The 72089-nt window shown below is 41.1% G+C and overlaps 1 protein-coding gene across 2 annotated transcripts; it reads right to left on the minus strand.

Moving 5' to 3' along the window:
- Positions 1-6023: 6023 nt before the first annotated feature.
- Positions 6024-58179, minus strand: LOC147306394 (protein jagged-2-like). 2 transcript variants are annotated; one of them, XM_086273809.1, is made up of 26 exons: positions 57865-58179; positions 56576-56899; positions 37643-37700; positions 30854-31108; positions 30067-30127; positions 24430-24560; positions 23521-23640; positions 23282-23395; positions 23030-23143; positions 21029-21142; positions 19725-19771; positions 18996-19169; positions 18746-18896; positions 18470-18634; positions 18055-18168; positions 17416-17529; positions 17212-17325; positions 16995-17111; positions 16752-16779; positions 15869-15954; positions 15162-15275; positions 14404-14519; positions 14037-14297; positions 13408-13539; positions 9660-9819; positions 6024-9326 (listed from the first exon to the last, which is right to left on the minus strand). In XM_086273809.1, exons 1-26 carry the CDS (start codon positions 57934-57936, stop codon positions 8821-8823), a joined length of 3762 nt encoding a protein of 1253 aa, XP_086129935.1. In that variant the 5' UTR covers positions 57937-58179; the 3' UTR covers positions 6024-8820. The 2 variants fall into 2 exon arrangements, with proteins under 2 accessions (XP_086129935.1, XP_086129936.1); XM_086273810.1 differs by lacking the exon at positions 21029-21142.
- Positions 58180-72089: the final 13910 nt, after the last annotated feature.

Consider the following 72089-nt stretch of genomic DNA (forward strand, 5'->3'; position numbering starts at 1 on the left):
AAAAACAAGTTATAGAGTTATAGCTGGGATGTTAGTTATACTGACACATTTTGGCACTGCCACCAAAGAAAACTTAAAATGTTCTTCTTTCTTTTGTTATATTAGATCAGTGTGCGTTATACTACCAATATTTTTTTTCTTTAAGTAAAACATCAGTGCATGAAATAAGCTTTCTAAAAATATTTTTGACCTTCAATAAAGGTAAGGCAGTAATTTTGAGTTGAACTGAAATATCAAAAATTGTGAAGAAAATGTGCTTGGTATAAAATGAATGTATGCAAGTAATTAAGTAAATGTTATTTGACCAGATGTCAATCAATGTTATGTTTTACATTGTACATATGTCACAAAATGGCATGGAAATTTTACATCTAATCAAATTACTTAAAATCAGTGTTTTTGGCATAAGCTTTTTTTTCTGTGTGGAATGTAAATAAAAGTAGAATGTAATATTTCACAAACAATTTATTGTACTTAAAGTACATAACAACATATAATGAAACTAAGACATTGATAGTTTTATAAAAATAAAAAAAATAAAAAATAAACTAACACTGTTTTTTATGGAGTCAGATCCAGTTATTCAGTTTCAACCTTTCATAAGTTGTATTTGTTCAAAATACAACCGATTTGAAAATATCTTTGGTACTGTTATGTTTCTCTTACACACTCAATCACTTTGTTAGGTATTCCAGTTCAACTGCTCGTCAACTTAAATACCTAATCAGCCAATCAGATGGCAGCAACTCATTGTGTTTTCACATGTAAACAGGGCATCAGAATGGGCAATTAAAGTGATTTAAGTGGCTTTGTTGGTGCCAGACGAGCTAGTCTGAGTATCTGAGAAATTTATTATGACCAACTGTTTTGTTGATGCTACAGGTGAGAGGAGAATAGGAAGACTGCTTTGAGCTGACTAAGATGTACAGAAGAGCATCTCTGAACGTGCAATAAGTCAAACCTTAAGGCAGATAAGCGACAGCAGCAGAAGACCACACTGGATGTCACTCGTGTAAGTTAAGAATAGATTTTTGGGCATCTTAGTACCAACTGAGCGTCATTTAAACACAAGACCACCTACCTGAGCATTGCTGTAGACCATGTGATCATAAAGGCATGACCAATATTTATGACCATCTGTTTATCACCACAGTTTACCCTGTGGTTAAAGAAGGCTGGAAGAGTGTTCCTGCACCCTGAGTTAATGAGTAATTAGATCTGGCAGGTTAATGCATATTACTGTTGAGTGGGTTCATTTTTCATTTGCTACATCCTAGCTAGTGATGATATGTGATGTATTTTTGGTGAAGATGGAAATCTAACTAGCTGCTGAAGAAGAGCATTCATAGACAGAATGATGTCTATGAATGCTGTGCACCAAATATCACCAAACACACAAACTGTTTCTACATAATGCGTCTACTAGCAATTGTACGGTTGTTGTATTTTCCAGGGATGGATAAAAAAATTGCAGCATTTTCAAAGGTAAGGACAGCTCAGAAGTTACAGTCTATAATATTAAATGTTTGATGTTGATAAAAACTTTCTTTGCTTGGAACTCTTTGGATTTATTTGACTTCTGACACTTTCACTTATTTCTGATATCACAATGATGCCAGGTAAGTCTTCCTGAAAAACTGAGGCAGTCACAGGCGTGTATAAAAGGTGAACAATGGATGCAAGTTGATTTACTAGAAAAAGCCTCAGATGACTCAAATCCATCCATTCGCTTCCGCTTCTCCTTTTCAGGGTCGCGGGGGGCACTGGAGCCTATCCCAGCTGTCATAGGGCGAGAGGCGGGGTACACCCTGGACAGGTCGCCAGTCTGTCGCAGGGCCAACACACAGGGACAGACAACCATTCACACTCACATTCATTCGCACATTCACACCTAGCGACAATTTGGATTATCCAATTAACCTATCCCCACAAGCTGCATGTCTTTGGACGGTGGGAGGAAGCCAGAGTACCCGGAGGGAACCCACGCAAACACGGGGAGAACATGCAAACTCCACACAGAAAGACCCCGGCCTGATGTTGGAATTGAACTCAGGACCTTCTTGCTGCGCGGCAACAGTGCTAACCACCGTGCCACCGTGCTGCCAGACTCAAACATCCGTTTTTTTCTAAACTGAAGGAAAAAAAGACTAGAAAAAAAAGCATAATCATCAAGCTAATATTGCAGAAAGTGAAAGTAAATAATAACATTTCTTTTGATTTGTGTGCAGCATCCAGACTGACCAGACTTTTTGAACCGCTTCAAACTGTCAAACTTCGCATCCATGCACCGTTAACAGCATCCAAGAAACCAACTGGCCGACCTGCAACACAGTTTATCAATCATTACACATTGCGCGCATCATTCTTTTCAGCCGCTTATCTGCCACATTGAGTCATCCTTCTAGGTACAGAGGATGATAACTTTTCAGTTAAGCACAAAGCAACGTCTTGATGTTATCACCATAGAAACGATTTTGAGTTGGTAGTTTAAATTATCCAGGATGACAAGCATCAAATGGTCCGTGAATCCACGACACATCTCCCATCAGTTAGAGTTCTTCAAGCATGACAGGGACCAACTTGGAAGAGTTGGTTAGTTAGCCATCCTGGTAGCAACAACTTAAATAGCCATGTTGTAATGTTAAAAAGAATGGAAAAGGAGGTTAATTATGTTTACTTGCACTTTGTATGTAGGTACATATTTCTAAACAGTACTCTATATATGAGACATGCTTCTATTGTTCAATGTGTTGGAAAATTTCATATTTTTTAAACTTACTAAATAGACTGTCCAGCCTACTGTACCCAGTCTTGGATTGTATGTAAGCAATTTGTGTTTCCCTTAAAGAAAATTATTATTTTGACTAAAACAATATAATTTCTTTTTTATTTTGTCAAAAACTGATGGAAAGCAACTTTGGATCTTTGATTTTCTTAATACCTAAATGTCTGCCTGCCTGTTGGGCTTTGTCTTATTGTAAAATTTGTTATTGCACAAAAGGAAGCTTGTGGATTTTGACATATTTGGAATGCTGTACAGTGTAGCGAGGAATGCTCAGACCTCTACATTGGAGAGACCAAACAGCCACTTCATAAACGCATGGCACAACATAGAAGAGCCACCTCGGCAGGACAAGACTCAGCGGTTCATCTGCATCTAAAGGACAAAGGTCACTCCTTTGAGGATGCCAATGTTCACATTTTGGACAGAGAAGACAGATGGTTTGAAAGAGGAGGGAAAGAGGCCATCTATTTCTCTCACCCCAACCGGTCGCAGCAGATGGCCCCGCCCCTCCCTGAGCCTGGTTCTGCCGGAGGTTTCTTCCTGTTAAAAGGGAGTTTTTCCTTCCCACTGTCGCCAAAGTGCTTGCTCATAGGGGGTCATATGATTGTTGGCCTTTTCTCTGTATCTACCGTACAATATAAAGCGCCTTGAGGTGACTTTTGTTGTGATTTGGCGCTATATAAATAAAATTGAATTGAACTGAATTGAATTGAATTGAATTGAATCTATGCCCACTGTGAGCGACCATATTTGAACAGAGGCGGTGGCTTACGACACCAACTGTCTGCCATCTACAATCCAGTTCTGAGATCCCTTCCCTTCCTTAATACTCACTCACATCCTGGGCCATCTGACCTCAGGAAATCTCATGATAGGGTGGGGCTAGGTTTCACAATGAGCTGACCTACACCCATTTTCACACCTTGGCTCGTGTGATTAGGTAGAGGATCATTAGGGGTCCATTGTCCCTTTTGGGGGGACCCTCTCATAGGGCTTAAATCTGGGACTCTCCACCGTTTGACCCTAGAACTGAAGAAGCTTCTCGGATGAGAGGTGAAAACAACTTAAAGAAGTCCAGATGCTTTTCTTTCCAAGCTCCTTAGACGACATATTTGGAGCTGTTCATGTTTTCCCTCTTAACTTTTTGCCTCCATATGTGCTTAAAAAGCTGAGCTAAAAACAAAACACATCACAAGTAGATGTTCTTGACTTCCTTGTAGACAGTTATTTGGCTCTTTTCACCCCTGGAGGGACATAAGGCACTTCCACTTGTATCTTTTCTGAGATCATTTGAGATCCATGAGGAATCCATTGTGGAAGGTGTTGATATTGTTCATTAGGAAGGACATTGCTGTTATAAAGTGAGTTCTTAAGCTTTATTGCTCTGACTTTCTAGATGGGCTGGAGTTACAAATGCTCCGCGTGGCTTCCCAAGCCTTGGACTTTATCACCAGATGGAATTTGCTGATGCCATTAAATTACTGATTCCCAACATGGACAATGTGATTTTAACAGGCCTCTTAGGTCAAGTTTGTCTGAGGATTATGTGATTTTACTGGCAGCTCCTGTAAATGGTAAATGGCCTGTATTTGTATAGCGCTTTTACTACCGTAGTAGGCGTAGTCCCGCCTAGGGATCCCAAAGCGCTTTACACAGCCAGTCATCCACCCCTTCACACACACACATTCACACACTGGTGGAGGCAAGCTACAGTTGTAGCCACAGTTGCCCTGGGGCAGACTGACAGAGGGTCGCGCCATAGGCCCTTCTGGCCAACACCAGTAGGCGGTAGGTGAAGTGTCAAGGACACAACAACGGAGACTGTCCGGCCCGGGGCTCGAACCGGCAACCTTCCGATTACAAGGCGGTGCTCTGATACAAGCAGTTTAATTCTGTTTACATGCTACATTGTGGGACGACACCAGTTGCTAATGCTATCGCTTGTTCCTGCTGTTTGTACTGTGCCGTTATTTTTCATTCTCCCATTGTGCTCCACTCCAAGCAGGTCAGCAAATGTGCACTGAACGTGCATGTGACCTGAAAGCTATGCCATCCAGGATTCCAGACACATTTCCCATTCTTCCCAAAACAACTGATGGGTTAATGAACACAGCATAGCACATAACGTCCCACCAAGCATTAAGGATATCCAACACAGCTGCTGGAAGGCTTTCATGCAGAGCGGGCTACTGTTAATCATTTCCCACCATGTCATTAAAGGGGCAGATGTAGTCATGCAAAGGACTTCTCTTATTGGCTTGGCGCTAAATGAAGTGGGAGCGGGATGCTGGGCAATTGTCTCCATGGCTAAAGAAATGTTTTGGGTGTCAAGCTACATACAAAAATAAGATAGGATAGAAAATATTGCAGAAAAAATGTGTACTTTTTTCTTCTTCTTTTTTTAGAAATGTAGAAAGTAAAAAAGGTAAAACAACTCATATTGTGAACTCCTGCAATTTAAACCTATTTCGTAACCCTTTACAAATGAAACATAAGCAAATTCAGTTTATGGAACAAACTTCATTTAGGAGAGTTTAACCACACTCCCTGTAAACATTTTGCAAAGCTAATATTGACCCAATACAGCAGTTCTGTGTGACCTAAAGTGGACAGACTTTTAGTTTGAAAAGGAAGGAAGTGTCAGCTTGACACTCCTTGATTACAGCGCCTTTTCTCAAAACTAGTGAAAACTAGGTTAGCACCAAAAACATGCGGTAGGTTTAAATTTAGGTCTGCAAATAAAAAACTGCAAACTGTAAAACACAATTGCTGAATGAAAATTGAAGTTCCAGTGACAATTTGAGTCAAGGAGGGAAAGAAGTTCTAGAATGGAAAGTGACATTCTAAAATAAAAAAATGTAGAAGTTCTAATTTGGAAAAAAGGTAAAAAAAAAAAAAGTAATTGTGTGGGATTTAAAATCGAATGAATATAACTTTACTGGAAAGTGACGCTCGAGAATTGAGGTTGGAGTTTTTAAGTAGGAAGTAAAATTCTAGAATACAAATGTAAAATGTTCCCTTTCAAAGTGCTGATTTGAACTAAATGGAACTTGGAATTTTACAATGAATACATAGAAACACTTTACAACTTTAGGATGAATTCAAATGTCTAGAATGAACAAGTTACAGAATGGAAGGTAAATGAAAGCTTCAAGAGTACCTTAGTGAAAGGTCCAGTTATAAGGGCATTTGCAGTAGCCAATGACAGCTTTTTAACAAATGACAACACAAAACAGACTTTGGTATAAAATACTTTAATAAATAATAGTATTGTTCTAAGAACAAACAAAAAAATTCCACTAACAAACCAAGACTTTTACCAAATATTGTACAAAATAATTACAATGTTCTGCACATTCAGCCCTCCGTGTGGGGCTAACAGAAAGTAAAAATTTACTGAGAGAAAAATTATTTGGGTTTTCTATGAATGCATCTGCATTAACAAAAAATATTGAAAAAAAAAATCATCATATTCATCTGCAAACAGTGACGATAACTGACCCCCAACCCCCTCCTGCAACTGCTGTGGAGGTAACACTAAACATTTCTCTTTCTGTGTGTTCTTAGTGCAGAAACAGACTGGACAACATCCACAACAGTCAAACAACATCAACAGTAATACAACTTGTTCCCTTCATTAGACCAGAGTAGATACACACAGGGAGAGGCGGTACATTAGGATACAGACACATCTATTGCAAGCAGGTTCCCATTCACACAACACACTGTCTGTGATGAGGTTTCAGTGTCTTGCTAAACAGCACTTCCCCTGGGTGGATGATTACCGTGGAGTTGTTTGAAGCTAACACCATGCTGCTCTGTGCAGCATCTCTGCTGTCAGCAGACTGTAGAACTATAAATTTGTAACTCACATACTAAGAGGCTCAAGTGAGACTGGCAGCGGGGCTTTTAAGTTGTTTGGACCCTGCGTCCTCTACATACTGAAAATAGAAATCAGATGCATCAGTGCTGATTAAAGATTCACCAAAGTTTTCCTTTTTGCCATTTGGTGTCCAATAATCTCGTAAGCAGCATGTGGCAGAGCACCTCAGAACCGTCAGTCAAAAACTTTCTTAACTTGAAATTATATTTCCATTCTGCCAGACATGAACAGAAACACATCATTTATAGCATACAGCGCTTCGCCTTTGCTTTTGACAAGACAAATATCAAAATTCTTCAATTTGCTTGCCTGCTGTGATGCCAAAATGATGATTGTCAAATGTCAGTACATGCATTTCTGTAGGGAGTATGACATTAATGAATTAAGAAGTGCTTTCGGGAACAGCTTTACTCGTTTTGAGTGATGATACTGAGGAAAACCTGAACAAAGAAACCTAGATCTGGATCTACTCGGATTGCTTCAAATGTAAAAGAACAATGTGGATTAGAAGGTAGAGATCAGCAGTTATGAGTGAGTCATTAAGTGATAAATGACAATGGTGTGTTACAGCAAGTCCAATGTGGAGAAAATGAAAGAAAATACATAATTTAGCAAAAATCCAACAGAAAACTGAGCAAATACATAAATTAGAACCTATCTGGATACAAAATGGCATAAAATCAAAATAACATCAGTCATATTAATATATTTTTTGGAGGACTGGCTTTATACTTAGCCCTGAACACTGTGATAATGAAATTCAGGGACCGAAGTTTAAAAAGATCAAATGGACCCCCCCCCCAAAAAAAGAAAATACACTACAAATTGAATTTGTAGAATTAAAAGTATCAAAAGTAATAAAAGGTGACTATTGCAAATGCTCATAAAATTTCACTCTGGAGGTCTCCAGTGAGATGAAAATGACTGTTAATGATGGAGTTCCTGTAGCTGTAGCACTGATGACCCAGCTGATCCTCACAGCCTGTTCCAATGGCTGGCAGGTCTGGGATCAGCTCTCTAACAAATAATTCTAAACATAAAGACAAACAATCAACACTTAATTTCTCTTTAAACAAGTTTTCATGACTCAGTGGGACCACCGGCACTGAAAAATCTGTCTAAAACCTGTCGTAGTGTCAACAGACACTGATAAACGGAATGACATAATTAAAAAAAGAAAGAAAGAAACAACCACAAAACAATCTTATTTTTTAGAATAACTATGATACAAAGCATCACTTAAGTTATTAAACTCAAATATACACAGCCATTTTTTATATTTACATATGTACAATGCAAAGAAGAAAACAGCATTTACTGCGATCGAGTTGTTGTTAGGACTTCTTTCCCTTTTTGTGTATTTAAAATCTGCGTACAGTCTACAAGAGGAAGGAAAGAAGTAAAAATAGGAGCTGAAGGCACTTTTCTACTAAAGCAATATGCTGAAAAATAATCATGCAGACTTGCAGGAAGTAGTGCCAATTATTTTCAAATGATATATAAACCTTTAAGATGTTTATGACTGTAAACAAACAAACAAAAAAAAAATCATGCCAGGCATTATACAGTGGTTACTTTGTGCCAACTTTCAAAGAACTTAAATATATATATAAAACTTGTTTTTAGTATTTTTTTTCTTTAAATAAAAACACATGATTTGAAGACAGTGTAGAAAAGGCCCACAGGTGTGGGCTAAGGCAGACAGGAAACAAATGCACCACGCCACGCAGTAGAAACGGCGTTAACAGCTGCCAGCCAATGACGTTCAGTTAAATCTCCAAAGTTTCAAAGAAACAAACGTGAGCGTTAGTTTTTTTCTAGTGAAGCAAAAAAAAAAAAATAGAAAGAAATGTGTGTAAACAGAAAATCTAGAAATGTGAAAAGAAAATTCTTGATTTCAACAGTGTAACAATCCAGAAATCCCGAAGCCGTGATGTTTAATTTTCATGCCTCTTTTTTTTTATTTTTTTTTATAGTAACATCTGTGCTGCAGAAGAAGAATTTAAATAAGGCGAGGCAAATAAAAAATATAAAATTAAAGCATCTGTAATCTTCACTTTTGGTGCTTTTAAGAGTTGAAAAGTCAGTGACATTGAAGACATCGCAGTTTCTTCCTTTTACTCAGACGGTCCCTCCTCTTCCTGTGTGGGGTTCACACGTAGTGATCTTTAATGTCCTCGCTGAGTTTGGCGGCATTCAGGTTTTTACACCGGTTGTCTTTGGGGCTGTACGCTGTCCGGTGCGGCACCTTCAGCGGACCGCTGCGCGTTGTACAAATCATCCCTCCCTTACCCATCATTCCCCTGTCCTGTGTTATGGTGCACTTCTGAGGCGGACACTTGTCTCCCATGCCCAACGCCCTTTCCTCGTCTTCCGCCTGATCCCCCTCGTGCTCCCCGTCCTCCTCACCCTCGGCCCCATCGCACGTCCTGTCAGAGGGGCCCATCAGTTTCTTGCATTCATACTGAACGTCTTTGTCGCGGTTATCCTTGAGAGCGTTGCTTCGCAGCGGCTCCAGCTGGTTGTTGACTGTTGTCTCCTCAGATCGGGCCGCTCTCTCGCGCTCTTTCTTCCTCTTGCGGGTCCACCAAACGCAAACAACGATGCAGAAGATCCAGAGAACGCTGAAGACCACACACAAAACTGGGACCAGGTAACCTGAAGAGGAAGGTTTAATGGGATATTAGGAGATCATTGCATTTAAAGATGTTACAAAGATATATCATACCATCGGCAAAATTAAGAAAAAAGCATGTACCTATTGTTTTGTACAGAATATAATAACTAAATTTGACTAAATTTGGAACCGCTTCAGTTTTTTCTTGCAGATCAGAGGCCAGAGAGTGATTGTATAGAATTTTGTAACATCAGTGTGATTCGTGATTGAGCAACACAATTTTAAGTGATAAATTGAACAAAAATGCTAGTTGTAGCAAATATGACAAAAATACGGTAGACTAATTCTCACAGAGGAACCGATGTGTAACTCACCAACAGTAGGGCACTCCACCACCACCTTCACTTTGACCTCAACCACTGCCAGAATGATGGTGCTGTTCTGGCGTTTGGACAGCGCAGTGGTGATAGCGCTGGCCACCTTCTGGATCTGTCCACAGTCGCCGTCTTTCGATCCTCCATCCTGCTCAAAAGACTACAAAGAGGAAGAACAGGAACAATAAGATTTATTTCTCTTTTTAATTCAAAATAACTTGTTTCGCCGTTTAGATTTGAATATGTGGTGGGTATAGCTCAGAGAAAGTTTAGTGTTTTCATAGCTGATTGCAGGAATTAATGGTTTCATTCAATTATGGTCCTGGAAGACACTTGCTTTTGTATAATCCTGGATTACATGAGAACATCTCATTGCATTTATTTTTGGTTAAAATCACATCATTTCTGTGCCTCTTCTGAAAGGTTCATCGTGTCACGTTTAGTTTTCTACTGCCAGAAAGTCTGATTCTCACAAACCAAACCCAGAAGATAAGCAAAACCAGAACCATCGTGACAAGAATAACAGAGAGAGTTCCAATCAAATCATGATCCCTGCACACACTAAAATATGTAATGCACATCTTAAACATCTGACAGTTGCTTTTCATTACAGGGGACACAAATACTCCCTCAAACCTTTCAGTGCTCTTTGAATAGAGCTTTTCAGCGATGTAAAGAAAAGCTGATTTGTAGGTAAAAGGAAAAAAATTTGCAAAACACAGATTCCCTCAGTGCAGCGGAGAAAGAAAAGAAGTCCCATTCGCCAAATGGTCAAAGTCTCGCTCGAGGCCATGTAAGAAGACAAAAAAGAAGAAGAAGAAAAAACACATTCATCCGTCAGAATAAAAGAGATTCTCCTCCCAACATCTGGCAGGCTGTGAACCCACCCCCCCCCCCCCCCCCCCTGCTGAGGGTGGAGTTAATTGCCTAATAAGGTGCTGATGGTGAGAACAGAGAGGTGGAGTTGGGGATGCAGGGCTGTTGTTGGGGGATTAGCTGTGTGCTGTGTAGTTCAATTAGGACAAACAATAGAAAAGAGGCCAGCTGTGCTCCCTGCTCGCCTGGGGACAAACACTCCTTTTTTCTTCTCCTGAGGAAATCAGCAGCTCATTCACACACCCAACTTCCAGACTGACTGACAGATCACATTGCAGAGATACTGAGCTCAGTGCTCAACGTGCATGCTGTAGACTGCAAGGAGATCTTTTGGGGTTCATCATTTTCTCTATATATTGTTTACTGTGTGTGGAGGTCCGAGTTTGCTTAATAACACCCAAATACTCTTGAAGGATTTATTTATTTATTTATTTTTACCATATTTTGTTCCAGTTTGGAGAGGAAATGTATCTAACACACTTGACAGCAACATGTGCTCAATTCTAGAACAATCACTGTTCTAGTGTTTAAGTTCCTCTTGTGCCAGAAAGCGGCTTTTTTTGCTTTCACTTTGTAATCGTGCGAACTGTGTATAGAGAGCGACAGCACTGATTGGTGAGTGATGATAATTTGTGCACCAATTCCTCTGACATCGTCTTATTAATCGTTAGCTTACTATGCAAACATGACAAGTGAAATCTCCTGCAGCAAGCTTAAACATGTGAGAGGTTGATCACGCAGAGAATCGCTGAGCTTATGTGAGTGCGTGTGTAAAAGCAGCAGGAGAAGTTATGACAAATCAGACTATAAGGCAAAAAGAAAGTGCAGCTTTATGGTTTCATGGACAAAAGAATTTCTGTGGCTGCAATATGATGAGCTAAATAACCAGGGCTGCACATAAGTGGTCCGCAGGTGCGCATTCGCTGTCAAAATAAAAAACACGCATAAGGGTTAGGGTTAAATTTAAAAACTGTACTTTTGAGTTAAAATATATATTTATAATTTTAATAAATGACAAATTAAAAAGGCATGAACATTTTTTTTGTATCGAAAAAATATCGAACCGTGACACCAAAGTATCGAACCGAACCGAACCGTGAATTTTGTGTATCGTTGCACCCCTAATGTGTATGTATATATATATATATATATATATATATATATATAAATAAAACTCAACTAAATCGAATGCATGGCTACAAAGACAGAGGAAATTCCACCAGCGCCTCCAAAAAGCCAACAGCATCGAGCCAAACGTTTGCGATGCTATCAGCAGACAGAGCGCTGACTGGTAGAAACGCTGGCTTGGACAGTAATGGGAACAACAGTGGAATTCCCCATGAAGAGAAAGAAGCACAAAAAATTGTTAAAATTAAAAACAGTTTCCAACACTCCACTACAAAAGATTTCTTATGTATGATGACTGTTTTTTTCCATGCCAAGCGCTAAAGCAAAGGACCAACACAGCATGAACATAAACAAGTGTTTCCCACCTTACTAGTTTTTCCATATCTGTATATAAATTCAACACCGCCACACCTACAACAAGCGGACATCAGTCTGCAAAGGTCTGTGCAGCACCCATGGACAACTCTGTGATGAGCATGCCTGATGAAACAAATCGAAGTAAACACTTTCAAATATTTGGCCACAACTTCTTGAACATCCCTCAGTTTTCCTTAAAAAACATTTGAAGAGGCCACAACATGTTCGAGGGGACACAAACCAAGACAAACCACTCGTCCCCACATGCATTCTGAAACACAGGCATCGCACTTCTTTCTCCGCTCAGGTTAAAGCCTGCGCTCAGATCATAAAGATTTCACTCGCACGTGAAACTGAGCGGTGACATATCACTGCAACACAAGTCCGCAACAAGTGGGAGTGGAGCTTTTTATTTTTTTTCCTCCTTCTTTTTATGAAAGCCTTGTTGAGGAGTTTGGGTGGATGTCAGGCTCACCACTCCTTTTCCTGTATCTGTCGCTCAAAACAGGCCTGCAAACATCAGAGGAACAAAAACTAATCCCCTCCATTAAGAGCTTAGATGTGACTGATTCCCTCAAGTCTGGGTGGCCGAGAGTGAGAAATACAGAAACTAAAACAAAGAGGGGGGAAATTATAAAGGAGGGCAAATAAAAGCAAGCAAGGGAGACAGATGGGATCAGACAGATTGTGCAGATATTAAAGGAGAAGATAAAGAAGACAGGGAAGGAAAAGATGCAGAGGAAGAAGAAGAAATATGCAGAAGGAGAGCAAGATCGGCAAGTTCCCAAAAGTAAAGCTAAATTTTAACCAGATGTTGTTAAAAGCATCAAATACTTCTTTCTTTCCTCTCTCTGTTTTCTAAAACAAGGAAGAAATAAACCAAAAATAGAAAAAGATCTGATTTTATTGTCCTCTACTGGAAACAATTTGCAGTGGGGGGTTATGTGCGATTCAATAAAGTGGAAGAAGAAAAAAAGGGACAAGTGAGAAGGAAAGACTGGGAGTTCGTGTAAGCAGGATCAAAGATCAGAGAGGCATCTCCACAGAATCATGGTAGTGGGTGGATGCAGTAGCCATAATGGGGGATGAATTATTTGCATAAAGATACATATTTCAAACTGAAGAAGCTTCTCGGATGAGCGGTGAAACATCTTCAAGCAACTTAAAGAAGTCGCTTTTCTTTCCAAGCTCCTTAGACTATGATGACCTGTATGACTGAGAACCTTCACAGACTTTCTAAACGTTTCTTTCTTCCTTTTCCTGTCTTGGAATCATCCTAAAACTTCTCACCAATGCTCTTTGCTTTTTCAAATATAAAGGCACAAGTCAGTCTTACATTGTGGGACAAGTGCACACAAGTGCATGTGTGTGTGTGTGTAATAATTACCAAAGCGACTTCCACGGCATCACTGGTGGAGTAGGACTGGTCACAGAGGATGAGCAATGCCCGCTCTTCAGCAAGCGTCCGAGTCACGGGGAGATACCTCAGCTCCGAGCAGATGTTCTCCACTGTGGTTCCCTGCGGCACACGGACAACACGGGTGAACAAATTCCTCTCATTCCTTTTAAGTCTTTCTTACATGGATTCAATCCGAAAGCATCCCCCAGCAGGGGGAAAACCTTGCCTCATCAGCACTTTGTCAGAGGAGCAGATTTGTTCCCATTCAGACATGCCCGACAGGCATGACCCAGACAGCCAGACAAACTTTTCCCCTCCCCCTGCTAAGACTCAAAGTTTTTTGGTCAGTACAGAGCTGATCCAGCACCTGTCCCTTTGTAAAAGTGTCCTCTATATTAAAAGCCATGTGTTAATATTAATAAAGTCTTGAAATGTATGGAGAATACATTAAGAATCACGTTTATGTGAACTGTGCCTGCAATGTAAAACCACAGATTTTTGTTCAGTGCCACTAAAGCATAAGACATAAAAGGCTTTTGTAACTGGACCCACAGACCAAGCTTAAAAAAATTCAGAAGACAACGATTCAAGTTCCTACTTCTGTATGATTTACTCACCTGTGGCACTTTGTCCTTTTTAAAGATGAGTGTGATGTGAGCACAGTTGTTATCCAGATAGCCGCTGTTAGGTTCACACTGGGTGTGCAGAGGTGTGGGGGGGTCTGGCGTTGAGCACACCCCCCACTGATGACAGGGTGGCGAGAAGCAGGTGAGGAACTGGTGCTCCACACACTCGTGACCTCCGGGGCAGGACGGAAGGTTTGCTTCGGGAGGCGGAAGAGCCTTCGGGAGGATGCAGAGCTTACGGCCACATCTCACCTAGAGGAATTCAGCGTTCAGAGAGAGGGTCCACACCAAACGCTCAGTTAGCTAATACCGAGCTAGCTTAGCTTTAGCAATTACGATTCATTCTCGTATTCCTAACCTTGGAACAATGAACATTCCCGTTGACACACTGGCATGTGTTACATTCCTCCTCCCAGCGGCTGCCGTGAGGAAACTGTAGGTCAGTGTGACGGCATGGCTTCCCAAGTCCGATGACTGGAAAGAAGAAAGAATTAAAGCAACAATTGAAGTTGTCAAATGTAATCTTAAATGTAAGTTATAATCCTATAAAACTGCTGGAGTTCACTGTAGTCACATGAAAGCCATAGAGCTGCCCTAGGTAGACATATTATTCTCTCTCCTTTTCTTCTGTCATATACAGCACCTACTATCAGAGTAGTGAATGCTTACATTAAAAATGGTGGAAGTTCAAAATAATGATGTCAGTGTATGCCGATGTAGTCCTGCAAGCCAAAAGCTCACTCCATTTCAGATACTTTTTCTATTTTTAGCTCTGCTTGATGTCATAGACAGAGGATATTGCAAATATGGTTGTCTTAGCCCCTCCTGCTTTTAAGACCTTGTGTTTACTGGGGACAGCCAATCAGAAGACAGGGAGCTTAAATAGAGGGCCAAGGGATCTACGTATAGGCTTCAGACCCAAAGGGCACACAAAGGGTGCTAAATAAAGACAAACGTTTGTGAAAAATGAACAAACAGCTACTCTGATAAAAGGTCCAAGCAAAGAAATATTGGAAACGAGCATAATAGGTCTTCTTTAATAAAATGATTCAAATCTGGTTTACGTCTAAACCATCATCTTATGAACCTCTATAAACAGCTATTTATTGTACTTACAGTCTTGGCAGCGAGGTCCAGCATGTCCTGGAGGACAGAGACAGCGGTAGCCATTGATCTCATCCATGCAGGTCGAACCTTCAGCACAAGGAGACGACTGACACTCATCGATGTCTGAAGGAGAAAACCGCAGGCAGCGTGCAGAGAATTATTAAACTTCTAATGCCCACCATAGACCAGTCTAGACAAGTCCCAGTGACTCACTGTAACAACTGTGAGTGCTTTATTTAAAAAGCAAGCATTGTAGGCATTGTTAGAAAAAACTTTTCAGATTATAGTTGAAAACTACAACCTAAAAACATTAAGAACTAAAAAATATTTTTAAGTACAGATATTTCTTTCAGTGTTGCATTTCTCTTTTGAGTGTTTCTCTACTTAAAAAAAAAAAAAAAAAAAAACGTCTCAAATACCGGTTTGGTTTTAAACTCTTTAAAAGAATAACGCTGAACGCTTTGGTTCAGCGGGGGCTTTTTCTGAAGAGCTCTCTCCCAGAAGGGCCACGGGAGAGCGCACAGACCTGTCTGACAAACTTCAGCTCTGACCTCGCTCGGTGCAGAGGGGAGAGGTTAAGACGGTCTTCCTGAAAGGCTTCCTAATCTGTCGCCCTGAAACAATCGGCTCACGCTCCCTCGCTGCGGCCTTTCACCCCTGAACCCCCGCCCATCTGACCCCAGCCTCATGCCCCCTTCCAGTTCCCAGGGACTCACTGATGCGGCAGTCCGGTCCAGCGAATCCTGGAGCGCACTCGCAGCGAAACCAGTTCACACCATCCACACAGATGCCACCGTTGTAGCTACAAAGGAGACAGGAGACAGATCCAAACAAGTCAATCAAAAGTGGATTTAACCTAGAAACAAATATTCAGTTTTTGATGTTAACAAAAGCTCTCTGAATTTTTTTTGTACTTGGTAAGTAAATAATCTAATTTGACCCATATAACCCCGCCCACACACACAAAAGAGATAAGAAAATGTACGCATAGCTGGAAAATGGGTGAACGGGTAGATATGTGTAGCTTAGTAGTCCTGATTTATCCCACGCTCTGCTCTGTGGGTCTGCAGAGCCTCTCAGGCGCAGCAGGATGAAGCTGATCCCAGATCAATGTCCAGGCTTCATATGTAAATCTGCCCAGGCCACATACCGAGCCCCCCCAAACACCCCTCAACACCTTCACTCCTTACAATGTTTCCCAGGTCGAGGTCGGTGAATGGTCAGAGGGGTGACACTTCACACTCTCCTGCACTTCTCCCCCTCCTCATCCACCGCCTTCTCCAAAAAACCAAAACCACCACTAATCCACCTGTCAGTCATTGAAGGGGAGGGCAAGGGGGAGGGAAGGCTTTTGTCCAGGGTAGCCTCTCTGATGTAGAGAATCCCAAGATCTCAACAGTTTGCGTACTCCTCATTTTTTCAATAAATTGCAAAAAACAAAAAAATTATAAAATGTGTTGTTTTGTGTAGCCAACCAACCAACAACCTCAAACTCATTAACAAAAACACATCACATACAGATTTCCTTAGATACTGATATATTGTAGCACCAATACATTTTTAAAAATCATTAGAGGGCAAAATATTTCCATATCTTACCAGGGATGAGGATTGCAGTCATCAACATCTGCAAGAGGAAAGACATAATTAACTTTAAAACTTGAAACCTGTCATAATCCATAGGTGAGAATGAGTGAGTTGTATAAATGTATAAAAAGCATATGTAACTGATTTTATCCTGATGCTATAACAGTATATAGACATACGTTTTTTTAAACACACAGTATCTGCATGTATCCTGGTTAGTAAGAGAATGTAAGAAATACCCAAAACTTTGCATACTCTGTGAACATGTGGGTCCTTCCCAGCCGTCTTTGCATATACAAGTGTAGGCGTCTCCCCCTCCAACACATGTCCCTCCATTTTCGCAAGGACCTGAATCACAGGTGCTGTTCTTGGCTAAAAAAAACAAATAAAACACAGTAAAAATTTTTTTTTATAAATCATTAATGTAACTCTGTGTTTTTGCAGTGAAACAAAAGTGATGCTGGTGTCTCACCCATGTTGCAGGTGCTGCCACCCCAGCCTGAGTGACAGCTGCACAGGAAGGAGTCTCCGTGGTCATAACACGTTCCCCCGTTACTGCAGGTAGTGGAGTCGCACTGGCTCTCGCCTACACCGAGATGGCATGGGGAAAAGATTTTAAGCTTTTGACGCAATGCAAAGTGTCTATTTAATGAGTTGGCTCGCATGTTGAACTTACGTGAGTGGCAGGTCTTTCCTTTCCAGTTGTCTACACAGTTGCAGTAGAAGTCATTAAGCAGATCGACACATTGGCCTCCATTCTGACAGGGGTTCCTGCTGCACTCGTTTACGTCTGGAAAAGAGTCAGACAGCAACTCAGTGCACTCGTTTTAGCTACTGATTACCGTCCTAACGTAATCAGATAACGTGTGATAATAGTTTGGTTCAACTCTTCAGCAAAAACTCAAGCTTCTCTAGCCCCAGGCATAGTCTTGGCAGAGATTATAGTATTTTGCACTCAAAACTGTCAATGTTTATTTCACCAATAAATTACTTCTGTCTAAACCTAACCCTTTTCCTTTCAAATATAATATAGACTGTCATCTGCAAATGTGTGCACTGTCTGTAAGCACATAGCCACAAAATAGATTTTGAGTCTGTCAGCTGGCTTGATTGTTACATTTTACACCTGTATTTATCTCAAATCTTCTAGTCCTCTGCGAGATCCTCAAACTGCTCATCATTCCTCTTGTGTCTCCCATGGCTGTGACTCATAATCTGCATGACTCAGCCAGGCTCTCCTTTACAGCTTGTACTGTTGAGCTACACCAACACTGAGAAAAATCCACTCCTCTGCCACACACCTACACACACTCACCAACATCACAGAGGCTGCCCTCCCAGCCGTCTGGGCAGAAACACTTAAAGGAGTTGATCTCATCGATGCAAGTGCCTCCGTTCTTGCACGGAGATGATGCACAGTCATTAATGTCTGCAGGCAAAGAGAGAAGAGTTCTTTTAATACCCTGTTAATTTTCAAGAAAAGATCAAAACTGTTGATTTTTGTCTTTTACATTTTGTTTATTGAGATTCTTTCTTCCTTCTGCTGTAGACCAAACTAAGTAGACCAAACTAAGACAGACATGATTGCTGAAGTGAGAGTTTGAATTACCGTAAGAATTATGTGGTTCCCAGTGATGGTAACTGATGATAAATATAGTCAGTGTGTGTGTGTGTGTGTGTGTGTGTGTGTGTGTGTGTGTGTGTGGGTGGGTCAGCTAATAATGACTCACTCTCATGGCAGTAGGTGCCAGTGAATCCCGGATCACAGGAGCAGCTGAAGTTCCCAGCCGGCAGGCTGATGCAGCGGCCACGCGGTCCACACACGTTGGATGAGATGTTCCACACCCTCTTTTTAGTGTCGTTAGTTGTGACGGCAACAGTGCAACTATCAATCACTTGGGGTAACGAAATGAAAAAGAGATGATCAGCAAGGGGAGCACTTTGGAATTATTTGTCACAATTTTCTGATGAGTACATTTTTTAAAAATGTGAAGATGCTGGGTTACCTTCACATTGGTTGGTCTTGCAGTGGTCCTTGAGCTCTGAACAGGTTTTGCCCTCATAGTCATCCGGACAGCTGCAGTAGAAATCACCGGTCAGGCTGTGGCACTGAGCCTTGTTCTGACACGGGTTTGGGCTACAGGGGTTGTTCTGCAACTTCAGGAAGAAAAACAGAAAATGCATTTGTGAAACGAAACTGCAGCAAAAACATCAAACTGTCTTCTGCATATTATATAAGTTGGATTTAGTCCTTACCTCACACGTTGTTCCAGTGAAGCCCCGTGGGCATTCACACATGAAGCCGTGCAGCAGGGTGTGGCAGCGCCCGCCGTTCTTACATGGACTGCTACTGCACCAGTTCCTCGGAACCTCGCAGTGCCGACCCCCAAAACCTGGCTGGCAGACACACTGGTAGCCTCTGGCCAACTCCTGGTATAAAGATAAGAAGTCATCAAAGTGTCTGCTGACACATTTTATTTATAGAGGATAATTAAACTGTCACTTTTGTCCAGATATGTTCAAGCTTTCACCATGACAACTGCTGTGACATTTGGAAAGGGTAAGTTGCACATCACAAATAGTGACTGATTTCAGGTTATAAGGAAAAAACTGTTTTTCACTAAGAAACAGCTCAACACCTTCTTTAGCTAATACATGCAAAACTAACCAGGAGGCTGATGCAGCTTACTTGACTTACTGGATCAATGCCATGCATTTTCTTTAATTCTTGATTTATCTGAAACAGGCTTCAAATCCAAACCCAAGTCCATATTTGAAGTTTTGTTTTTTATTTGTTTAACAAAACACAAAAGCTCATTCAGTCATTGAATGTTGATAACCTTTCAAAGTTATAATAGCTTATTCTTTTATGTTGTGACAGGTACTTGGATGATTGACAAGAAGCATGTTACTTCTCCGTTGCTGTCATCACATCAAAAATAAAATCAATAAAGACCTCATTATGTTTGAACTAAAAAGTCTCACCTTGCAGGTCCCTCCGTTCTGACACTGTCCGTGACAGCTGTTCACGTCTGTTGAATAATCAATCACAAGAAAAATGTCAGATCTGAAACCGACTTTGACAAAATGGGCAGAACAGTGTTGTAACGTGCAGCTGCTACAGGAAAGTGGTCGATGAAACCAAAGCAAAGTTTTCCATGCCTGGAAGAATTGCAGATTCAGAGGTGCAGATGAGCTGTGAGAATGTGCAACGGAATTTAACTTGCAGAGGGAAAAAAGCTAACCCTAAAGAGTTTAAGCAATTTAAGAAAAAAGTTTGATAGTTTGGGAAAACATTGTAGTTTTAGAAGAGTGAGCCAGTGTGTAGCAGGTACACAGCCATAAGGGAGGTATATAAGAGACAGAATACAGCTAAAGCCCAGCTTCCTTGGCCGACAAGCTTCTCTTCCACTGCCATCTGCAAATCTCTGGATTTCTCAGTAGACGTTTTTCTTTTTGTGCTTTCTAAGAAGATAAACTCTTCTTGACTTTTATGTGTACAATGTAAAATATACTATATACATATGAATTATTAAGGACTATACTGGACAGCAGCTCATTCTGTTGCTAGCACACCTGTGTCACCAAAGCATAAGGAAATTCTAGTCAAAATGTTTTGGTCACATAATATGAACATGTACTTTCTACTGTTGGAAGATTTTAAGGTGAAGTTTTGATTGTTTTGCCAATATTTTTTAAATTTACCACTGAGCTTAGAGATTGGACTGTTTCCAAAATTAAAGGTCAAAGATAAATTTATTCTTTAATATATCTTTAATAAACGTGATTAATTAAATCAATTTGCCAAAGAAAAAAATTTGGTGGCAATAAAATTGCTGAAAATATGCAAAAACAGGTTAAAACTCACATGCTTTTAAGGCCCCGTGTGACTTTTTTGTGCAGATATTTTTTTCTTTATTTCGGGAAAAGAAAAAAAACTGCAGTAAATACTATGTTCAGATATTAAAAGATGTTACCTATTATATTGGAATTTACTAGAATTTTGCTAGCAATTTTGATATCGATAGATATTAATAGCATATTGCTATGCTGTCAGTGCTTGTAGTAAGCATCTAGAAAGACCATTTTTCCTGAAAAATTGGTTATTATTTTTGAAATAGGAATTACATGATGTAGATTTTCATGAGAAACCATCTATCAGAACAAACACTGATTTACTGCTACAGTGGAAAAGAAGCTGGCTGGACAGAGGCCCCTGTTTCACCTCTGTTTTCTACAGGTAGCTGGAAAGAGGCTAAAGACTAATGATCTGCTGGACTGATACTAACTGATGTCACAGTTCTGGCCCACCCATCCATGAAAGCAGGCACAGTGATATCCACCAATCAAGTTTTTGCAAGCGTAAGCATTGAGGCACGGCTTCCCCGCGCACTCATTTACATCTGAAAAATGGAGATGAGAGACACAGAGAAAATGAATTAAAGCCAAGAACCTGCTCAGAAAGCCCGTCACCAAGCACAGCCTCCTGTCACACAGCCCACTGACATGAAGGCCAAAGATCGAAGGTCTTTCCCAAACTTCCCTTTTAGCGACAACTTATGTGAATTGTTTTTTTTTTCTTTTTTCATTTCATTTACGGGCTTTAAACGCAGACTTCAGGAACAAAAAATGCTCCATGGTAACTCAAAGTGCTGCGAATTATCCTGCAATATTTGACTCATGGTAACTCTTTCCAACACCTTGATTTATGGTTGTCATCCGCACTGGGCATACGCTGTTTGTAGACCTGTTTGGAGCTGTCTCCAAAACCAATTTTGGTGCTTTGATGGTTATTGGAAACACTTCAGTAGCGCCCTACCACAGCACAAGTTTAATTTAATTCCTGTATTGCTCACAGCTTTCTGCACTTATATATATATGACACATCAAGTTACTTTTTGCACAGTGTGCAGTCATTTGCACAACCCACTGTCATTGTTGTCATCTGCTGTCTTGTGTCTGTATCGTTCTGTTCTGTCTGGTGTTGCACTGTCTTTGTTTTGTGTTTTTGCCATTTTTGCACACTTGCACTTTATGGAGTCCTGTGTTGATTGTCTGTTATATGTCATATGTAGCACTATGGTCTTGGAGGAATGTTGTCTCGTTTCACTGTGAACTGTACCACCGCACATGGTTGGAATCACAATAAAGCCACTTGATTTATTTAAATAAATGAACACTGAAATAAATGTAATGTGTACTAGGTAATAAAGTAAAGTTCATGTCTGGATGGGTGTTTACTTTTCCACTGGTTTCCATTGCCTCCCCCTGCTCCTGCCATTTTGTCCTCATCCCCACCCCTAGGGGTTAATGTCTCTCTTTTGCATTCCCTGAGGGCCAACCTGCGGCATTCCAAGTGGTCAGTTTCAGAGGCAGCGCTCGCCGCTCCCACCGTGCCGCCTTGCCCACTATAAACCAACACACAGTGCATTAATACTACTCCCAGGAGGTAAGCGGCACCTGTTAGCCTGCTGAAACTAAACACCCCAAACCCCTTCCCAAAACCCGAGCCTCCTCCCGATCTAAAGCACCCGTTCACTTCATCTCCCTCTCCCACAGGTACCACCCTGCTCCCTGAAAGGAGAAGCACTCTGAGAATAACAGGACTCGTAACACAAGCCGCTGCATTTCGGTTGCTCCCTGTGTATGTTTACAGGTTATAAAGTGTTTCCTGGCTGAAGCCGGAGGGTGTGAGGGCTCCGCTATGCTGGGGCGTTGCCTCACCGTAGCGCATATACTCCACTGTTACGGCCAGTCTGGAGCCAAAGATAACCCCCCAGTGGAGTAGATTTGGTCCCAAGGCTAGCAGTTGCCAGGCGGGGGGTTATTTTTAGCTTTACTCAAGTCACCTGGCTCAAATTGCAGACGATGCTCGGAGAGCGTCTCCGCTGGGCATGCGCATGCACAGACAGACACACACATGAAATTAGTGGGCCTCTTGCAGTTATACTGCTGGTTAAACGATGTGGCAGGATAAACAAACAACTAGATATGCTGTAACTCTGCGCGCAAGTGTGGATGCATGGAATTCACCATAGGTGCCACACACATTGGCTTCACCACATATCATCTAGCATGCAGTGGTTTTTCAAATTAGGATTTTAAAATTAAAATTATATAATATTATGAAGCTTCTACCTGAAAGACACCTAATTTAATTTGAAAAACACATCAATTTATGATGTTGAGCAGTCAAAAAAAAAAAAAAAAAAAAAAAAAGAGCTGCTCAAATGAGATGATTCTCTTTCTTTAGAATACATCATTCATTAGATGGAGACAGACAGACATACCTATCTGGCAGGTCTTGCCTGTCCACTGTGGAAGACAGAGGCATTCGAAGCCGTTCTCCATGTCGATGCATGTCCCGCCCTGAGCACAGGGGCTGGAGGCACATTCATCAGTGTCTGAAATATAAGACGTATGTTAAAGCTACTATCACAGCCACAGTACTTAGTGTGGTACAGAAAACTATAGTTATATGTATCCATCTAAGTAATATTTGCCATACCTGGGAAATACCTAGACAGTTTAGCACCTCTCACCTTTAGCACAGGTTGGCCCAGTCCAGCCAGCAGGACAGTGACACTCAAACCCCGTAGGGACTTCGTGGCACGTCCCTCCGTTGGCACAAGGGTTAGACACACAGGCATGCTCCGCTAAAAAGAAAGTCAAATGTCTAATTGATTTTTATGTTTCTTTGGAGCTTTGTCCCAAATGTACTGTGGCCCAAAGCAAAGGTCTTTGAACCTAAATGTTTGGTGCGTTGTATTTAGACACTGACCGATTTCGCAGTTCTTGCCAGAGTAGCCATCCGGACAGGCGCAGTGGTATTCGTCTGGTTCCGTGTTCATACACGTTCCTCCATTCTTACAGGGCCGGTTGGTCCCACAGTAGTTCAGATCTGCACAGAGACAGAACAGTAAAGTGTGTGTGTGAAGTGATATTTCTGGGATAAGCTATCTGATAGATAACTAGCAGCAAAATTGTTACGTACAAAAGCCTCCCTGACCAAAAAATAATAATTAAATACTTTGAGGTGTCATTATTCTGCATCTCTGTGCTCTTTAACTTCCAAAACACATCAGCCACCATCACTTTTTTCCTACAAAATGATGAATTTATTCCATTTCTATCTCACTACCCTGCATCCTGACCAGTCTCACCATGAGGCCAAGATGAATCCAACAACAAAGGATCACAGTCCTACAGGAGCAACAGGTTTTCTTTATTTCCAAGACATTGGACAACTGAAATGGTACCTATTATGTCTGCTCACATTGTTGTCACAGTTATATTTTCTTTGATCACTACAACCCAAAGACATTTTTTATTTACTGACTAATTTTAAGATCACAGCTTAATTAAGCCTCGAGCATCTATTTAAGCAGTCGCTCTCTCTGCAAGCCACTTGTCAACCCACCTCCAACCCAGCTCCTTATTTCACGCTATTCATGTTGTTTCTGACTTAATTAATTCTATTCAGGTTATATGCTGCCGCCCTCCCCACAAAACGGAGGTATACTGCCACATGTCAATTAGTGCACACAGAATAAGAATCCTGTGTTGACTAACATGGTCCCGTCAGAGCTAGCATCTGTAATAAATAACCATAAGGATTGTTTGTCTTGGAAATTCTGGCTATGTTAAAGATGGATATCTTAGATCTTAGAAAACATATTTAACTTCTGACCTTTATCACATAGCAGGCCTCCCCAGTTCTTCTCACAGTTGCACTGCCAGGGCTGCTTGCAGGTACCATGAACACAGCCTGGGTATGGCAAGCACTCCTCACACAACGGACCCTGCCAGCCGTAGTTACACCTGCAACACAGAGAAAAGAAATGTCCTTATTTTAATTACCAAATACTTTTGCTGTTGATACAGACAGCACACCTGGGCAGCTGTTTTTGCCTCCTCGCTTCTTTCTTTTCCTCAATCAGGAGCAATATGAACCCGAAAACTGGTTACAGACAGTTAAGCTCCTGAGGACTGAAATACTTGTGCCATTACTAATAAATAAAAAGCACACATAGAAGAGGGAAAACAGTGGGTGAGTGTATTTATTAGCAAAATAAGTGCCTCTTATTTCACACGCACAATAAGAATGTGTTCTTAATAGCACAACCAGCTTGAGGGAGCATCAGGCACACAGACACGCTTAAAAATGCGAGGGGAAAGGGTGGGGGGGTAGGAGGATTTAGCCTTGAGAAAGAGTGATAGTTACGTATTGATAACAATAAAGTCATTTAATACTTCTACGATGTCGGGAAACACAGAGGAGCACTTGATGTCATGCCATCGTGCCAGTGGGACATGGCTGGTGAACACGAGGGATGCTGCCGGGTGCCAAAAAAAGGGCAATTTATGGAGTTCAGAGAGGGAAGAATTCTGCATACATGAAGGGTCAGCAAGTACAAACATCACTGTACTTGACTCAGCCACACATTACCACTGTGACACTGCAGCTGAACGCCACAGCAGGACAAAGCATCTTCATCGAGGTGAGTGACATGTTTGCTGCCACTCCTAATCTTAGAACATGCAGGGCCAGGGGACATTCCTGAGTGTGTTGTGTGTGTGGGTCTGCAAATATCTCGTCATGCTTACTTTCATGTGCACATTCATTCACATTTCCTACAAAGTTTCAGGTCAATTATTCAAAACTAGCTTATGTCTTACTGCTGTAGCACTTATATATGAAATGTGACTTCACTGCTAATATAAAAGTCCAAAAGTCTCATCAGAAGTCTTCAAATTGTTCATTTTGCCAACATATTTGTCCAAAACTCCCAAGTATTAAGTATTAGCAAAAAAAACCTGCACTTTTATTAGAGTTAAAGCCTTCCTTGGTGTATAATACGACTTATATCATCAGAGGCAATACTGTAATCTACAAAATACTGTCGATAAAAGAGAAAAGTGACCTTCTAAGAGCCCGCCCATTTTGTTTGTTTTGTGCATTTCTTCACACAGACGTCATGCACGCCGTGTCTGCTCTCTGCCCTCTTCCTGTGCCGTGAGCGTGGCTTGAGGGCAAACTTGGAACGGGTGTTTTTTTGTGGAACGAGGCTTAGTCGTCTCGAAGCAGAGGCAGGCACAGGGTTAGCTAATCTGTTGGTATATGGCAGCGCTCTGTTATTCCAAGGCCAGTGGTAACCTTGCCCCACCTGTCCTGTCATTTCTCCGTTGGGGCTATTTTGGGGCCCGCAAAACCCACCTCCCCACCCAACCAGCCCTCCTCTCCTTCGACTCTCACGAACACTTCAAAATGGAAGCCGACCAAAAGACCAAAAGGCAGCGAAATGGGTCTCTGTAGCCTGCTGTGATGTGCTGTAGTACTTTGGGACAATGACAGACGGGACAGCACTCAAAAAAAAAATTGTGACTGGGCCCTGGCGTCCAGGAAAACTATCAGAAACCAAAAGAATAAAGCCTATTTGACCCAGGATCACATTTATTATGGTAGCTAATTTCAAATTTTGCTCTAACGGTCTTTAAATTCAATTCATGCAAAATGCTAACAACATATTTTCTGTAGCTGGTGGCCTTTCCTATTAAATGAGCTTGGAATACCTGTGTGTGGTATCAGGCAAACAGAGGCACACTTAAAACAAAGAAAGAAATGGAGCAGTGACCAAGTTCTGATTACATCAAAACATGCACAGACAGTTTGGTCTCATGCACAACTTGCAAGTAGAAATGTTTTTAACTGTATGCATGACTGCAATTTTCATCTGATCTCGCTCTGTATTTGCAATTCACTTATGCATATGTGTGTGTTTGTGTGTCTGGGAGACAGTGCTATGTATTGTTTACTACTGTATGCAGTGTTGTCCGGCTCTGCGGTTGGCAGTAGTGCCCTGCACACTGTCAGCGGTGGCAGAGCGGACAGCCTGTCTGGCTGCAGTGTGGGAGAGCAGGGAAATGGTTTCGGGCAGCCACAGGCCAAGGGTGGCATTACCCACAAGCACCGTCACTGGGCTGCTGCTGTCCCATCAATGGAGGGGGCCATGGGGGCCAAGCCAGGGCCTAAAATATCCCTCCTTTACCACAAAACCCCACGCCCCGCCGCTGCCCCTCAGACAAACCACACCCTGAAGACGGGACGGTGGGCCGAGGTAGAGGGGGCTGTGTGTGTGAGTGTCCGTGTGTGGGACCGCTGAATTATTTACAGGCAAGTCTCGCGCCCAAATCCAGCAGACGGACTTAGCCTGCTGTTGCCTAGCTACATGTTTAGTAGTGTCACATGAGGGAGCGTAGGTTGTGAATGCGCTGTGTGTAAGAAACAAGATACCAAACACACATTTTTAGTTTCCTTCTGCCAGGCTGAGATGCTTTTTTTCCCCCTGTTTCTTTCTCTTTTCTCTTCCCTCAAAATTTCCCAGACATTAACCCAGTAACTACTTCTTCTTCTTCTGTTTTTTTCCTCCTCTCTGAAATATAAAATGTTTTGACCGCTATGAGTCGGGTTTTCTCTGTTCTATCATGGGGACAAAAGAATCGGGGTTTAATACTTCTTCTGACATCACATTCGCTCTAACTTGTTCGGTATGCGTTCGCCCTGACACGGTTTTCTATTTGAATCATATTAATACAAGCCCGTTTGTTTTGCGAGATCGCATTACGTGTGATTTTTATGGAGCTTTCAATCAATTTGCACCTGACACCACAGGCTGAGCCACACTGTAACGTTTGACAGGCGCATATTTGCGGCTTAGGTGGCTGTCTTCTGAATAAACGGATCCTCCCTGTACGTTATTAGATTTACGTGCTTTGTAAACGGTGAAATTGGATTTTTAATTAAAGGGCCTGTATCATCCACAATTTTCATTGCATCAAAATAAAGTGGAAGTGGCTGGATCCATTTAAGACTTTTCCACTGACTCCATTGAAAGGGGGCTAATTATGTTTTACCTCAAGTAATGAAGGCAGTGTATACGCAAGTGATCCCCATGAACCAAAAGGTCATGAGAAGACTTCAGACTGCTCTAAACGTGAAGTTTTATACAGTTTTTTTTCTCTTGGACCTGTATGATGTCAAAGACAGGGGATACCCTTAGTAGGTTAGTCTCACAGGAGCCCCACTCACCTGCTATTATCCAGTAAGAAAGTTGGCTTAAAGAGAAGGCATAGTTAGCTAAAATACCTTGTTTTAGAAGGTGGATTAATTTAAATTAAAGATCGATTAAGGCTAAAGTACGAAGTTGGTGTGATAGACAAGAGACTGTTTGTTTTTCTTCTGAATAAATTGTGACATAGATCAGCATTTCAACCTTAACATTGATATATAATACAAATAAATCCTTCTAATGCAATTCATTTCATAATTCATTTCATATCAGTTTTTCTGTGCTCAAGAGTGTTACGTTTATTGTCAGGTGTGTCTGTTTTAGTTTTATTCTCACACAGTTAGGCTTACAGTTTTGTTATGTGTTCGTATAAATGTGAACTATCCCCCGACTCTCTCTTTCTCTTTTGCTTCTTCTCTTTCTCAGCGCTGCGCGTATGTGCGCACCTGATGGCGACGAAGCTCCAAATCACATGTTGAGGCACATTCCAGGGTGTTGCTTTCTCTTACAATCCTCTGGCCATTTTCAATGAGAAATGTCAGCCTCATCAAACCTAATCAAACCTGCCACAGTGTAAAACCCTAACCTCCCTCCCTCCCTTCTGTCAACGCTGCTCTTCTGATGTTTCCAAATACTTGGCACTATGTGTGTGTGTGTGTTTGTGTGTGTGTGTGTGTGTAGTTTGGCTTTTTAAAGCTTGTGTTCCACTCTGTCTAAATGTACAGTTCAGTTCCAAATGTAATCAAATCTAAATATCTCTCTGCTGCCATCTCTGCTGTTCACATAACTGTAAACGCTTCATCAGCCTTTTTTGAATGCTTGTTGCTTTAAGCAAAAACACTGTAGCTAGTGTAGAAGTACTGGTCTAATACTTTTCATGAACACACGGGAGCCATGAAATACAATTTTTTTTGGAGCAGTAGCATCTCTGATTTGTTGTATTTGGTATCTCATAGAACGTTCATCCAATGAATTATCAAGGCTAAATTACTCAGGTAAAGTACAGCCAATCGCTAGACAACAGTGTGTGTTCTCCAACTGGTTTAAAAATGTTTTCTGAGAGTTGCTGGTAGTTGGAGAAAATTAAATTGGTCACATGTATATATATACAACCTCCTTGTGATTGGTTTGGTCAGTAGCAGGTTGTCACGTATACCGTACATGAAAAATGGTCTCCTCAAGGTAAAAATTCAACCCACAACTTTTTAAACTTGTGGTCAGCCAAATCTTTTACTTTGAAGATGATCATTGTTCACTTTCTTTTTTTATGAGATTGAGGTATGCAGACAAATCGACATCTTTCAAGAAACTGACGTGTGACTGCGTCTGTTAGTGACCAGCAATCTGCCACAAGAACCACTCAGAAAAATACATTTTTTTTCTCCTAGTGACTCAAGATTGTCAGGGGGTCGATGACATGTCCCTTAGCCTGTGTCAACCAAAGCATAATGAAGGTTATCTGTAGTGAGGTAAGTTCTCTTGGTTTTGACACGTAAAATGTCATTTAAGTAATTGGTATTTCTTATTTCATGTACTTTGTGTTGTTTGTGTAAATGGACTTCATTACCTTATTATATATTTATATTCGAGGTACTCACAGACTATGTATTGACCTATAATTTGAGTTACCATTAGCAACCAGTGACACTGCCCTCAATGCCCCCTGTCTTTATCCCCGCTTGCTGTCTGTAGCTTTGTGCACGGAATCCACACTTCCTAACATAAGAGTGCCAGCCATAACAAGATCCAGGATAGGAAGAGGTGATGTGGGCTCCAGACACTGGAAGAGGGTGGTGGAGGGAAGGGACTGCGGGGAGGTACGGTGCCTCTCTGTTGCTGGAGAAGGATGAGGAAGGAAACATGGAAGAAAAAACAAAAAAAAAAAACAGGCTGCTTTCTCTCTTTCTGTGTGCGGGCAAGAGCAGGCCAGCTTTAGAACAGGAAGCAGAACAATAGCTTCTGGATCAGAGTGGAGCTGAGGGATGGAGGTGGAGGAATGGGGGGCAATGCATCAGACTGGGATGGGGGAGTTAAGAGTGATGCGGGGTTAGGCTGCTTGGTATGTTATTAACAACCCCCTCACCCACTCACCACTCTGTTGTGTCAGGACTGTTATTCTCATTAACTCCCTATGTGTTGGAGGTGGTGGTGGTGGTGATGGGGTTTCCATCCAAACAAGAACATATTTTCCATCACTTGACAACAATGCCGTAAGAGAAACAAAGAGGTGCATAAAAAAAAAACTAGAGGTGACTTACTTGCATTCTCCTGGCACATTACAAATCCCGTGGATGGGGCTGCAGCCTTGTTTGCAGATGGCTTTTGAGAAGGAAAAGAGAAAACGACATGTATGGATTTGTCCAAAAATTGTGAAAAACTCTTTTATTTAAAAGCATAATAAAGCTAACATAAAGCATTTGAATTCTTTTGAGCTTTCAGTCATTAAAATGTCCTTCCTTAGCCCTCCCTGCTCGTGAAAATGCAGAGAAACTGTTGTGACAATAGATGGATGAACTGTCAAGACAGCTGAAGGTGCCTTCAGCAATGGCAGGAATTTCCAGACATTCTTCACATTCTTGCAAAGTGACATTTGACACGAATTTCCGTGAACTTCTGAATTTCATCCAAAAAGGGCAATAAGGAAGGAAAAACTGAGGATCCACGTGATCACAGTAAGCTTGGATGAGGAGTGTTTATTTGAACCTGGCTGCTTTTGGCTTTCCAAAAGTGGTAAGTAATTAAAAAAAAACATTTAAAAACAAAGTGGAAAATGATGCCAATGAGAGCTTCTAAAAGACAGTTTTGATTCATTTTGATTCATTGCACATATACCAGTACTCCCCCATAAAAAGTGCTGCGATTTCACTATGAAATAGTGAGAAATAGATACATTATTAACTGGTTATGACACTGAAGATTTAAGGTTTAGATTGTATTATTTAGTTAATTATTAGTTAAGGATTAATTATTTTTATTTTCTTGTTAACATTATTACATGGTAGATTGTGTTGCTGTTTGCACTTTGACTGATATATTTTTTCCTACCTTTGTTGCAGTCAGGCCCTGTCCAGCCCTCCATACATTCTTGGTTTCCAGTTTGGTCGCACACATAATGGCCGAAGTAGTCATTGCGTGGACGGCATACTTTATTGCATTTGGTGCCATAGTAGTTTTCATCACAGCGCACACGGATGGTGTAGCCAATACTAGCAATCAAAGTTTTATATTCCACCACTTGTTTCTCCTCTCCAGGGTTAATCATTCCTCTGTGGATGCTGCGCACTATCAGTAGCTCATCATCTGGACAAAGCAAAAACAGATGATACAGAAACAGATGTTAAAAAAATGCTATGACAAATTATGCTTGTTATTTACTCAGTGGACAATTTTTCCTTTTAACTAAAAAAAAACCTGCAGCTCATGTAAACAACGTCAGTCGATTTTCACATCTCTCCCAGCTTTTTAGGTCAATATAGCTGGTTGCCAACTGCATAGCAATGGAAGGTTCACAATACTGAACGATGAATTCTTGAGGCCCCAGTGCAGAGCCCTGTGGTACTCCGTGACTAACTTTCCTGTCGCTAAACTGGCTAAAATCAAGTGCCGTCATTAGTGCTGTTTATAATGTGCACTAATTCCTGACAGATTATCTTTGCTACAGTCACAACTTGTACTGTGAAAAAATCCAAAGCCTGTCAACTGGTGATGCAGTTCAAATTTTGCCTCACATGGTATACGTGGACAGACTTCCTTTCGCAGTCTAGGAAAAGTTGAAGTAGTGATTCATTTTCATGTATACAGAAAAAGAACAAAAAACACAGAAATGCTCAAAAGATCTGATGTTTTGAGGTGTAACCTCTGGTCAAGCTTCACTCTGTTCTATCAAGAATGTGGTAAAAGAAAAAATAAAAGTTGAGGAAAAAGAGTGAAAGAATCGGAAAATTAAGCAAGCACAAGCGAGGTCTGCGAGGGCTTGATAACCGAAATGCTTTTTCAGTTTTCCTGCTTGGTGAAATGCTTTTCAGGCCCCCTCCTCTCCTGCCACCCACTTTCAGGATATCCAGCTCGACTTCATCGGAGCCAGGCCGGAAATAATAAGAGACGGGGAACAGGCAAGGAAGGGCGACATAGGAAAGGCCCTTTAGCTCGTTCTCAAGGAACAGAAGCACCACGACCCAGCAGGCTTCTCTGCATTCTCATGTTTTTAGAGAGTGACAAGGTGGAGATGGACTGAAAGACTCGTTTTTCTCTCCTGGCTCATAAGCTAAATGCTGACAATGCTATTAATGATATGTTTCCATTATAACTTGGGTTACCTTTAGTTTAGCAAAACTTTTCCTTCCAAAATGCAAATTATCTATGCAAAAAACAAAAAGCCCCAGAGATAGGACTACACCTTAACGTTTGATTCAGATTTTCATTCAGTAAGTAAGCATTGAGTTTTCCTTTTTGGAATAGGGATGTGGTTGGCTTTTTTTTATACATGTTTCGAGATCTATATAGTCATCTAAGCTGTCTCAGCTCAAGTGTCAGACACTCTTGAAACTCACGCTCAGTTCATGTCATTGTTGCTAGCTTAGAATGCAATGTATTTTTTTTTAAGTTGTGATGAGTCATGGGTAGATCTGAGCTGAGAAACCCCTTTTAGCCTATATGTGACATTATTTACAAAAAGGAACATTGTGTTGCAATAAATAAGCTCCGAGACTAAAGACTGAGACCATAAACTCATCAGGGGAGTGTTTACTCAGGTCACACATCAAGTGAGCAGTGGGGTAATTTTCTCATAGTTTTAACTTACAGAGGCAGCAAAGGTGACACCCCCTGCTGGCCTTTAAAAGTAATGCACATTTAAAGCATTCCCATACTGACTTTAGATTACAGCAGGAAGGCATGTCCACCTTTACATTACTGGATTTAGCCACTTTTCACACCTCTTTAGTCATGGCAGAAGAATAAGACTGTGAAGTTGTGTTTATAAAATAACTTTTTAAAAAATATTTATGGTCAATAGTTATGGTAATATAATACCTTAAATATATTTGTGAACAACATTTACCCTACAATAGCTCAACTTCCTAAGTTAGACAGTGTAGAAAAATGACTGAAAAGCTAAAAGACCTAGAATCCATTTTCACACTGTCCTGATTTACTGAGGCTCACTGTGAGTTAACACACTGCCACAGATTTCAGTCCCACACCCACCACCTGAAACACCCAGGCACTCACTCACTGCTGTTCATCTCCAGCAATTAGATATAAAAATATAGACCAATCATGAGCTCCCTCTGTAGTGGAGGAGACACACTAAGAGGGGCCGTTGTTACTAGGGAGAGCAGGCGAGGGAAGGCCATTTAAAAACCAGCTTATATAAACAACGAGGGGCTTCAGATCCGAGCAGCTGATCATGTCAAGAGCAGCACGATTGCCTTTGCTTTCAAAGAGAGGAATTAATTTTAAAAATGTAGAGTGATGGCTTTGTCCAACAGTTTCAGTTGTCAGGCAATGTGCGACACAGTTCATGGGACAGGAGAGCTTTAAGAGGGGCTGGGGGTCTTTGAACTTTGACCTCTTTCTCTACCTGACATCTAGCATTTTGCAGAAGTTGTTGTTACTGTTTTTTGTTTGAGTCTGCAAAATCTACACCTGTTTCCTCACAATTTCTCCAAACCAATTGTCTGAATAAGACACGGGGTTGTGACTACAGCTGAGCTGATAACAAAAATCAGAATCAGAAAAGTTCTGCAATGTCTGTCCCAACTTTTCTTTCTTGCTTAAAGACACCAACAAACAGAACACCGAGAAAGAATGCCAGCTGAGTGACGTGACTCTTACATTCTCCAGTGAAACCATGAGCTAACTGGTTGGCAAGGAGTTACTTTCCTTTGTGAACCATCTTCCTCCAGGTGTACCACCTAACGTTTACAGCCATTTGTCATCTCCCTACCTTCTTAAGGCAACTCTAATAAACCTGTTTTTTTCCCATAAATATTAATGGAGCAGTCCTCTCATCTGAGGATTTGTTGTCACCTGCTTGGCACTACAGACAGATCTGAGTTAAATGGCAAATTAAAGGGCAAAAAATGCACTAAATCAACTCCTTCCTTTGATTGCCAAAACTTTATCATAAATTATTCGATGACAGTTAATAGTTTGGCACAACTTAGCAAAAGACTCACTGATATTTCCCATCAGTGAAGAAGCAAATCATCCATTTTTTAAAGTTGAAATCATCACTATACGTGCAGAGACCTCTGCAGGTTTCCATTACATTCAAGATTTAAAGGGGAACCTCAAAAAACCACCGTCATCTCCATTCCAGACGTGCAGCTGGCTGATGTATTTTTAATACTTTTAGGACCAAAGCTGAGCTTATCTCTAGAGAATGCTACCAGTGTTTTAGCATCATTCATACTACCATCCAATCAGTCTGACATGCATAATTCATAATTCTTCCCCAATACACCAACAATGCACCAGCTCTGATGCTCAATAACATCTCAGCCCTCTTTTCCCAAGGCTTTTCTGTTTTGCTCTGAAACAGGCGGGGGGGGGGGGGGGGGGGGGGGGGGGGGGGGGGCTTCCTGAAACATAAACAACCTTTGCGAGGCCTTCTTTTTCCTGAGGCCTCTGCAACCTGCAGCCCAGGCCTGTTCATGCATACACTGAAACCCAGGCGAGGAAACTCCCCTCGTATGCTCTCAGAATATTTACCAGAAGTTGAGAGGAAAAATCGACACATTGAGACACGTCACACTTTAATGTTGTTGTTTAAGTGATGAGCTGCTGATAAAGTGTTAGATATTTTGGGAAAAGAGCAATACTTCTCTCATTACTCTGAATTAAACAAAGGTAAGCCATGTTAATTATCCCCTGACTGTGAGTCATGACAGTGGACTTACCATCGAAGACTCTGTACGAAAGCAACCAGAGTTTGTGGTTTGAATTTGGATTTTTTTTTATGATCATCAGTCTAAAAATAATCAATTCATAATGATATAAGTAGCAGAAAATAATAAAGTAATTGACTATGCTTGCTGTTTAATGAACTGTAAAATAAAAGTAATAAAAAATGTATAATAATAAAAGCTTTTATAAGATTTTAGACCATTTACAAAAATTCCACAGACCAAATCTGAAAAAGAACCAGTAGATTAATTAATCAAACCACTGTTTATTACACAATGGCCACTACAGACTGAAGTCTGGCCACCTCTCTGGCCAACCCGCATGACTAGGGCTGGCTGTGGCTCAGGAGGTTGTCCACTCATTGGAAGGGCGACCTCAGTCCCTGTACTTAAACTTAGCAGTTTGTTGAGGCTGGAAATGAAGAGGGACAGCCTAAATCATGCTCAGATTTCACCACCCCAGCAGATCCCTAACCAAACTCCAAGGACGATGCAACTGCTTTACACATGAAAAAAAAAATACAGTACAGAGTAAACAGGGTTTGGGTTGGAAGATATTCAAAGCATTCATTTCTGGGCTCCTGGGCAAAGCTCAACTTGATTGGGACATCCCTACGTAGATTCCTATTCTTGTGCACGCCTGGGCACATGAGAACTTTCTCCTTCTCTATAATTATGCTACACTATCACTAATGTTTGCTCCACCTCCACCTGCTCCACTCTCACACACACACACAGCAGGATGCTGCAGGTTTGGGCCTGCTCTCTGACGTGCGTCGCGAAAATGTAGGAAATCCCAAAACAGAGGCAGAAAAGACAAGCGAAAGTAGGCAGATACACCGAGAAGTCAACACTTAATCCCCAAACAGCTTTGGAAAGACACTTGTGGTGGCTTCTCATTATATCATTAAATATCTATTTTTAGTTTGTCCAGTTTGACCTATAATTAAGCCCAAACTGTAAGCTTTCTCTCTTGACAGGACCCTCGACTGCTGACAGACTAACTGACAGATTCAGGACTGAAACCTATGATCATGCAATGAGACTCAGACCAACTCTGCAAGACAAGACACGGCGGTCGACACATCAGCACCTCCTGCATGCCTGACTGCCTGTCACTACCTTAGAATACACGCCTCCCCTCCCGGGATAAGTAAAGCACCCCCCTCCTGCCGCTGCACCATCACATCTAGCAAGCTAAAAAGTACTCGAATCACCGTCCACGCTGAGCCATAGCAGCCTGTCACAGTGATAACAAAGTGGCGTGCAGTAGCCAGACAGCTGCCAGGATGCTAATTAGGAGGTAGCGAAAAGTGGGGGTGGGGGTCTGCAATTAATGGCTTAACGAGGCAATGCTCTCACAGACTTAATATAGAGGAGAGGCATAAACAGCCTGGGTGACCCCGAGAAGGGTAGAGTAACACAGTTTGTGTGTACGTGTGTGGTTGATCATAGCAGTCATCTTCATTTAAATTAATGTGAAAAGGTCATTTTACCTTCAATATTAGATGCAAACAAAGCCAAAGCTGTTTGGGAATCCTCACATTATGGACGAGCACCTCCTCTCTTTTAAAGCTATGCATCCATATCCATATGCTAGTATTGCATCCCATTAAGTTTACATCTTCTCTGGCCCGAGGTTTGCTCACTTTCTTCCTTTTCTGCATTTATGTCTGATCTGCACTTACTGGCTCACCGACCTGCTAAGTGTTTACTGTCATTACTGTCTGCACGGCTATTCATGTCTCATCTGATGGCTGTGTGACCTGACTCGTCTTGAGCTTTTTTTCCTCCCCACTATCACTAAGTGTTTGTTTGTTTGGTTAACATTGTAAAATCTTGGCTTAACTATGGGAAAACCTATAAATGCTTCCATCATGAGGTAACACAAAGTTAATGTATTGAGTAAGGAGCTGTTCCTGTGGCATAAAAACATCACGTATGTAGCTAACAAAATACAGTCTGGATACGGGCTGACAACACCCAGAAAATAGGGAAAGGAGTGGTGCTACTCAGGCCTCCCTTCAGCTACACTCCTGATCTCATATAAATAAAATTGGACTGAATTTCAGCTGAATGGTTCACTCAAGGAGTTTTCTCCTCACTGCGTCTGTTCCTGCACGCGTGGAACAAAAATGAAGCTAAAGCCACTGAATCAAGGGTTCTCAAGATTTAATAATGAACTTCAAATTTAGAGTGACACATCATCTTTAATTGTTCTAATGCATCTGTTTGTGTGACGGTGGTTTATGTTAGGAACAGCCATTTTTTTGTAAGGTTTATAAGCATTTTATTGCATTTTTTCTTTATTCCTTGACACCAGCTGTGAATATTAAGAAGATTTTTATAGCTAGAACAAGAAGCTGAAAAATGAGAAGAAAAGCTCCCTTGTGGATGGATGAAATGTACAGCAGCTCCCCAGAGCCGTCATCGACCCACATGACACACCTTGAGAACCCTGGCACTAAATGAACCGGGTCCTGAATCAACTCCGGGAAAATAAAGCCAACAACGCTAACGAAGCGTTGCCTCCTAACGTAGATTGCATCCTTCAATTAACCTTCCTCACTATGGTGCTGGAAAACAAAGCCAAACAGAACTGAGACCAGAAGTGTGTAAACAGGATACAGCTGTGTACTAAAGAAATCTGGTGCTGGCAGGCAGGTCGGTTAGAAGCTTCACAAGTAGATTTGATCTTTCCAGTTCACACTGTCTGTGCTGATGTCTTGACAATGTTCAGTGAGTTTATCATAAATGAACTGTGCATTTATGCATTTATGCCCCTTGAACCATCCAAACAAAAAGAAGTCAGCTGATAATAATTTATTTTCTTGATTATTTAAAGATTTAAAAAAGCCTAAATGTCACTCTCTCATCATTGAGATAGATGGAAACGATGGAAAGAACACTGAAAGGTGGACCTTACCATTGCTGTGTGTGCCGTTGTCCCTGTCCCACGCCTCCACTATCACAGTGAACGCTCGCTGAAACACAGAGAGGAGGAGAGACAGAGGTCATCACGGGGTGCACTAATACGGAAACATCACAATCAACTTTTCTGCTCAGACTCGTGCCCAGTTCATGATGTAGACATGGCACACGACAGTGAGTTTACACAGAAACCCAGATACGAACAGACACGGAAGACTGCTTTCAGAAACTGGCACACACACATATTTGGCACAGAAGGTGAGAAGCGGTGGGAAAATTTGTTTTGTTCCCACACTGCTGTCACTGATTACCTTCCGTGTAACCAGGGCTAGTTAAAAAGGGCAGCAACCTGATCATTCAAAAAAGAAAGCATTCACCTGGAAAGTAGCAACACACAGTTTCCATATGATCCTTTCAAGTTCAGTCAGATAGACATTCTCCTAATTACATTCTTTATATTTTTCTCTCTTTTTTTCCGGATTCTCTGGAAGGTCAGCACCCCCAGAGCTGGCAGGTTTTTGATGACTTGCCAAAAGGCGGTTAAATAGACTATATTGATCTCCAATGGGGAAATATAATTTTCTTGCCTTCTCCACTGAAATCTCCCACAGGAAACTGTGTTCCAACTTGTTTTAAATGTCTAGGTACGCATACACCGATCAGGCATAACATTATGAGTACTGACAGGTGAAGTGAATAACACTTATCATCATGGCACCTGTAGTGGTTGATGTGTTAGAAGTGGGAAAAACGGGCAAGCCTAGGGATTTCAGTCTGACGAGGGCCAAATTCCAAAGGCTAGATGATTGCTCCAAAACTGTAGCTCTTGTGGTGTGTTCCTGGTCCCCAGTGGTTAGTATTTATCACAAGTGGTCCAAAGAAGGAACAGTGGTGACCAAGAGTCTTTGATGCATGTGGTCTAAGTATAATAGTAGTATTGAGCTACTTAGATTATACACCCCCGCTAGAGTACTAAGATCATCTTCCCAGTCACTTTTGGTAAAGCCGAGATCCCAGCTGAAGACTAGAGGTGACCGAGCGTTTGCCTCCATCTGTTGTTTGGGTTTGCATGTTCAGGATGGTTACTATGCCTTTCTTTGGATTGTCTGTCATCCACAGAAATGAGGATTAAATTTGGATTTCTGTGTTAAATAATACCAGATACAGTAAATGTCACAATCTGCTGAGTGCTAAACTGCAGGTTTATGTGTATAATGCGTGTGAAAGCCCAGCATGCCTGCACACTGTGCCCTACTTTCCTGAAGAGATGGACTCCACTGTCCCACAGCAACAAACTCAAACTGTGGATTGTTTCAGGTGCAGGGCTATTTTTCCCCCCCTCTCCCTTTTTTTTTCACGTGCATCAGCAAACAAACCGAGATGGAGCTCGCTGTCTGTCATCTGCATGGGGCCAAGCAAGCAGCTGTGAGTTCCCATGACCCAAGTCTGACTCAGAGTGACTGAAGGCTGCAGGGAAGATTACAAGGGAGGTTACAAAGTGGCGCTAGGAGAGATTAAAGACGAAGCGCAAAAGACATGGGGTGAGGTAGAGCGCTCAGGTGCTCGGTGGTGCTTTAAACGTAATTGCGTGGTGTGAAGCTCTTTGGGTGGGTAGCTGAGAAAAGTCGTGGGTGAGACAAAAATACAAGTCAGATATTGCTCTTAGCGCTTGTTAGCACGTGTTTTTTAAATTAGTTTTTATTTTAGGATGTGTTCATAACATGCAGGTTGGCGCCACGGCGAAAACAAGTCCAGAATCGAATGCTTCGTGGCAAATAGAGTGTGACTAAATGATTAATGACGTACTTGAAAACGAATCAAAAATTCATGTTCAGTTTTGTGGATAAGTTGTTTTATGCTCAACTAGTACACTAAACGAGTGTCACTGTTTCTTTAGTCTCATGGAGCTCTATTCAAGTAAAGTCTGTCGACTAATTAAAGGGAAGAAACAAAATAATTGCAGTGAATTGGCATTATATAAGGAGAACTGATTTTTTTGATTATTCTAGAAATGAAATGTGACTATATATATTTTTTTAAATTACGCTTTTTTCCCCCTTTTTTCTTCACCCATTACATTTTTGAAGTAATCACCCCAGCACCAGGTAGACATTTTCATCTTTTTACTCTACACATCACGAACTGATTAACGTAAAAACTGCTGTATCTGATGTTAAAATCCTGGGTACATGAAAGGTAAAGCTCCTGTCTTTACCTCCCATCTCTTTACCTCTCATCTTAATTCAATGAATGCGCCTACTTTACCAATCCTAAATCTGAAAGTTGGAGCGATCTCAGGCATGCCTGCCAAATTAGCAACGCAATCAAATGTGGGAAAGTGGAAATGACATTAAACAAAGAGGTTTCGTAGCCGCAAGGTGTCTACGTAATGTCACAGAACTTCCAGAGAGAGCCAGAGGCATTCACAGGAGCATTTTCTTACAGGCTCTTTACACTCCCTCTGTGAGTGTAGGCATGTGTTACAGCATCACCACAAGGGACAGAAAGCCGCTACAGTTTTCCCAACTTTTATTTTGCAATGCAGCTATTACTACAATCGTTTGGAAGAGGATGAGCTATTCTACCCTGCGAGATAAAGACTGCAGCAGTAATATAAGCAGTCACAGTGTGAATGGATGAATGAGACATGTTGTATAGAGTCTATACGTAACCATCGCCTCTCTGGGCTCAAATATTAAAAAACAAGAAGGATTGTAAAAGAGGTAAAGTCTTCAACACCAGCGCAAATTTATTTTTACAATTTATTTTAACAAGATTAAATGTTGAGAAAAGATATTCAGCCATTGGTTTTTCAATGCTGAAGTGTTTGCTAGCACATAATCTTATAATTGCTCAGAGTTGTTCCAGTACTAATAATCCCCAAACTATGGCATCATTCTGAGGACAATCTGAGCACAAAGTGTCCAGATCATACCAGCTTCTTCTTCTTCGGTTCGTTAGATGACACAGTAGTGATTTACGAGCGCGTGAGAAGCCACAATTCTACTCTGAGTGAACACAAGTGGACATTATCATAATCAATTTTCCCCTTGTAATCAATTTTAAATGTCACAGCCACTGACTTCCAGACAGATGGGGTTTTCTCCGAACCTCAGAGCACCTTGACATGAGTGCATGTGTGTTTCTGTATAAGAGTGTTTGTCATAGACTAAAGCAGGAGGCTATGTGTGTCACCGAAGGCCAGGAGCTTGAAGATCAAAGTGTCACGTCCCTGCAGTCTGCAGCGAGACAACCTTATCTGTGTGTTTGTGTCTGTGCGTGTGTGTGTGTGTGAGAGAGAGAGACATGAGGCTTGGGAGGGGAGGAAGGGAGTGTAAGGGTGCGTTGGGAGACACTTGACACCTCCTAACCAATTTACAGGAGTCAGAGGGATTTGAGTTTTCATTAGGCGAGGAGAAACCAGCCCACTCCTCACCGCCTTCACCTGTTCAATGAATAAATTACTGCCTCACCACGGCAGGAACAGCCGCCAGCGACACACAACTCTGCTGAGAATAAACTGTACAGTCTGGAGCTGCTCGACACGCTGCAAATTATGTGTATCATACGCACTAACAAGCTTTCTTCCACTGAACTGCAGCCACTAGAAAACTTGGAGTTCTCGCTTGGATAATCGAAGTCACCCTGATTTTACTTTTCCATTCCCAGAAGGGAATTCCAACTTTTTATAAAACTGATTCAGGGAGTAAACTGAAAAAAATATGCAGTCTACAACAGCGCAGTCTCAATCTGAGTCTTTTGGAGAACCCTCTGAACGCACTCAGCAGTGTGTGTAATATTGTTGGAACAAATTAAACTGCACTACAAGCCATAAGAGAAGCTATTGTGCAGATGAAGTGGTGCCAGTACTATAAAACTAAGGCCAGAAGATCATTCACTGTTAAGAACTCCTAATAGTACTAGAGTAGGTTTGCATTATTCACAGCAATAATCAAATAAGCTGTATTTTTCTCACTGCGTATATCTGAAACAAGATGTTTTAGCTTCCTTCTCCTCTTTTTAAGCCAACTTTTTCTGATTGGCAGCTACTTGAAAACAAAATACTGCAAAAGGTGGGTGTGTCAACAAAATCTCTAATCACCATAATTCCATGGTTCGTTTGCTGTATTGGTTTCTGTGCTTTATGTCAGGTTCTGAGTGTAACTTCATATAGTTAGAGTATATAGAATATATTTGAGCTTACATAAATGCAGCACAATTAAAAATGTATGTTACCACCTTGTCTTGTCTCCCTCGCCTCATGCCCCTCCCTGAGCCTGGTTCGTCCAGAGGTCTCTTCCTGTTAAGAGGGAGTTTTTCCTTCCCACAGTCGCCAAGTGCTCGCCCAAAGGGAGCCACCTGATTGATGGGGTTTCTCTGTATTATTACCTGTAAAGTCCCATGAGGTGACTGTTGTAGTGATTTGGCACTAAATAAATAAAATATAATAGAACAACTGAACTGAAGGATGCATTCTTATTCAGTAATACCTCAGGGGATTCATTTGGAGGCAGCAAACTGAACAGCTGAAACTAACAATTACAACTAACGACCATTTTGGCTCCAGTGGGCACCTCTAACAATCATTTAATTTACTTCCACTTTAATTTTGGAAATCCTTATAAAGGATTAGAAAAAGAAAGAAAGAAAGAAAGAAAGAAAGAAAGAAAGAAAGAAAGAAAGAAAGAAAGAAAGAAAGAATATCACAGCACAAACCCTTCAGAAGAACTCAGGAGCTAAAAACAAATGTCAAAAGCCTCCATGTGTGAACAGTCAAATAAATTAAAAGCAGAGTGCAGTAATGTAAAATTAATACCACAAGGATGTTGCATAAAAGATGTGCAACAACAATTTTTGAAAAACTTCCACAGTCACAGGTGGAGCATAATGACGAGGAATGTTCTTTGAACTGAAACTCACAACAGCCAGGAATTGTTCACGGCAAAAGGAGTAAAAAACAATCCAGAGACCCAATTAACAACTTTTCCAGAGTTGTGATCTGAGGAAGAAGAAAAAAAATAAAAGCAGCAGCAACACCTGTCACGTCACACCTGTTAGTCTATTGACATGAATAAAACATGTTGCTCCCGGCAGAGAGGGGCTCGGATGGTTAATTTAGCACGTTATTAACAGAACGAGCCCAGCACCCCTCCACCCACTACCACCTCTTCTCTCTAAGGAGGCCTCAATGTGCCAACCCTCCCCGAGGAGGCCTCGTTCAGACAGCAAATCTAATCAAAGCTAATCTAATCAGGTCTTTATACTGGAGCTGCAGAATGGTGAAATGACCCAATTCACTTTTCCCACACCAAACGCGTGAAAAGCTATTTCTGTCGCTCCAGGTCACGCCGCCTCCTCCGGCAACAGAGAGGAATTCTGTGAATTTGCCTTTCATACTGAATCAATAGCACGTATGTCTGAGGGAGAAAATACCACCTTAAATCCATTAGTTAGTCCTAAGTGATATAACTAAGAAAGAAATGTGACTTTCTCTAATCATACCTCTACAGTAAGGTTATACGATGCTTCTCCAAATTTCCACTGAACGCTGAAAGTCAGAGCATGTACAGAGATAAAAATCTGAGTTTTTATTACCACCTCATCAAACCGTCAGAAGCTGCCGCTGGCTGCACTTACTCAGCCACTGTGCATGTACATCTGTGTATCACAACCACAAGTGGGGGACTCTGATGTTTTCTCATGTTTTACTGCATTATCTCGGAGTACTAGCACAATCGCTCGTCTCTTAACTTGTGATCTTGGAGGAGCACAATAGGTATCTGTGCATCCGAGTCTGGATGCAGTCTGTAGAGTGAGTATGAGTGAAATTTCAATTGTGCAGATTCTCCAAACTTTGCACTGATTTATTGTAAGGAGTGTGTCTGTGATTAGCTCAAATGCTTGGCTGAAGCTACTGATTTGATTTGTAAACTCAGTGAAGTGCTGGAAAAGACCAGAGAGAGAGAGCCAAATTCAGACCAACCATGGCCGTAAAAGTCCACAGTGGCTCACTGAACAAATCCACTGGGTTTACTTATTTTTTTATTTATTACAACCTACTGATTTCCGAAGTGAGCTGAAGCGAAATATAAGTGTGTAGGTACTGTGGTGGGTTCCTTGGGTAATGTGCAGTTCTAGATGTGTAAGTGGCAGCAGGCTATTTTCAGAGCAAAGCTAAGCTAACACGTCGAAGACAAACAAGAACAGCTTGAGAAAAGTTGAATTTTATACAAATATTGTAATATCAGATACAGAGAGAAAAGAAACGGCACACATGTATCCATACAGCGTGAAGAAAAGCTGGAAAGAGGAGTTTACTTTGCTGATGGACAGACAATTTGTTAATTATATGATGACTCCTTAATCACATTTAATGATGCCAAATGCTTGTATGCTATAGCTTCTCCAACATGAGGTCTCGCAGCTTGTTGTTAGGTGACAAATCTGAAACAAAGGCTGAAATCTCAACACAAATGTCCACCATACAGAATCATAATTCACAATGTCCAGTGGCCATGTGCAGCAGTTAATACCCAGTTAAACGATGCTAGTCTGGTGAAAGCTATACTGTTCAAAGATTGTTCAGGAAACTGAACTGGAACTGCATAAAAGTCATCCAAAGACATAGACCAAAACATCCAGGTGTGCACAAAAACAGCCAGTGAGGCAGTCAAGAACAATGTTTATTATCGTAACTTTGTTGTCTGCAAGATCTCTCAAAACTATGTCAGAACAACTGAACTGATTCTAATGTAAAAACTGCAAATAAACAATACACTATTTCCCCTTGAATCATACTCACAGCAAACCTCTTGGCTATGAGGGGAAAACTCCCGACTCAGCACAGGCACACACACCTGGGGCTGCGACCCGGCCAGTTAGCCAGCCAATTTCAACTGACCTGATATCCGCATGGTGTTTAACCAACTGTGATCAAGCAGCCTGTGGCAAGAACAATATTTTTTTCAGTTCTTTTTACTTTCTTTATCAGCCCTCTAAAGATAAGCTGACGTATGATATAAATCCTAGCTTTGTAAGTCTGAGTTATTCCCTTTCTGTTTACACAAGACACACAACTGGAAATACCTGCAACTCATTTTTTCATGTTCTGACATTTACATACTAAACCACAAACTGATTTAACAAAGAATTCACTGATCTTTTTTCATTTCCTTTAATCTCCACCTGCAGTTTGAAAGTTGGAAATTGCCGAGACTTACAGTAATACCTCTGATACGTACAGTAGGATTAATAATAATGAGGACTAGAAGTGAAAGAAGTGATAATGAGCAGTATGGAGGTGCTACCCTGACTTCATCCCAGAGTCCAAAGACACATTTGCTGAATATATATTTATGAATAGCATATTCAGCACTTCCAGATGCTCTAATGCTGACAATTTGCCCAACACAGCTGTCCTCCTAGATCTCTGTTTCGCCTTCTGTCCACTTGTCTTGTTAACTCAATATCCAGGGACAATAGCTGAGGTATAAAGTCATTGTTCCTGCTGAAAGGTGCGGTGACAAAGAGGTTAAAGCAGGCCTCATTTCCACAGCTCCACTGGGAAAGCGATATTCACGCCATGGGAAAATCCTGACCGAGTCCTTCAATAGTGGCCCACCTTAGCACAGATGTGACAAATAAACGGTCCACCTGCCCTTTGCTGCAAACACAAATAATGTTTTTTAACATGTGGACAAGGTGGGGGCAGTTAGGTAATGTTAGGTCTAAATGCTGTTTTAAATGAACTTCTTCAATGGTAGATAAACTTTAAGTGGTATGAGAGCACGTTGGGTTCAGAGTTGTACATTTATGCCAACACAGGATTAATTTTAGTGCATTTAAAAAGAACTAAACTCCTTTTAAAGTGTTCTAATGGGCATCTATAGTTTCAAGATTTCTCAAGCAAACTACACTGATGATGACAAGCTTGTGGAGCTGCTAAAAGCTACAGGACAAGTGGATGAGTGGAGCTTCATCTCTATCAATAAAACGTGACAAGAAACAAGAGAAGCAAATAAAAAATACCTCAAAAGTCAGAGAAGGATGGAAAAGAAGGTAGAATAAATAGGGCCCTTAATCCATCATTTCTCTCATTTCTCACTCACATACTGATGCTCGCTCGTGCTTCACTATGTGGCCAACTGGCTAAAACTTTGGTGTAACCTTCTAACGCCCAGCTACGTCTGATAAAGTACAATAGGAGTAGAAATGTCACATTTCTTTACAACATCAGTTTTAAGTTGCCTTACAATGTAAGACAAAGACATCACAGGCACTTTTTATAGATTCGATCTGGGACTTTAAGTTAAACACAACACATTTAAATGTCTGTTAATCTTATAAGCATACCGGGTTAATAACATTTGCTTTGTTTGATCAGCTTTAAATGACTAATATCAGACATGACAACCTTACACTTTGATCCTTTACATGGAAAAGGAGAAAGGTAGATTAAGTTTAGTTACATTATAGCGCTTCAGAGAGTATTTCACGGGTTTCTCCATGAAGGGGAGGTTGGGCAATAGAGATTATTGGCAGAGATTTGGGTCCCACATGAGTTGAGAAACCCTGCTGAACCTTCACCCAATCCCTCTGGAGAGGCCAGTTACAACAGGCTGCACAGTATCCACGTTTCAGGGGGATACAGAGGACGAAGAGGGACTTGTAGTAAGATGTGTAAAGGCCCATTTCTATGAGTTTCTCTCCAGTTTTATTACTTCAGCCGAATGACGAGTAAGGGTAAGGTCAGGGTTTGTTCATGCTGTATATCTTTGCAGTGGTTTACTTGAACTCTAGTGTGTTTATTCCTTTCGTTCGCTTCATTTTTCCACAAAAAGAATGACAGTCGTGTCAGGAAGTCTAACTCCTACTTCATGTGCTCTTTACTGGAGTAAACTCTAAAAAAGAAGATCTACCAACAAGTGTGTCACTCTAGTGTAAGTATAAACTACAAAATCCTGCAAACAACTAAAAAAAAAAATCCTTATAAGATGAGGATTAAGATTTGATTATGCTTGTTGAATTGCTGACCTTGTGCATGAAAGAATTCCAAAACTTCTCTCCGTGTCATTTTAGTTCATCAGCTGGTTCACAGCATGAACCTAAATGAGCCAAATACAAAAATAAAATAATGCAATGATCCTTTCCCAGTCTGTTTTTGGACAAAGAAAAAGCAAACCTCAGGTGAACGCTGAACCCTGAAAACAAAACAAACTAACCAAAGCCAAAAACCTTTTAACTAACACAATATGTAGTTGGAGGGTGTTCTCCTGGTAGGTACCCTGGAGATGGATAAAATAAACATGGGATTGATGGGAGATTTTGGGAGGTAAATAAATAGTGGAACAAAGGAAGGTTTGGCCATCACACAAAATCGCTTTCTCTTTTCCATCCCGCCTTATGTCCTCTTCATCCCATCATAATGTCTCTCCCTGTACCCACATCTAACTGCGCTCTATCAGCCCTGTCAGCAAAACTGGAGAGTCGAGTGGGAAATTAAGCTGCTCTGTGTGTATATGCCTCTAACATGTTGTTTTTATCACCCCTGCTCACCTCAGTGTTCATAATCCATATACTACTTCATGTCTGCCTCACCAAAACACACACGTTATGAATTTAACACAATTAGAATGCTGGAAAGTCACTTATATGACCGTGTGACCGAGCACCAAATCACAACATCAGTCACCTCAATGCATCAAGGCACTTTATATTGTAAGCTATACTAATGCAGACAAAACCTCAACAATCAAACAACCCCCTTTGAGCAAGCACATGGTGACAGTGGGAAGGAAAAAGTGCATTTTAACAGGAAGAAAATCTCTGGCAGAACCAGGCTAAGAGAGGGAGTGGCCATCTGCTGCAACCGGTCAAGGATGAAGGGAGAAAGACATACGACACTGTAATGCAATAGTATTAACCTGCTGTGTTATTTATGATGTGAAATGTCAATTACAAACCATGTAAAGCATTCTGTGTAGTTTTATCGTGACTAAATTCTATTCACGTTTTGCTTTAGAAAGTAGCAAGCTAAAAAAAAAATTGTATTTACTTTAAAAAGTTTGAATTAATGATGTAAACCCATTTATATCACCACAGCCTAATAAGTGCAGAAACACAAACCCGCCCCCGCAGACACACAAGTCACACATAAAATCAAATCCATCCACAGCATGTGCATCAATCAGCTGACCAGGCAGAGCAGCTAACAACACATTTCCATGCCTCTGACCAGAAACAGGTCATCTGACATCAAACCAGCGTGGGAAAGATGAGCAGATCCACTGTGAGTGCAGTTAACATCACGTAACAGAGCCTCACCATGATCACGCTGCAGGCTTTTAGGCTTATTAAACACAAACTAAGAGAAGCAGCAGGCTGGAGACCGCAGACTATCATTTCTATTTTGTGAGCGGCTGCGTTTTCTGAAATCTGCATCCATGACTAAAAGCTTGCTTTCTAAAACTGCTTACTAGCACTCTGGTGGACACAGCCAATAAAGCTGGTTCAAACTGTTGCATGCAAGTAACTAATTTTGCAGGATGTTGTTCAAAAGCATTTTAATCCAGGAAATGAGCAACCAGTCTTAACTCTAAATACTTCATCTTTTTTGTAGTTCCTGTGTAGTTTCAAAACACTCTCTCCACCAAAAACCAGTCATTTACATCAGCCTGCGCCAAACTAAACAACTGCATAATCCTTACATTCAACATAGATGTACCTCCATATTCTTTAAAAATTATATACGTATGATGATCACTCAGAAATACAATCAAACTTTATTTAAAAAGCAGACACTAGCTTTCTAAATTCCTTCTCTCCTGTAAACTGTGTTAACGTGAAATGCAAGGAGAATACTTCAGTAAGCTGACACCAGAATTCTGGCTTTGTGACCACACTGCCCACCTGTAACACCAGGTAGTCAGCTTCATGTGCTTTTGCATCATGTGTCTTTTCATTCAGCTTCCCTAACCAGACCAACCCTACACCTCTGTCCCTTTGGGCTTCACATCCTCCTAACCAATACCCAAACCTAATCAACCATAAAAGTATCAGCAAACAGGAAAGAGCTCCCTGATGGAAGAGACAGAGACTGCGCCAAGGACGCACTCGGCAAATGAGCCAAACGAGCCTACCGCTGGCAGTGGCAGCATCGAGGACACAACCGAGGAAGGCAGCAACTCGCTGTCATCCAACATTACACTTTGTGATTGCTCACTGATACTCCTCCGAGAGACGTGATCTTACACGACGTGTGCTGTAATCATAGCCTGCTTTCCTAATGCAATTCGCTAAAACATTTATCCGAGGAGGAGGAGGGGGAGCAGGAGGTCTCTGAACAACAGCTGTTCCACCTCTGTCCCTTAGCTCCACCAGGCTGAGGGCGGGGAGGGGGTATTCTGGCAAAAGATGGGGCAGGCAGGAGGGGGGGGGAAAAAAGCGGGCTATGAAACTGAAGGAGTACTCACCCTAGATCCCTGATTTACTCACAGAGGGGTGAGAGAAGGACAGCAGCTCTAAAAATACCCCCATAAGGAGAGAGGGAGAAGGAGATGGAGGGCCGGAGGAAGGTTTGGGTACGAGTGGAGCGGCAGAGAAGGAATAAGAGAAGAAGTAAATGTTTGTTTTTGCTTCAGTCACTATAAAAAAAACAACTAAAAGAAAGCAACATCTTAAAAGACCGCATCCTAAAAATACACCTCCCTTGTGGCAAAACCTCAGAATTTTGAAAGGGGGCCCATTCTTCCCTTCTACCTCCCTTTGCCCCATCATCACTACTTCCTTCATTCTATCGACCAATCCCTCCCCCCCTCTCTTCTCTAATGAAAGAACATGTCATTGAAGGCCCCAAAAGCCAGAGGGGTTAAAATGAAGGAGAAATGATTGGCAAAGGAAGAGAGGGCAGAACAATGTCCTTTTTTTGCAGCTAATTTATGTCAGGACCAGTGGCCCAGATACAGAGGTCAGCCAATGGAGTCTACTATAGCAGCACCACAGGCTACAGGCCACAGCCTCATACATGTGTTCATCCTTTTGACAACAAATTTTACACGCATACGACACATATTTGGGATCTTAAACAGAGTTTTCCTCGAAAATAAAACTAATCCCAGGTGAGAAAAGGCTACATAACTACATTCATATGTTTTAGAAATAGAGTTTTCATCACTTTGCAAAAACTGACTGACCGAATGACGAATTAGCGCTTCCAGTCAGAGACTGAGGCTACGTCCACACGTACACGGGTATTTTTGAAAACAGAGATTTTCCGTTTTCGTTTTAAAAAATAATCCCGTCCACACATAAAGGCAGAAATGAAGGAAAACGCTGCTATGAACATGCCAAAGCAGCAGGTGGCGCTAGATTCCTAACCGTGCAGAAATGTTGGCCAATCAGAAGTCTAGAAGCCTCGGTGGGAAATAGTAAACAAAGCTGCGGCATAGAAGCAGAACCGAGTCGTATGTGTGGAGGGACAGTAACTGTGTGTATATGTAAGCATTTAAACACTGCAGAGAGTAGAATTAACAGTATTGTAGAAATTCATTTCACCGAAACAATAACGTGGCGCACAGTGTGACGCATGCACCAGTTTATTGTATTTCCAGACTTGCTTTCGGCACAATTTACAGTGCACGCTACTCTGTTTTTTGTCAGACTTGAAATAGCTGAAATACCTTCACACTACGGAACTTCTTTGGCTCTTCCGTTTGACAATCTCTCCGGCATTGGAACCATCATCTGTTTTCTCTTCGGTCACGCTCGGTTGATTTTTCTAGTCGGCACACTCATTTCCTCCATTACCCGCTGGCTCCATTACCCGCTGGCTGCTTCCCAAACAAACACACGTGCGGCTTGGCACTTGTGCTGTACGTAACAAGTCACGCGACGTGACGCTGCGGCTGTGATTGGTTCGGCTCTGCGCTACTTAATTTGGATTGGCTGACCTTTTTTTTTTTTTTTTTTTTTTTAAGAGGACAAGAGCGGCGAGGTCTATCGCGATAGCTTAATTTCTCTATCGAGTAAAAGTTATATCGCGATACATATCGTTATCGTTCTATCGCCCAGCTCTACCGCTGACCGTTTTGTTACAATGAAATGTTCTGCTGGAAAATCTTGGGTCTTGTGTGGATGCCACCCACCGAAAAGCAGCTCCATCCTGTAGGACAGTGCACCGGGCCACACCTCAAAAACTCCTCAGAACAACCAAAGAAAGTTCAAATCAAACACAGACTACAGATCCCATTTCCCAGTGGAATAAGTCTGATGCACACCTGGGAACCCAGAGAAGTCCTCTGCCACAGGACATCCCAGCACCCTATCACGCCCCTCTATCATCATTTATCCATGACTTCATGGGTCAGACCTGAGATATTTTTAACAAAATAAAATGCAAAAAAATGTTATAAAGTGATTTTTTTTGAGTAAAGGAATCTACCAGTGTTTCCACTAAGAAGTCAACCGTTTTTTGTGCATTTGTTTTGAGTGTTTATTTATTAGTTTTTCTAACTGTGCTAAATCATAAAATAGTTAGGAATTGGGAATGTAAATAAATGTTTGCTCAATCATTAAAAGATTTATCACTTTCCCTTCCTTGGCTAATTGATTACTGGACTAATCACCTCCCTTAATATCGTGTGATTATCCCTGCCTTCATGCTCTGATGATCAATTTTAACCTTGATCCTCTTCTCCAGATTGTCTCACAGTGACTGATGACTCTTGTTTGGACAGCTCACTCAGCTGTTTTGTGGGAACAAAACCTGTAAACTCCACCAAAACATCATTTCAAACAGTAAACCTCCCTGATGCAGATCTGTGGGTGTAACAGCAGTGTTGTTTTTTTTAACAAAACTCTGATTGCCAGCTCTGATCCACTTTCCCACGCTGTGCCTCCAAATAAGGAGCAGGGGCAGGTTTTGATTGGCTCTCCATTCTGTTTGGATTAGATAATAAGTTACCTGCCACTTCTTAATCAGCACTGAAAATCCTTACATAACCCCCCCCCCATTCTTCCCTTCTACCTCCCTTTGCCCCATCATCACTACTTCCTTCATTCTATCGACCAATCCCTCCCCCCCTCTCTTCTCTAATGAAAGAACATGTCATTGAAGGCCCCAAAAGCCAGAGGGGTTAAAATGAAGGAGAAATGATTGGCAAAGGAAGAGAGGGCAGAACAATGTCCTTTTTTTGCAGCTAATTTATGTCAGGACCAGTGGCCCAGATACAGAGGTCAGCCAATGGAGTCTACTATAGCAGCACCACAGGCTACAGGCCACAGCCTCATACATGTGTTCATCCTTTTGACAACAAATTTTACACGCATACGACACATATTTGGGATCTTAAACAGAGTTTTCCTCGAAAATAAAACTAATCCCAGGTGAGAAAAGGCTACATAACTACATTCATATGTTTTAGAAATAGAGTTTTCATCACTTTGCAAAAACTGACTGAAGAAGGTAGGACAGTAGTTCCATGAAATTGATGCTGCAAAAAGGTTTACCAATACCAATACCAACCCTGGTATTGGTATCGGATCAATACTTTGTTTCTCTCCTCTGAGTTCACTATTGTGTTACCAAACCTCAAACATGCACTATAAAGACTGTCTGAACCCTTTTGTGTTGACTGTCGTGTCTATTTTATTCATAGCATTTTGCTATAATCATTTAGTTTATTCTCCTCACCGGTTGAGTCATTTCCATCACTTCTAAGTGTCCGACAAGATTTGGGAAACAAGGCCAAAGTTTACACAGTAATCATTCAGGTGTTCCTGATCTGGAGGTTTGAGATGACTGAAGTTGTGGTGCACGTGCTGTAACTGTCTTTAACCAGGAATCTGAATATTTATAACTTTCAAGCTGAAAGAAACAGTTGCTTAGAGTCGGTATTATCTGGGATATCACAAACGGTTACATGCAATGGCCTCTCTTTTTCTTTTTAGCTGCTTTTCTCTCCTGATTATTATTTTAAATGATGTCTGTCTGTGGATTTTACAGTGTTGCCGGGTAGAAAGAAGACACTCAAAGACATCATTTTTGATTCCAGGCATCTTTTCTTTCTTTTTTTTTCAATTATCTTACATTACATGATTAATCAGTTACTCCCAAATAATCAACATGATGACGCTGTACATATAAAACCAGCTCACTCAACACTGTTAACTTTATGGAGCACTGCTTTAAAATGTGAAATGCTATTTATTTCTAACTATTTGTTTTACAAGCCTTCAACTGCTGCGACTTTGACATCCTCATCAGAAGAAGCTGCTGAATGCTGATACCCTCCTTTATGCTGCTCTCTCTCTCACACACACACACACACACACACACACACACACACACACACACACACACACACACACACACACACACACCTCTATCTGCTGTCTGTCAGATAGCAGAAAACAGCAACCCCACACATGACGAGTGAAACAATGACCCAATAATGGGTAGAGCATGAACCTGAGAGGCGGCGAGGTAAAGGCATCCCCCAGCCCCGATTGACCGGAGGATGTTCACTTGTTTGAGTAGAAGGTGACACTGATATCCACCGCCTGTGTCACACACAACTTAGTGGTAACCGAATCTGCCTGCAAGGCCCCAACTTACTACTTCCATCTTCCCCTCTGCTGACAGCTGACCATGGGGAGTGATGAATGGGAAGGTCTTGCTGCCAACCCAAGCACACAAAGAACCCGATATGTACATTTTGACATGAACAGATGCACGGGGACTCATCCCCCCCCCCCCACCCCCCACCCACACACACACACACACACACACACACACACAGTCATTCATAAAAGTAATTTCATGTTTTTATTTTTTCTTGCAAAATATTATTTTTGAATTCTACCAAACACCCACCACATGATCCTAAAAGTTCAAAGCTATGTATTAACGTAAATCTTTTAAAAATCAAAAAGATTAGGTACACCGTTGTACACTGAAAAACTGCAACAGTAATCTGCTGACAGATGAAACGGATACCGCTGACTAGAGCTGGGCGATATGAGATTTTTTCATATCACGATATGTTTTTTTCATTTCAGGCGATAACGATATCTATCACGATATAAGCCAAATAACTATATTTGTAAGATTTAAATGTGCCGTTGCTCACAAGTAAAATGTGAAATAATCAGCAGCTTGTTTTTATTTAAATATTTATTTCCCATAATAAGTTCAACAGGGTAGATGTACTTAAGGAACATGAGACTTTTTCAGATAAATAAAGGCAAATATTGCAAACTACACAAAAGGCAGCCGCTAAAGCGTTTAAGTTTCAAAATAGAACAAACGAAACAGACTAAATTGTCAATTCCACTTAGAAACAAAATATTAATTCTAAAAATAAATCTTAGTTTGTTTTACAGAAGAACAGACAAAACTGACTAACTTTTGTCAATATCAAATAAACTGAGAACTAAAAGGAAATTCTCAATCTCTCCTTGTTGTATAGCTTAGCTTTTCAAACAGTTTTAACAGTTACTTTAGTCTGACAAAAGCCGAATGACGAATTAGCGCTTCCATTCAGAGACTGAGGCTACGTCCACACGTACACGGGTATTTGTGAAAACGGAGATTTTCCGTTTTCTTTTTAAAAAATAATCCCGTCCACACATAAAGGCAGAAATGAAGGAAAACGCTGCTATGAACATGCCAAAGCAGCAGGTGGCGCTAGATTCCTAACCATGCAGAAATGTTGGCCAATCAGAAGTCTAGAAGCCTCGGTGGGAAAAAGTAAACAAAGCTGGGGCATAGAAGCAGAACCGAGTCGTATGTGTGGAGGGACAGTAACTGTGTGTATATGTAAGCATTTAAACACTGCAGAGAGTAGAATTAACAGTAACAGTATTGTAGAAATTCATTTCACCGAAACAATAACGTGGCGCACAGTGTGACGCATGCACCAGTTTATTGTATTTCCAGACTTGTTTTCGGCACAATTTACAGTGCATGCTACTCTGTTTTTTGTCAGACTTGAAATAGCCGAAATACCTTCACACTACGGAACTTCTTTGGCTCTTCCGTTCGACAATCTCTCCGGCATTGGAACCATCATCTGTTTTCTCTTCGGTCACGCTCGGTTGATTTTTCTAGTCGGCACACTCATTTCCTCCATTATGCGCTGGCTCCATTACCCGCTGGCTGCTTCCCAAACAAACACACGTGCGGCTTGGCACTTGTGCTGTACGTAACAAGTCACGCGACGTGACGCTGCGGCTGTGATTGGTTCGGCTCTGCGCTACTTAATTTGGATTGGCTGACCTTTTTTTTTTTTTTTTTTAAGAGGACAAGAGCGGCGAGGTCTATCGCGATAGCTTAATTTCTCTATCGAGTAAAAGTTATATCGCGATACATATCGTTATCGTTCTATCGCCCAGCTCTACCGCTGACCGTTTTGTTACAATGAAATGTTCTGCTGGAAAATCTTGGGTCTTGTGTGGATGCCACCCACCGAAAAGCAGCTCCATCCTGTAGGACAGTGCACCGGGCCACACCTCAAAAACTCCTCAGAACAACCAAAGAAAGTTCAAATCAAACACAGACTACAGATCCCATTTCCCAGTGGAATAAGTCTGATGCACACCTGGGAACCCAGAGAAGTCCTCTGCCACAGGACATCCCAGCACCCTATCACGCCCCTCTATCATCATTTATCCATGACTTCATGGGTCAGACCTGAGATATTTTTAACAAAATAAAATGCAAAAAAATGTTATAAAGTGATTTTTTTTGAGTAAAGGAATCTACCAGTGTTTCCACTAAGAAGTCAACCGTTTTTTGTGCATTTGTTTTGAGTGTTTATTTATTAGTTTTTCTAACTGTGCTAAATCATAAAATAGTTAGGAATTGGGAATGTAAATAAATGTTTGCTCAATCATTAAAAGATTTATCACTTTCCCTTCCTTGGCTAATTGATTACTGGACTAATCACCTCCCTTAATATCGTGTGATTATCCCTGCCTTCATGCTCTGATGATCAATTTTAACCTTGATCCTCTTCTCCAGATTGTCTCACAGTGACTGATGACTCTTGTTTGGACAGCTCACTCAGCTGTTTTGTGGGAACAAAACCTGTAAACTCCACCAAAACATCATTTCAAACAGTAAACCTCCCTGATGCAGATCTGTGGGTGTAACAGCAGTGTTGTTTTTTTTAACAAAACTCTGATTGCCAGCTCTGATCCACTTTCCCACGCTGTGCCTCCAAATAAGGAGCAGGGGCAGGTTTTGATTGGCTCTCCATTCTGTTTGGATTAGATAATAAGTTACCTGCCACTTCTTAATCAGCACTGAAAATCCTTACATAACCCCCCCCCCCCCCCCCCCCCCTTTCCTTTCATTTAAACACACAAGCCACACAAACAGCAGCTTGTTTGGTATCTCATCGAACTGAGACACCACTCCACCACTATGCGTAAAAGTCTTGCGTCCTGCGCTCACCAGGTGGTTTTGGCTTTATAAGAAGCACGCGGACATTTCCTGCAAAGTTCCCAGAGAAGAGCGTGATCTACCCCGTGACTTGACTGAATCACTGATGATGTGAAGAGTCCAAAAGTTGCCAAAACTTCGGATAGAATGAGTGGCAAGCAGAGATTCAGACAAGGAGCGACTTGTTGCAGAGAACTGTGCCAAACTGATGCGCGCTGCACTTTGCGTGAGCCAGGGTTTAGCCTCAATACGTGACAGCATCCAATTTTACATTTATATTTTATTTTTGGCAAATAAAATGACATATTAGTAAACTTGCGTCCACCTGCGCGTCCTAAATGGCCATTTCAACGAACATAGTGTTTTACGCGTTCTTTTAAGAGAAATCGGAATGTTACAGCAAAAAAAACCAAAACAAAACAAAAATTTAAAAAGCGCAATTATCACATAAACGTGGCAAATTTCCATCAAACAAGGTCCACTTACCGGCCACGCGAACTGGAAGGGAATCTTGATCTTCCCGACATCGTTGTTCCGGTTCTGTCCCGTTTTCTGTCCGCCTTTGAACTGAAAAGTATTCCCACCGATAACCTGTGTAGTTTCCGTGCCGTAGGTGCACGGTCCATTAGTCGTGACCTCCGTTTGGTATTCCTTTAAGCACACTCTTAAGTAGGTGTCACACTCGTCCTCGCCGCAGTGGCCTTCCGCCGCGCTCTTCTCGTCGTCGCAACAATCGCCGTTGTTTAGCAGACCTTTGGGGTTTTCCACCGAAATCAACTGCAGCTCGAAGTAACCGGTGGCCCGAGACACCTGAGGAGAACAAGGCAGTGTGAAAAAAAAATGCCTAAGATGGTAGCAGCATCTCTCTGTAACAGGTAATTAAAATAATAATAATAGTAATTTAAACCTTACATTTAGTCAGTTTATTGTTTCTATCAGTGATTCATGCAGGTATACAAAGTGTTGCATGACCCTCGGTTAAATAACCATCGCCGCCCTTACGAGAAATGTCACTGATTCAGTGAAAGCTCTCCACAAAACTGCACGCGGACATTCCAGGTGGAAACAAGTGGATGTGGGGAGAAAACACGACCTGGGCTCATGTGTTTGCAGCGCAGTCACTCTGCACAGACGCTACTGTACATTTTTGGCACGTTTCAGCTTCGGGACCTAGCATTCCCAGTTTAGCTCACTCTGCAGATCAGTCTGCAGTCCTGCTTTACAAACACATCCACCTTGAAAACCCATCCAGTCTGAGTTAAAAGTCAAAATCACCTAAAGTGAAAAGACAAGCAAACCATTAAAAGATTTAGAGGCGCTTGCTGCTGATAACAGCAGTAGAGGGATTCTCTGTGCAGGTGAGGGTGCACTGCTAACATGTGAAGACACTTAACGATCTTTTTTTTTCTTAGAGTAACCAAACTTTCAAGAGCGGGCGCGCATTAACGCACTCGGTGCGGATGGCAGTCATTCGGCGCCTGGATGAGAACAAATTTGCGGATGTCTGCTGTTACACGCGCAATTATGACACAGCAGAGAATTTTGGCAAATCTAATTTGTCTCCCGAAATTCCAGAACACGTGATTCAGGAGGCAATTCAATTAAGAATGGAATTTATTCCGAGCCCCCCACAAGAACCCCCCCCCCCCCCCCAAAAAAAAAAACAAGCAACCACACACAACAAACCCCCAACAACAGCATTAATAATAATAATCAGAACTTCAGAGCAACAAAATCATCATTTGCCTCGGAGCTGAAAGATATAAAGTTCTCACCTCAGCCCGCAGCGTCAGGAGAAGACACACTAAGAGGAAGAAGCGCTGCAGTTTCCCCAGATTAGTCCACATGTCTCCGGCTGCTCGGTGTTGGTTACCATTAGGGAAAAGCGAAAATATGGATGTCTCAATGAGTCAAAAAATAATAATGAATGAGGCAAAAAAGCAGAATCCTCTTCCTCCTTCTATCCAATACATGCACGGCTGCTGCTCCTCCCCGGGATGCCCGCGGCTCTGGAGGAGGAAAAGCGCACTGGTGCTGCTGCTGTTTGGTCCACGGACTCACAACAAGACGCACAAACTCCAATTCCCTCCGCCGCTCGATGCACTGAGCAGCAGGGACTAGAAGCAGCGTGCGTCTCTCTGCCCAAAGCCGGAGCTCTCTTTGACGGCCAGCCCAGCGGACCAATCGCAGCCCCGTTAGCGTGGAACGTCGGTGTAGAGAGCCAATGAAGAGAGGGGCGGGGAAAAGGGAGGACAGCTGATAGATTTATTATTGACGTTTTCTCACACTTTACCTCGAATTGGGCATTTTTAAGGCTCTTAGCAAAAAATCAAATCAATTAAAACAAAATTCAAACAAAAGTTTCTCTGTATGTTTCTCTATATGAAATTGTCACGATAAAAATGTGACAGAAAAAATGTACAGAGAAACTTTTGCTTTTATTCTTATAATTCACATGCTGTAAACGATAGCCATAAATAATCAGTGAAGACATGCACAGCGCAGTTCATGCTGTTTGCGCCACGAGCTGCTCCTCACTGACTTGCAGCCTGAGGAAACAGGGCTGTTAGCGCCCTCTACTGACTCCCGAGACTGATGCACTGTAAATTTACACCTTTGTTGTCTTATGTTTTCTGACGTGCTGCATGAGTGCCTACACTAAATGACTCCTGCCAATGCAGTCAATGCATGTCAGGCTTAAAGCAACTCCTTAAGCAGCATGAAGAGTTTAATGTGTAAGATGAAAGAGGATCCCACCTACTGTTTGTGTCATTTTCTGCATCCACAGTTTCACACTGTCCCATCTCATATTTTTTTAAAAACTAATTCTAGAGAAATGTCTGCATTGTTATCTTGGTGCTCCAAATCTCCATTATCTGTGCACATTGTATGCTGAGAATATTAAAACCGTCAATTTTTTGCACATCATTGGTCCCTACTGTTTACCTGCTGGGTACTTTTCTTCTTTGTTCCATTTGGGGCTTCTTGTATGTTTCTGGACCTGCCGCTGTGTGTGTATATCTCTATCTATCTATATATATATAGATAGATAGATAGATAGATAGATAGATAGATAGATAGATAGATAGATATGGATAGATATATTTATTTAAATGGCTTAAAGTTCTAGAGATGAATCCATGCAAGAATGGCTTGAAAACTTTTCAATCACAATTTCAGTTCAGTTTTATTCATACAGCACCAATTCACAACGCCAGTTGCCACCAGGCTCTATATACTGTAAGATAAAGACCCAGCAATAATACAGAGAAAACCCCAATCACCAGACGACCTCCTAAGAGCAAGCACTTGGTGACAGTGGGAAGGAAAAACTCCCTTTTAACAGGAAGAAACCTCCGGCAGATCCAGGCTCAGGGAGGGGCGGGGCCATCTGCTGTAACAAAAACACAAACAAACAACCACAAACAATAAAAGATGACATGCATTAAAAACACAAATAGAAACAGAAAACACAAAGATTCCAGTTTATATAAAGGGAGTAAATGCCTGGTAACCGCAGTCTACAACAGCAACAGGCCTGAGAATTTACACATCAGGCTGAGCTCTTTCATACACCTGAAAGGGTGGAGAATCACTGGGGGCCATACACACATGACTGGATTGCTGATGATGTAATATATTTGGAAATCGTACCATGTTGCTAAATCAAAATGATGGCACTTTCTCTGGAACTGACGGAAATTTCGAAATTTGGAAAAACCATAAAAGACACCTGCAAGCCTCTCAGCACAATGGTGCTCTGTACAATGGAGCCTGGAGCCTCTTCTTAAATCTACTTATTTTGATAGCCTGGACTAATGGGGGAATATACCTCCATGCTTTCAAACAATATCACAGTCCCAAACAATGTCTTCTGTCTGCCAGACCAGAAGAACACATAAAGTGAAATGAAATGTATTATGATGAAAGATGAGGGCGGTGAATGGACCCGTAAAGCCCTCAGTGTTCAACAAGACAAGTGTTACCTCATTATGTACCAACAACCAAACAACATAAAGGAATATTTTAGTAGTAATTACTATGAATTTATCTCAAAACCTTTAGATTTCAAAAATAAAATGTTTATCTTTATGGAAAACATTATCTGTCCCTGAGACTTATATTTATTGCTGCTTCTCAGCTGTCTAAACCTTCAATAGACATCTATCCATCTTCTTGCCTCCAAATGCAGATTTTTTTCTTTTGTCAGTAATTCTAAGCAAAAGCACGTCATATATGTAGTTTTAGAAATGGTTTTATAGGACATTTCGGAAAATAGGACCAAACAACCATTGGGGATATTGTCAAGTTAGTGGATTTGTTGTTTGCTGACAATTTGTTAGATATAGCTATATTTCCATCTGCACCTAGTGATCCAAAGAATGGCCAGTATTACCATTGCTTCTGTAAACTAAGGCAAGTGGGGTTTTTTTTGTTGTTGTCTTTTTTTTAAGTAATTATTTAAATTGGTTTAGAGAAATTGTTCATTATTGATTTTCTTCTTACCCCATGAATTGTTCTTTTCTGAGAAATATAAGGTCAATTTTGGCATGTCAGGTGATTTCCTGTCTGGAAGGCTTCATTTAACAACTTCAGGTCTTTGGGCATGTGCAAAAACCTTGTTAATCTGTTACTTCCAGCATGCCGAGAAGATTTCCTGCTGCTTACGTAATTGACCCAGTGGGTTTCATTCGGACAAACAGTGTGAATCTGCATTGTCTCAGACAGAAGTCTGTGGCAGAGTGTAATAAGACGGCTGTTTCTCTTCACACAGATCTTCCTGCTTCAGACTGAGCTCATGCAGATAGTAAATCAGTCCTGAAGGCTGGTCAGTCAGTTGCAGGATAGAGTCCAACAGGTGGCCACTGACACTCTGCAGCAGATGTTTCCTCCCAGGGAGGCAGGTGCAAACACACACACACACACGCACACACACACACACACACACACACACGCACACACGCACGCACGCACGCACGCACGCACGCACGCACGCACGACATTTGTGCAAACTTGTGCATGTATGACTCATTGATATGCCTGCGCACAAATAGAGACGTCTTTTGTTCATCTCTTTACAACATCCGCGGCAATGAGGAAATTCCTAGGAAATATTTAAAATGCAGTTTCAAGGCTGATTAGTTACTGACATTACAATTGGACATTTATTCAGTGTCATATTGCAACAATGTATTGTACTTGCATCTGGATAGCCATTTTCTACTCTTACTAACCACTGGAAGTTCTTTATACTACAAGTATTCTGGACACTTCAAACACCAATTTCTAAGCACTAATTAAAATAACAGGTGTGTCTTTGGACTTTAGGAGGGAGCTGAAGTACCTGGAAGAAACCTGTGCAGACACAGGGAGAACGTGGAAATTCCTGGAAACTATTCAACAGTGAGTGTGGTGCAATGGATATAGTTGTATGACATGTTAGTATTTCCATTTTCTGTATTTGTTTCATCTCCCTCCATCAGTTTTAATAACTGCTCAGTATTGAAATGCTAGGTCTCAAAGAAGGTTTCAAAAGTTCAGTAACTTGTAGCAAGAACACAAGATAAAAAAGTATGAAGCTCAGAATTAAAAATTTCAAATTAAACTTTGAAGCATTAACAATAAAAGCAAAGGAAACCACTGATACTGACACTAGACGTGTCGAGGGTTACGTACGCAACCAGAACCACTACCAACAAAGCAATCCAAGCAAATCATTAGATACAGACATGAAGACTGGGCTTTAACCTCAAACACATTTCTGGTTTCAGGTGTTGCCAACTGATATTCAGTCCAAGTCTTCCAGCTGAAAGCCAAGCCATCATTAGACAATAGATGGTGGTTTAGAGATTGCATTTCGGTAATCCATGGGACTGTTTACCTGGATGCCACCCAGGCTGGATTGGTCATGACTGGTCAATACAGTTCTGACAATAAGAGGATGCAAAGACAAACAAAACATCTAATGCCAAAACTATTCTCCTGTGCAAAACATAAATGGACTGGTTCTTGTATAGCAAACTTGCCTCATTGCTTTGTGTCTAACATTCACACGCATTCATACTCGGATGCATTGGAGAGCAACATGGGGTTGGCATGCACACTGGTCTGCTCTACCAGTCACAGCCAGCTCTGTATTCTCAGTTTTCTGTTCTTACTCTTCTATTACTATTTTTTTATTCTTACCTGATAGAAGAAGAAGAAGGCACTTGTTGTTATCTTCTCCTGCTTTAGCCACTGTCCTTCAAGCTTAATGTGTTGTACATTCACAGATGATCAAAACCATAAATAATGACTAGATGATCACTGGCTCCAAGTTATGTGACATATTTGAGCACTTCCTTTCTCATTTGTGTTGCAGGTCATTGAAGGACTCTTCCTGGCGAGCTATGTGTTCTGGTGTGGTGTAGACCAGATGTTTCTGGTACCTCTGTTGCTGTTTGAAAGGCAACATGCTTTAGGTGGTGAGCTCTCAGATAGGGATGGCTACTTTTTACCAAACTCTGAATACTTCCACACACAGCTTGTTACATTTTTTTGTAAAACAATTGTGTGTCTCATTTGAAAAATCCTTTGATTTATGCTTTTAACTTAGTTTTAAAATTGTCTGATTCATAAAACATGCGTACATTCATAGCTTTGCTAAAAACATTTTTAGCTTAGTAGTCATTGACAAAAAAATTTCTTTTTTGCTTTTATGATTTTCTTGAGCAAAAAAACACAATTCCCTTACCTGGAAGTCATTTTCAGTGCCTTCTGGAAAAACAGCTTTGGGTTCTACATTCTTGAAAATGTATTATGATAGGGTCTATCTTACAATATAAAGTGCCTTGAGGCAACTAGCACTTGGCTCTATATAAATAAAATTGAATTGAACTGAACTGAAAATCTGCTACATTTATTTGGTGAGTCCTGTTGCATTGTTTATACAGCTCATGCAGAGCTCACCACAGGCTTGCCACAATGCAAAACCCTATACAATGAGAAGGATTACGTGTTACAGTACCTCAAGTCCAGAATGATTAGAGATAAGATCACATGTCAGCAGTTTATAAAACTGATCTTAAGCTTGTTTTATAAATGAGATTACTGATCAGCATCACTCTACTCGGTAATGCCCTCTGTGCTTTTATTTATTAGCTTAGCTTACTACAATTTTATATTGACAAGAGGGCAAGTTGGACTAGATTAACTGTACATTTTTGAAAACATATCTTAAATTTCAAAATTCTAAATTCTAACACGAGTGGCAGCCAAAGGTGGTCAAACTATATATATTTTTTAAAACACATACAAATATGAAGCGACTGAAGATGACACAACTGATATGCGTATGCTCTTTTTGTCTACCTTTAATGGAAAGGTGCCAGTTTTAGTTACAATTTTTAAAAAGCTGATTCAGTTTTTGTATTTAGGAGTCACAAGTTTGAAGGGAAAGAAATTCAGCTGGAGATAAAGACTCGTCTCACATTGCTGGGGCCTCTAATGCGAAACAAAGACTAAACATGAGCCCTGCTGAAATCTGTACAAACCTATCTGATGTGACCTGTTGTGTAGATATGACTCTGCTTTAACAAGCACCGTACCAAATCAAACAATATTCAGAGATTCAACTCTTGGGGACAAAAAATGTTTAAAATAGTTTGGATGGATGGATGTAAAATGTAAATTTAAAAAAAAAACGAATGAAAAATGAGGTTATTATGAATTTAATGGCATCAACACAAAAGTTGAAACAGGCTCATGTTTACCACTGTGTAGCATCCCCTCTTCTTTTAATAACAATCCATAAATATCTGGGAGCTGAAAAGACCACATGCTGGATTTTTGGGAGAGGAATGTTGTCTTATTGTTGTCTGATACAGGATTCTTGTGTTGTTCTGAGTTGAGTCTTCTCTGTTTTGTTTTTTCCAAACATGTAGGTACCTCAGCATTGATGGTGCCCTTCCAGATGTCCAAGATGCCATAGATGCACCCTAGGTCATGCAGACTTTAGGACTGAATCCAGAGGACATTGTGTCCGTTTGTCCATAAAAATTTTCACATTTCGATTTGTCTGACCACAGAACAGTTTCCACCGTTTCCTCAGTCCATTTTAAACAAGCCTTACATTTGTGTTTCTGGATAATCTTTACATACAGCTTCTTCATTGTACAGCAACTGTTCATAAACAATGATTTTGTGAAAGGTTCCTGAGCTCGTGCAGTGATTTCCATGAAAGAATCATGTCTCTTTTTAATGCAGTGCTGTGATGACATATAAAGGCCAAAGATTCTGGGCATTAAATGTTGATTTTTGACCTTTCTCCCTTGTGAACAGAGATTTCTCTAGATTTTCTGAATTTTGTAATGTAATGTATGTGAATGTAAAGCAGATGATGAAATATTGACAGTCGTCACAATTTTATGTTGACAAACATTTTTCTGAAATTGCTCCACAGTTTGTTGACAGTTCTCTGCAGACCGGTGAAGCTCTCCCCATTTTATTTCTGAGAAACTCTGCTTCTGTAAAATGATCTCTTTATAACCAACCATGTTACTGATCTGATACCAGTTCACCTAATTAGTGGCAAAATGGTTCTCCGGTAGTTTCCTTTAAAAATGACCTTAAGATCATACATTTAAAAGAAAAGGTCAGCTTCTGAGTTTAAAATATGTTTAGGTTCACCGTGTTGTTTATGTCATGTCAGCTATTATATTTATATGTAATGCACTATTTTACAAGTTTAGATCTGCAGGTGTGTCTCTGATTCTCACACATTCCTTCACATTAATCACACCTAGTGATTAAAGTAATCATTCCTCTGATTACTGTATTTTGCGATCTGAGTGGACATGAAGTACTATTATCCCTCTGTCATTGTTGGAAGCCCTGAGTCAGCTCTGCAGGTGAGTGTGGTGCAGCATGTACCTACGTGCAAAGGAGTCAGTGATTTTAACTCCTTTTCATTTTGTGCTGCTTCATTTAGAGGTTCACATCATCTTCTGTCCTAATATATACATACATACCATGCAGTTTAACAAGTCTACCACTTTTAGGTAGACTTGTTAAACTGCTCATTAATGCAAACATTTGATCAACCAATCAGAAGACAGCAGCTCAGTGCATTAGGCCCAAGTTCAAAGTAAGTATCAGAATGGGGGAGAGAGGTGAGAAAATAACTCTGAATGATTGTTGGTGCCATATGGGCTGATCTCTAGTGTTTATAGAGAATGGTCTGAAAAGGAGAAAACATCCAGTGAGGGCATTTCTCTGGATGAAAATACCTTGTTGATCTCAGAGGTCGGACAAGAATGGCCTGACTGCTTCAACCTGATAGGAAGGTGACAATAACTCACATAACCAGTCATCATAACCCAGGCATACAGAATAACACATCAAACCATAAAGGATGTGGGATAAACCAGGAGAAGACCACACTGGGTACCAATCCTGTAAACTAAGAACAGGAAAGTGAGGCTACAATTTAGAATTAGAGAGAATTTGGCAAAAACATGTAACCAAAATCTCTGATAAATGTACCAACCCAGTATTAGCAAGGACTATGTAATAAAGTGTCTGGCAAGTGTATATACTGTTGATTTGATAAATGAATACTAAACATAATATGTACCAACAAAATAACAAAATGGTTTTAATGTAATTGTGAATAAATGGGACCCGCAGAGTTTACCGTTCCCAAAAACATCACATTACATTCATTGTGGTAGTTATATGATGGGTGTTTGTGTGTGTGTGTGTGTGTGTGTGTGTGCTTTCTCCAAAACTTATAATTTTTTGTGGAAATATTCAAAGTTCTGGACATTTCTTATCATATCACCACAAATACTCATCAAACTGAAAGAGCAAATGTTGGAGGACGCCTTGTTCTCAAGAAAAAACCAAAACACAATCTAATCTGGAGCCTGATATTCTGGATCGAGGGTCTCAGTTCATGCATGGTGTAGATGGAATTTTGAGCCGTGGTATGCAGTCTCAGACTGCTCCAGTTTTAAACAGCTGCTGGGAGTAATTGCTTTTTAGCAGAACCTCTTCCTACTATCCCCACTATCCCTAGTCACTTCCACGTAACCAGTTACTGTCTACTGCTTTAGATGGACCACGGATTAAAGATAAAAGCAAAGTAATCTGTGTTGATTATGTTTTTCAGTATTCACACTAACATGCAAATGTTTAGCTCAGTGGGTGAGCTATTTCCCATATGCAGAGAGGAGTGGCCTGGGTTCGAGTCCTACACTCCATCCTTTGCTCTGAGCATCTTGGGGTAGGTGGGGTGACTGTAGCTCATGAGGTAGAGCAGGACATCTACTATTTGGAAGGTGCGTGGTTTTATTGGAAGAGATACTAACCCAGAGTTGCTCTCCAATGCATCCATTGGAGTGTAAATGTGTGTAAAACTTTGATGAAAGCTATACATAAGAACCAGTCCATTTACCATCTATCTTCACTGCTCCATTATCAAATAAAGGCAAAAAATGCCCAAACAATAACTACTTACTAGTATAACTAATACGTCTAATATTGTTTTGTTTTTGTTTTTTTACAGCAAAAGGACTCCTTGTTCAAACCTTTTGATCAGCCGGGACCTTTCCGTGTGGAGCTGTTCTCCTTGTGCCTGTGTAGGTTTCTTCTTGGCACTAAAGTCCAAAGATACGCAAGTTAGGTTAGCTGGTGATTCCAAACAGGCCGTGGGCATGGAAGTAAGAATTTCTGATTGTCTGCCTTTCTGTAGTCACCTAATGCCAATTGGGATAAGAGCCACTATGCTGCAATCATATGAGTAGTTTAGAAAATGGGTGGATGGAGGGACATGATTGGAAGAGCTGGGATCAATAAGGAGGAGGGAAAATATGTGTGGAGTTACGAGCACTACCAGTGACACAAAGAAAAAGAGAGAATAAAAAAGTCAGCAGAAACTATCACGAAAGCTATCAGCCTCCTGGTTTCAGATGGCTAATGCTAACATGGTGCCTACCTAGATAAAAGAGCACTGAGAAGGCAATTACTTTAACTGAAAGAAACCAGGCCTGCTCTAAACCACATCCCAACCACAAGCAGCAGAGTTTGTCTAAATGTGTCTGATAAGGTGATGGTGTCAAGGCACGTGCTATTGGAACTTATCGCAAAGGCAAAAACAATACGAAGAGACGACTGTGAGAAGCTGTTTTGTAAGATATACATGCGCCCTTTAGTCTGCCTAGTACACACAGTCTCACAGCCACTCAATTTCTACTAGTGCTAGCCAAGCTGACAAACTGTATTGGAACAAGTGTAGTGCACTTACTTTAAGGCAATCATCAACGATGCTCACGCCATCTTCTAGAGTTACTCTTTATTGCAACGTTACCAGCGCTGCTGGTACTACTGCAACAGTGCACAGTGTCAACAACAGCTGGACTGGTGGCAGCAGGTGCACACGCTCCAAACAGGTCAGCTGAGGTACAGATGAACTAAATCCCACTAACGGTTGTGTATGCAGGTAGACAATTGTACGATACTATATCTTATCAAAGCAGCTCAAAGGCGAGCTTCTGACTCAGTACACAGAAGTCAAGGTGAGAGAGCGATGTGAGTCACTTGTTGACTTTAGAATAGCAACAGGTCTAGAAATGGGGCTGAGAACCATGACATAAATGAATGTTTCAGTGAAAAAAAATAAAGGCTTTTTTTAAACTTGTGAGCACAAGAGAAGAACGCACAGACCTCCCTTTGCCAAGCTATAAATCTCACTTCTTCATTTATTTGTTATGTTGCGAAACGTCAGCTGGCACAAGCCTCAGAAACATACAATGTGCATTCAACAAGCTCTGCTGATGAATCACTCACACCAGTGAAATTTTATCTCTTTTGTCCAGGCATTCTTTTTCTTTCCCAATCTGTCTTTTCAGTCCTCATATATATTTTCTTCTTCTGTGTCTTTGCGAGCCTTCCATTTCACGTTCTTCTTCTTCTCTCTCTTTTTTAATACGACCGCCAGGCTACTGTTTTTTCAGGGACCGTGTTGAAAATCAAAGACTAATTTGTTTTTCAGGAAGGACTATACCCAGAAAACACAATCGCTTTCACCGTCACCCGCAGCCTCAGCACACAATGTCGAATACAACTGCACACAAACAGGCCGAGGGCTGAGAGAGCTGCCATGGAAACGTTTACAAGTCCCATCCTGAAGAATGCAAACAGAACTGAGTGGAGCTCTTATCTGACAAAAGAGTAAACTTTAGACAGTCTTGTTGCTGCTTGCCTGTGCTGTGTTTCGACTACAATACGGCACACTGGAGGATCATTTTCTCCGACTGGAGGACTGATGCAGGTTTTTTCAATCCTCATAACCCAGCAACATATAAAAAATTCATTTGTGTTTACAGGCGGCTTGTGAGATGGGGAATTTCACTCACACACTCAGCGCCTTGTTTAAAGGCTTGTGAACTTCGCAATGATTATTGTTTAGGGAGTTCTGCGTGTAACTGATTCACCCTCAAGTTCCCAGCAGGGATTCTGATTTGTGATGCTTATTCCCAAAGCAGCGACTATCCCCATGACAGATCGCTGCTGTCATCGCAGGGACGGGCTGAACCTCAAAGGGTCAAACAGAAGCTGTGAGATGTTTGGAGAGACAGAGTTCATATGTCACCAGTTCCCAGGTTATGCAAGGGAGGTTATCAGGCAGCATGAGAAGAGCATGTCATACTTAGATGTGGATCCAGTCCAGCTGATTGTTGTCAGCCTTGGTGGGAAAACACAACATAAACACATGAAGGGTGTTTGTACCGCTTCTGTGTGTGTGTGTGTGTGTGTGTGTGTGTGTGTGTGTGTGTGTGTGTGTGTGTGTGTGTGTGCTGATGCAGATCTCAGCAAACCTGAGTTACCTGACAAAAACCATTGAACCCACATTTCACGTCTGAAAACAAACAATTAAACCAATTACAGTCGGCTTCAGGTGACAGTGCAAAAATGTTCTGTATGTGTTCATCAGCACATGTCGATCCTTGGAAGTTTGAGGTTCCCACAGGAAAGATGACACTGTAAACAGGAGGCAAACATACCAAGATGGTAGTTGAGAAAAACTGACAAATAAATCTTTGGTAAACAAAAAATAAATAAATAAATAAATTATAACCGCTTCATCATCTAACATTGACTATATTCAATGCCAGATAAGATTCTGAGATGTTTAGCAGGTGCATTGTGGTACTTTTATTGAGCTTACATGGTTTATCTAGGTGTTTCACACAGTAGTGCAGCGGCTTGGCCTCATGGAAAAAAGTCACCCTGATCATGGTTTCTGATCAGCTGGGTACTTTCTTTATATCTTGGGCCTCTTGTGACTCCAGTTGATCAAATCTTCATATTAAATCCATTTTTATTCTAAGTTGGCCATCAGTAAATCCCTAGTTTCAGAGGTTAAAGTATAGGCTGGAACAATTACCATTCTGGTACCATCAGTTAATGAGTTATTAAATCTGATTCAATTTTATTCAATTCAATTTTATTTATATAGCGTCAAGTCTTCTTAAGACATCTCTGGACAAGCACTTGACTCCCTTTTTACAGGAAGAAACCTCCGGAAGAAGGAGGATTAGGGAGTAGCAGCCACCTGCCTTGACTGGTAAACCTTTAGGTGCCACAAGAGGCCGGCTCCACAAACTCCAGTGTTCAAATGTTTGCCTTCACAGAATTTAAAAACAACTTACAGCCTAGTATAGAAAACAGTTTCAGCCCTTTCATAACTACTCTGAGTATTTGATATATAGTTACATTACATATTACGTTGCAGGTGTGGCCACATTGACAGATGTCTCTGTCATCTGTCATTTGACATCTGCTAGGCCTCGCCCACCACTTCAAGCCACTTGAGCCTTTTGGAGCATTTTTAGCCAGTTATGTGACAAATATTATATCTTGCTGTGCATTAAAGACGGTTCAAAAACAGTTTGTTTCAGTACTGGTGAGTGAAATTCAGACGTTTCATTAATCTGTTGATTAATACTAAATTGCCAGTATGTGTTGCACCTGTACTGTTTGCGAGTGGAGCTTGCTAATCAAGATAATTGAAATTAGCTAAGAAGCATTAATTAGCATTAAATGAGCATGCCATCCTTTAATCCATAAAGTAAATTTTCCTCCTTTAAGTAACTTTCATTAATGACCCTGCCTCAACAAAGTAAATCCACTCTTTCTTTTTATTCCTGTCATGCTATGGACATGCAGATGTCCATAAAGTTGCTTTGCCATGTTCATCTTCACCATCTAGCTACTGTTACAAAAAAGTGTCAATGAACACATTTTTTGTTTATTTTGTGTAGCAGGGACACATATCAAGCTAACTTTGCACAATCCATTTTGATTCTGAAAACAGACGATTTTATACATGAAGATGTTTTAGTGTTCGTTTGTGGCATTGCAATGATTACAAGATAATGGTCTTAATTGTTAAGTTTTGCCAAAGTCCTTCTAGAACAGTTATTAAAAAATGATATTAAATTAAGTTTAATTTCATTGGTTACGCAAAAACTCCATCGAATCGACAGTCCACTCTGATTTAAAGAGAGGAAAAAAAGCATTTCCTAATATTTCATCTAAACCTTTTTTCCCCAAAGCTAATACTCTCACCATATCTGCTTATGTGGAAATCTCCTACAAATATCATTTCAGTATTGCTCGAGTGCCATGACTCCTGCTTATTATGTCTCCAGTCGCATCTTTTATTACACAAAAAATGTTTTGTTAAAGCACACTATTGGCTATAGTGGCGAGTCAAAAAAGCACAGAACAACAGCAATAATCACAATATTAAACTATAATTTCACTTAGCAGACAGGTGTTAAATGTGAATCTGAATGGTTGCCTGTGTCTCTGTGTGAGCCCTGCATCCAGGGTGTACCCCGTCTCTCACCCTGTGATAGCTTGGACAGGCTCCAGCCCCTCGATGACCCTGATAAAGATAAGCACAAGAGAATGGATGGATGGCTGGATAGATAGAAAGAAATAAAATGTGTGCATTGGTGCAGTAATGTTTGGACAAACTCTGTAGCAGCACCGCTTGCATGCTCATTTTCAGCATTACTGTAACCTAAATCTGCTATATTTTCATAAAAGTCATGGCCTAAATATTAAAATGACACTTGGAGGTTTATAAGACAGGGTCAAAAAAGCAGAAACAACCTTTGACCTTTGTTCCTTCTCTCACCTCTGTGCTTTAAGGACTCACACCTTCAGAGGAAAAACTGTTTGATCACCTGACAGCTCGCTGACAGGCCAAAGCCCACTCTCCACCAACGGTGATGTCAAGCCTACAAATGCACTTATCGCTCCCTTACAAGTGAACTGTTGGAACAAGCATTCCAAATAGAGCAGTAGGCATCACGTCGTTCTTCTCCGGATACATTCCTCGTACGCATTAAACTAGGAAGATGAGTCACTTTTTGGGCTGAGCGGGCTGATTCACAGCTTCCAGTTTTGCATTACTCTAACTGCTTACTCTGGTAGGAGAGTGTTTGAAAATGTGACTTCACTTTGATCTGTTTGATATTCACTGAGATACACAGAAATTAACTTATATTGTTTGGCATACTTCAACCTTTTCCCTTCCTTAAGAAACAATATAATCAGTGGGATTGTTTATAGATTCAGCTTTCACAGGTTCAACACTGGCTTCTTTCCTTGAGTTAAATGCGCTTTTTTTATGCTTTTAATTTTAGGTCAGTGTCTAGTGGCTTAACAGTCAAAAAATACTCAGGTACAACATCTGTACTGAAAATGCCCCAAAAATAAACTAAAAAAGCCTCAAGAACTATTGAGGTAGACCAAGTCTGGCTCCTTGTAAGCAAGAAATATGAAGAAATGAGACGTGGCTCAAGAATTTTGCAGAGGATCATATGCCTTTTAAACCAAAGAACCCTTAGCCTGATCAACAATAGGCTAGAATGAGGTGGAAGTTTTTAGTCTTTGCCCTGTGTTTGCTGCTGCATGATGATAAAAGGAGTTGATCGTCACAGCTCCA

This window comes from Aulonocara sp. 'chitande type north' Nkhata Bay, linkage group LG19 (genome assembly GCF_057382095.1).
Source record: "Aulonocara sp. 'chitande type north' Nkhata Bay isolate Kocher_YH1m ecotype deep benthic linkage group LG19, A_spYH_male_GT1.1, whole genome shotgun sequence".
NCBI lineage: Eukaryota > Metazoa > Chordata > Actinopteri > Cichliformes > Cichlidae > Aulonocara > Aulonocara sp. 'chitande type north' Nkhata Bay.

Bases quoted from the DNA above. Each gene is read 5' to 3' on its own strand.
- LOC147306394 (XM_086273809.1), bottom strand. From the start codon at position 57,936: ATGTGGACTAATCTGGGGAAACTGCAGCGCTTCTTCCTCTTAGTGTGT. The intron at 21,143-23,029 runs GTATGTCTGTCT...TCCATTTTTCAG, and splicing joins AGGCAAGACCTGCCAGATAG to ATGTAAATGAGTGCGCGGGG. The intron at 17,530-18,054 runs GTGAGTGTGTGT...ACTCTTTTCCAG, and splicing joins GGGCAGCCTCTGTGATGTTG to ACGTAAACGAGTGCAGCAGG.